Here is a 72,089-nt window from a genome sequence, read left to right on the forward strand (position 1 = left end):
CGATTTTTCTCCATGGGAATTGAGATCACGATTCTCTTACACGATTCTCATTTTTTCTTGTACTTTAAAAAAAATGAATAAATTTTAAATAAAAGTAATTAGTTACAATTAAATTAAAATGTAGAAACAACAAATGTAGACAGACTAGATGTAAATATATGCTTATTACTGTTTATTTCTATTTTTATGATTATTTAATATCTTGCCTTGTGGAGAGAGGGTTTTTGTTGTCTTATTTCGTTGTTTCATTTTGTTTTTGCATTTTTGTAAAAAATGAAAACTATAAATTAAATATTTAAAAAAAAATGTTATAAGAAAACGCTTAACGTGGCTTAATGTACTAAGACAGTGTTACAGACATCCCAACCTAAAAAAAAACATGAAAGGAGGAAAAGTATCCCGAATTTCACCACAGAACATGACTTTACTAGTATATTATAATATAATATATCATTAATATATAATTTCTATAGGCCTATGCAATTATTTGTAAAAAAAAAAAAAAAATAAGTAAAATTATGTAGATCACTTTTACTATTTACATAAGCTGCTTATACTATTTATGTAAACTGCTTTTATTTATATTTCATTGCAACTTTAAACAGGTCTAAGGAGTTTGTTGTTTTCATGTAGCCTTGGCAACTAGCCGACCTGAAAAATATGCACATGAAATGAAACTTGTTTAACTCAAACATAACATGTCAGTAACAAACGGTACAGCGAGCAAGATTGTCATTATGTTTATACTTTATACTTTCGTTTTTTGGGGCACTCTCCCTCTGCCATGTTTCTAGATACACTGAACTTATTAATTCGGTTCGGGAGAAGAGATAAAAGCCCGCCCACACTGACAATTGATTGGTTGACTTACCGAAACAAGCCGAATCAGGACGCTCTCCGTCTTACATGCGCTTCTGCACACCAGCACACACACACGCAAGGTCTCTCGCTCTCTCTCCCTCTCTGCCGTGCGCGCGTGCACAGTTTGCGGTTAATTTTTACCTCTTACCGCAACAAATCTGACTCCGTTTAGGTCTGCTCTGCCGTCTTGTTACACGTCAGTAACAGCGAAACATGGCCAATGAGGGAGAGGAGAGAAGTGGAGATTTATGATTGATTGGTTAGTGTTTTGTTATTGTGTGAGTGTGACAAGCTCTGGTGTGACCAATAACGCGTGAACGCAGCATGATCTGAGGGAAATACACGGAAGTGAATCGCCAACATTAAGAAATGAGATCGCATTTATGTTTGAATCGAGATCGTGATTTTTTTTCGATTAATCGTGCAGCCCTACTGGGGCCCGTGCGGCAATTATGGCTGGACCCGAATATTCAAATATTCATTCAGTGGGTTGGTATTCGGTTTTCAATATTGGAATTTGAATATTCATTGTTGTTTTTTTCTCGCAAACCCGGCATCCCCCTCGAAACGGTTCTCATTCGCGCTTTACTCTATAAAATTTGTCGGTTATGTCCGACGTACGTTGAACGTGACCGACTGAAAGGGAATGTCTCGGTAACGTATGGTAACCCTCATTCCCTGAAGGAGGGAACGGAGACGTACGTTGGACGTAACCGACGAATTGGGATCACTTCAGGGAGCCCCTATCAGCATCGAGATATAGAGAATGGCCCAATGGCCATTGGCGTGCGAGATTTGCATCTCGCGCTCCACCCCGCACCGCGGGTATAAACAGGAAGCGAGAGCAGCGCACTATTGTTTTTCACTGAGGAGCCGAACTTAGTGGCTCAGGCCTGCAGTGATGGTACAGCAACTGTGGCGACGGGACGTACGTCTCCGTTCCCTCCTTCAGGGAACGAGGGTTACCATACGTTACCGAGACATTCCCTTTCAGTCGGTCACGTTCAACGTACGTCGGACATAACCGACGAATTGGGACCCTTTGGAAAACGCCAAAGTTACTACCACTTCCTGCGCCCAGCGAAGAGCCCCTCAGACCCCGTCTGTATCGGGCAGGAAAACTCACGCAGGGAGAGTCACACTGCTGTTCCGCAAGACCCATTCGGCAGACCTTTATTGGATAACGCTGGGAAAGCGTGCCCGGAGGGCCGCTGCGGAAGCCACATCATGCCCAGAGGGAGTTACCATGTTGAGAATACACATATGGACTGGCCTTGGGCAGTGCAACATATGGAAGTCCCAGGGGTGGCCCCGGCCAAGTTTACGGCGGGGGAACAACACCGTACTGGGACGGCAGAGGAGCTCTGCCGAGGGAAAGACACAAGCTCGCCGTAGGGAGGTGTATCGTGGAAGAATACACATATGGGACCGCCGAGGGGGTCACAACATATGGAACCCAGTCTAACACAAGTTCCACCAATGCAAACGAGTGTTAGACCTGGCGTCGGATGCTCCGCCACATCCGACTGCCGCGGGTTGCGGAGGACTCGACAGGGTTCGCCTATCCCTAGGGGAACTCGACTGGAGCAAAATAAGCGCACGTATCCGTTCCATGGGAAGGGAATGGCGCAGCAGGCCGACACTAGAACGGGCACTCCGGTGTTTCTGACTATGGGAAGCGAGCACACGGGAAGCTACCGGCTCTACATGTAGGCTATAAAACCAAGTGAACATGTTGGGTGTCGCCCAGCCCACAGCTCTACAGATATCTGTCAGCGAGGCGCCACGAGCCAACGCCCAGGAAGAAGCTACACCCCTAGTGGAGTGGGCTCTTAACCCGAGCGGGCAGGGCACGTCTTGGGTTTCATACGCCAAGACGATGGCATCCACTATCCAGTGCGCCATCCTCTGCTTGGAGACAGCCTTTCCCTTCTGCTGTCCTCCATAACAGACGAAGAGCTGCTCTGAGGTCCTGAAGCTTTGCGTTCTGTCTATGTAGGTCCACAGGGAGCGGACCGGACAGAGAAAAGCTAGGGCTGGGTCTGCCTCCTCCGAAGGCAGCGCTTGCAGGCTCACCACCTGGTCCCGGAAGGGAGTGGTGGGAACCTTGGTCACGTATCCAGGATTACATGAGAGTTACCAGGCCCGAATTCCAGGCACGATTCGTCGACCGAAAATGCCTGCAGGTCCCCTACCCTCTTGATAGAGGCCAATGCAGTCAGGAGTACTGTCTTTAGTGACAGGACTTTTAACTCAGCTGACAGCAAAGGCTCAAAGGGCGCCTTCTGCAGTGCGTTAAGCACCAGAGTTAAGTCCCAAAAGGGTATAGAGGGAGGGCAAGGCGGATTTAGTCTCCTGGCCCCCTCATGAACCTGACGATCACCTTACCTAAGGACTTTACATCTACTAAGTCATGATTAGCGGCAACATATACCTTGAGGGTGGAGGGAGACAGCCTTTGCTCCAACCCGCTCAGTAGAAAGGAAACCACAGAGCTGATCGTACACCTTTGGGGGTCTTCTCGGCGAGAAGAGCACCAGTCGACGAACAGGTTCCACTTCAACGCGTAGAGCCGTCTCATAGAGGGAGCTCTAGCAGAAGAGATGGTGTCTACCACGTTCTGTGGCAGGCCACCTAGAACCTCCGCGTCCCGTCCAGGGACCAGACATGGAGTCTCCAGAGGTCCGGACGCGGGTGCCAGAGGGTGCCCCGTCTCTGAGTCAGGAGGTCCTTCCTCAGAGGAATGGGCCAAGGAAGTGCTGTCGCGAGGAGCATCAGTTCTGGGAACCAAGTCCGGTTGGGCCAATATGGAGCCACCACTAGGACCTGCTCCTCGTCCTCCCTGACCTTGCACAGGAACTTGCACAGGCAAACAGGTCAACCTGAGCGGGCCCGAAGCGACTCCAGATCAGCTGGGCCACCTGGGGGTGGAGTGTCCACTCTCCGGGAAGCACCTGCTGATGTGAGAGCTCGTCGGCTGCACGATTGAGCAGGCCCGGAATGTGAATGGCACGAAGCAACCTCAGATGCTTCTTACTCCACAAGAGGAGATGGCGGGCGAGTTGTGACATGCGACGGGAGCGTAGACAACCCTGTTTGTTGATGTACGCAGCGGCCGCAGTGCTGTCCGTACGGACCAGAATGTGCTTGCCTCTGAGCGGCCCCTTGAGGCGGCTGAGTGCAAGACGAACTGCTAACAACTCCAGGCAATTGATATGCCATTGTAGTTGGGGCCCCGTCCACAGACCTGAAACTGCAAGCCCGTTGTACGTGGCACCCCAGCCGGTGGATGAGGCATCCGTGGAGACAACAGCATGCCTGGACACATGTTCTAGAGGCACTCCTGCCCGTAGAAATAAAGGGTCCGACCACGGGCTGAAGGTTTGGCGGCATCTCGCCGTCACTTGGACACAGAGGGATCCGCTGTGCCACGCCCATCTCGGGACTCGATCATGTAGCCAGCGTTGAAGCGGTCTCATATGAAGCAATCCAAGCGGCGTTACCGCGGCTGCAGATGCCATATGCCCCAGGAGCCTCTGAAAGTGTTTCAGTGGAACCGCTGTCCTGCATTTGAATGAATTCATTGACCCGAAGTCCCAACTGGCTGAGGTGTCTGAGCACCATGTCCCTGTGTTCGCACAACTGCCCTCGCGACTGGGCAAGAATCAGCCAGTCGTCGAGGTTGTTGAGGATGCAAACGCCACGCTCTCTCATGGGAGCAATGGCCGCCTCCGCAACCTTCGTGAAGACGCGGGGCGACAGGGCTAGCCCAAAGGGTAAGACTTTGTACTGATATGCTCGTCCGTCGAACGCAAAGCAAAGAAACAGTCTGTGTCGAGGGAAAATAGAGACATGAAAGTACGCGTCCTTCAGGCCGATCGCTGCAAACCAATCTTGGGGACGGATGCATCTTGAACGGCATCCTGTGAAGGGACCGGTTCAAGAACCGCAGATCCAAGATCGGCCGTAAACCGCCGCCTTTCTTGGGTACAATGAAGTACGGGCTGTAGAAGCCGGTCTTCAAATCGGCTAGAGGGACCGGCTCTATCGTGTCCTTCGCCAGTAGGACCGCAATCTCCGCCTGGAGCACAGGAGCGTTCTCCTTCGGCACAGAGGTGAAGTGAATGCCCCTGAACTTGGGGGGACGCCGGGCAAACTGAATCGCATACCCGAGTCTGATGGTACGGATGAGCCAGCGAGACGGTCTGGGAAGCGCTAGCCAGGCTCCCAGGGACCGTGCAAGCGGGACCATCGGCACCACAGACGTACCCGCAGCAGGGCAGTGAGGCGGCATGCAGGGACCCGACTCGGACTGCCTGGTGGCAGCCCGAAGTGGGGTCTGAGTGTGCTGTGCAACACTTACCTGCTTCCGCTGAGGGGGTGTGCGAGTGTGGGAAGGCCTCTGGTGTGCGTCTCCACAGCCAGCACCCCCTGCTGGCGAACAGAGAGGCGTCTGAGAGTGACAAGGCATGGGAGCGTCGAACACGTCTGACAGGCGCGCTCTCTTGGCACCCAGAGATATTGGAAACTGCTCTTTTATTGAGAATTTGGGTACCACTGGCACTGAGGCCGGAGGAGCTCCTGGAGGAGCTCTGGGTCAGGTCTACCCTCGTGCATGTTTATGAGTGCCTGGGCCTGGTGCACCTGGAGCAAACTCATGGCATGCAAAGCGGACGCGGCCTGTCCGCAGGACCAGTAAGCCTTCACAACTAGGTTGGAAGAGAACTTACAGGCCCGGGACGGGAGACGTGGGTCACCGCGCCAGTTGGAGGCGGTCGCCGGACACAGCTGCATCGCGACGGCCCGCTCAACTTGTGGGATTCCCCACGTAACCCTTGGCCTGTCCGCCGTCGAGGGTAGTGAGGAAGGAGGAGCCGCTAGGTCTGTTTCTGGCACTGAACGGCGCCATCCATGACCTAGTCAGCTCCTCATGCACCTCCGGGAAGAATGGTACCGGAGCGGGTTGCGCTGGTTCTGGTTCGAGAAACCAATCGTCCAACCTGGAAGGGTTTTTGTGTAGTTTTTGTGCAGCTGAGCACGCGGACACACTGATCTGTGCTTTAACGCCAACACCAGCGATCCTCTCTCTTTCGTTCTCTGGTCTGTAGTAGACTCTCTCTTTGCTGATACAGCAGTCGAAACTCTGTGATAACGCCTGTTCGGCTCCGAAGTGAATGACAATAGTGTGCTGCTCTCGCTTCCTGTTTATACCCATGGTGCGGGGCGATGCAAAATCTCGCACGCCAATGGCCATTGATCCGTTCTCTATATCTCGAAGCTGATAGGGGCTCCCTGAAGTGATCCCAATTCGTCGGTTACGTCCGACGTACGTGACCAACTGAAAGGGAACATTTTCCCTCCCCATCACATTACAGTGCGACCGTGAACGAATGACAGTGTGGCCGTGCACATTTTACTTTCGGTTTAGAATTAGCACCAATTCGGGGGCGGGTTGCTTGAATTGTGGGTTCTTTAGCCTATTATTCTTAATGAAAACACAACAAAACAGTACAATGACAAACTCCCTTATTGGTGCTTTTACATTTCACTTTGAGACCAAATCTTCCGTGATGATCATCTTGTCATTCAGCTCCTCGCTCTCGTGATGAAAGAGATCTGACTCCTGCTGATGTGCTCAGACTCTCGTTCGGCTCATGCGGCATGTTCAGTTTTTAATTGTAACTGTTCTCTAACTGAACTAAATTATTTTAACCACTATAAAATATCAAAATGGTGGGGGCGGTGCTGCGGTGGGCAAGTGATGTAACCGGTGTTATGCCTGAACACTAACACCGACTATCGCAGCAAGCCATTATTACAAACGGTTACCTCGGTCTTGAAGTCACGGTTTGGTACGGGTTCGGTACAGCAGTTTTACAAAATTGCTTTTTATTTTTTTATTAAACAGTGGTTTACTGAAAACAATGTGTCTGTCCTTGAATTAATTCAATTATAAACGTTTATTGAAGATAATACTGTAAACTATATGGAGCCCTTATTTACACATTAATATTAAAGGTTAACAACAGAGCCCAAACTATTAGCCTAAATTCAGTTGCTATTTATTTTTAGATATAATAATCAACACTCAAATAACACATTGTATGCAAACATGTAAACTTCACATACGTCAGTTTTTGCATTCACTTCTAAATCTAATTATAAAATATTTTCTTCTCCAATTCGTTGTTGAAATATAATCATTTATACACAGTGTGTTTCATTTTCATGACAGGTTTATTTAAACATACATGAAATAATCAAGACATCACTAACAGGTTAAGTAGAATATAATGAATATATAGGCTATTATAGTGTATATTTTAGTGAAAGAGTTGATGTGAACGAACAGCTGTGGACACTGAATGACTGCCTGAGGTAAATGTGATGCTACATGAGATTGTTTACAAGCAGTTATATTGAGGTCTTTCCGCCGTTGAAACACTGATTGAGCGATTACACCACATATGATACGTGACAGAAAGTTGTAATGTATCCTCAACATACCTTCAGATGTTCATTCATGTTTATTCTTTAGGAAGAGATGATCGATCAAGTTCACAGATGATCGTGTCGCGCGGCCGCTTGAACTGTGATCAGTCACGCCACATTAAAAAGCGTCAAAACTGCATTTATCATTTGAATTTTGTAATAAAATGGACTGAATACTTAATATGTTTGCGTGTAAACTCGGATTGAAGTTTGTTCCGCGCTTAAAACAAGCCGACTCTTAAAGATTGCATTCGGAAACACGCGTGCACCGAACTGAAAGCCCTGAACCGAACAGTTCGGTACGAATACGTGTACCGTTACACCCCTAATCACTATTGTCCGTTCTCGGAGCAAATAAGCCCTGCCTGCGTGAGACGCGCCGCTTCTCCAGATTCCTGCCTTTATTAGAGACAAGAATATGTTCAGCCCCTCCCGCCGATGCTTTGAATATTTGGTGTTGATTGCTACCGAAGCTTCAAAGCTCAAGAAATGGAACCAGCCCTAGCGGCAACAGGGCCCGCAGTGCACATGGACCCCTGGCGACGAAGTGACTCTGCAGGAAACTTGCTTCTTTAAGCGAGTTTGTCATTGTACTGTTCTGTTTTTGTGTTTTTCATTAAGAATAATATTAAACACACCATTCAAGCAATTTACTCCCAAATTGGTGCTCATTCTAAAGTGAAAGTATAATCCGCACGGCCGCACAGGAATTCATAACGGTGCGCATTATATGCAGCCTAGCTCCATTCTTCGTGAAAGATAAAGATAGAAATGCGCACAGGAAACAAAAACCTTGCAAAAATTATATACGATCCGCCTAATCCAGGCCAAATCACAGAGATGCCGATTCGAACGGAACTAATATTATCACAGGACCTCTGTGTTTGGCGAAATATGGTAGGTCATTTGTGGGGGAATTTTTACTTTACAAATTAAATACATGGCCGATCCGCACGGGATTAAGATCACAGACATTCTCTGCAATTATTACAAATCACACGGGGTCCCCAGATAATACTAATCCCGTGCGAATAGGGCTTTAGTCTTCACACGAGTGCTTTGTTAACACGGGGCGGTACTTCTGCCTACGTCTAGCGTGTTTAAACTCTGATTGTATTTGTCTGGAAGAAGAACATCATATACATCTAGGATGGCTTGAGGGTGAGTAAATCATGGGATCGTTTTAATTTTTGGCTGAACTATCCCCTTAAGAAGAGATGCACTGAAGCATTTAAAGCATGACGGCTGCTTTTGATATTGATCGTTTTATGTTCCGTGTTTCCCACACATAGACTAATTTGTGGCGGTGTGCCTAGGGGTGTGACGGTTAGTATATAACCGTGAGACCGACGGTTATAGTTAAACACCGTCATTAGAACTCTATAACCGCCAAAACCGTGTTATTAAAATATTTTTTACAAACATAATTTTTTTTTTTTTTTAAACATTTTTTAGATAGGATCATAAGTTGCGCAATATATATATTCTAGAGATGCACTCCGGGGGGAAATTGTATCAGCTGACGAGGGAAACGGAGGCAGAGTTAGTGATGCTTCGGAGGCTGCTACTGCTGGACATGATTCGGGAGAGGTCTGTGCACCACCACCTACCAAGAATGAAATCTTGGAGATCTCCTTAATAAACGGAGGTCTGAAATCTCTGCCCCTTTACCGATCAGAGCGCGCGCTGACACGGAGTTAACCCGCTATCTCCAAGAACAACCAATTGACTCTACGGCTAATCCACTAGCATGGTGGAGAGACAATGAAACACACTATCCGCTCTTAGCAAAATTGGCACGTAAATACATGTAAATACAAATACATGTTTGTGCTACAAGCACAGCATCAGAGCGAGTTTTTAGCACTGCGGGTAACATAGCTACCCCTGTCAGATCGTCACTAAAACCGAGTAAAGTGAACATGTTGGTATTCCTGTCACGGAACTTGGGAGTCGAAAAAGATTAGGAATTTAAAATGTCATTGCACTTTTTTTGTTTCCTGTATTTAGTTAGTTTAATTAAGGTATTATCACAACAGTCGTTGTTCGACTTTTTTCTTTTTCTTTGATAAAGGTATGTAGATTTTATCATTTGTAATTTAGGCCTAGGCTACTCATTCATTTTTATGCAGCTCTTATAGAATTTAAGTAGCCTACTTGTTTTAAAGGATTAGTTTTACTGTGTGTGATTTATTTAAAACAAAGCATGTTCATTGCAAAGGTTTTTCTTTTGTTAAGGATTTATTTACTGTGTGTATATAAATAAACTTATAGCAAGTAGCTAATCAGTGTCTGCTCGTTTATTCAAACTAAGTTGTCCTATAACAGACGAACACCATCACCCCCCCACCCCCCGCCCCCCAGGTGTGCCACAGAATCAACACCGGCCACCACATATTGCGTGTCGTTATTCATTAACTTTTTTAAATCAAACTGCCAAACCTGCTTTTGATATGAAAGTCTAAGCTTTTAAAATTGAATACGAAATTCAAACAATCCCGGTGGCGCGCGGTCACGAGGTTCACGGAGCTCTCAATAGTTCCACACAAACCAGCTCTGTCAATACGTTTGAGTGGCTTAAGCGGATACACAACAGCTTCACTATACAGGTTTTTGCAGCAATTTTTTATTACGTCAACCATATTTACAGGATCATTTTATTATGGAGAGTGATGGAGATGCAACATTGTTAACATTAATGTTAATGTTTTTCTTGTATTTAGCCCTCAGGTATTCCTTACTAATTGGTCACACTTACTCATTGGTGGTCAAATGTGACCATTCACCTTAACCCTTTTTCAATTAAATAAATGTTCTATATTTTAGTTTAATAATATTTATTGAATATTTCGAGGATATTTTTTGGTACTAAATAGGCCTACTATTTGTGCAATAATTGTACAGTAGGCTATATACATATGAATTGATACTGAATCAAGATCTTAATCGATATTTGTGCCCGATATTTGTATATATCGAAATCGATATTTGTGGGAAACTGTGTTCATACAGATATTTACACATAATTAGAAATTTGCTGGGGAAAAGCAGTTGAAAGTTGGGGGATGTTTCTTTTTTTGCTGAGTTTAGGATCTAGTTTTAGATGTATTGTGATACACCAACCTTGTGATTCTTCCTCAAACTCCATCTTTACTGTCTGTAGTTTCTCCTGGAGTAATTCCTTCTGCTTGATTCTTCTTCTCCTGTGGGAAGATGGGAATATATCGTTATTATTATTAATATAATATTACTCAGGTGCAAATTATCTACTCTAATAGTAGGGTAACATGGGGGAAGATGCCCCCCTTATGAACAATGTGGATTATAACTATAATATATTCAGATATAAGTGTATCATGTGCAGGATGATGATGCATCAGCCAATGTGTTATTATAGGAAATAAACAGAAACATTTGTTAATAAAGGTGTTATACACAAAATGTCTAATTATTAAAGGGTAAGTTGGCCCCTGGTGTCAGAAGCACACAAATAAACTTTTACAGAATTTGTAAATTACTTTTAATATGATTATTTTAATATTTATATATATTTTAAAGCACCATTCATGCAAAATACTAAATCAACTGTTCTATTTAACTTTTTATTTGGACAATTTATTTGAATAATTGAATATCGGATGACAGACAAAGCAGAATCCCAGTAAAAGAGATTAATCTGAAAGGTAACATTATTTACAGGTTTATGAATATTTACATATTTAACTGCCCATATTTTAATTGAAGATGTGTCATAATAGAAACACAGTGAAATCAAATGTAATGATCTCACTCAACTAACCTATATTTCAACATAATAAAATGTAATAAATCACTATTTTCCAGAGACACAAAATTAGACTTCAAAACTGTTTCAACTAAATCTCATAAATGGTGAAATTACAACATTAAAAAAAATAGTGTAGCCATTCGTCAAAAGTGCTGAGATTGTGTGTCAGGAGGTTCATCTTACCCCATGTTACCATAGTTTAGAACCAGTTCTATGATTTTACTAACTTTAATGTTGAGGTGATATGATTAAATAATGCCAAACATCAAACGAGTGTTGTGTTTGTCTACTAGAGCTGTTATTTCTTCATGGTATTTAGTGTTTATTTTCTCAATAGTGGTGTTATTATCAGAAATGAGCTCTATATTTCTACATTAGCTATTAAACTATCAGTTCTCAGAGCAGTTCAGAGAGAAGCTGAGAGAATATTGATGAGGGTTGATCGCTGTAATCAGACATCGATTAAACGCGTGAATGTGTGCAAATTACAGACAACGGTCGCAAATCAGAGATGAAGATTTAATGAAAAACTCCAGTTCTTGTCGAGCTAGTTCAATGCATGTAGGATATAAGTTGTCAGATTTAGATTTCTCCTGATAAAAAATGATATAAATGTACTCACAGTCGGATAAAACAGATTTACAGTTATGATGGAGACACGATGAAACTTCCCGAGGTAAAAGCAAATGGCGACATCTAGAGGAACATCTGTGGCGCTGCAGAACTCCCGCCGCTGAAGTGAGGGGCGGAGCTTATAGAGTCTGGACTATGACGTTCTTTAACGGTCATCACCATCATGAATCCTGCTAAGCTTTTTATATTTTCTTTTTTTTAATGTATGCACATTTATAATAATATAATTTGTATAATATTACCTTTAAAAAATAGTTAAGGTTCACTGCTGTGAGGGTGTTTCTAGTCCAGCTGTAAAAATGCTTTCTTTATCTCTTCTGACTGCCGTTATCAATCTCTCTGTTTTTTTTCTCCTTTTGAAAGTTGTGAGAACACTATTGTGGAGTTTTTCTTTTGCTACAATCCTATTCACATAATTTTATTTTATATAAGCTGTTTTCACAATAGAGTTTTGTTTGGATTGATATAAAAACAACAATACTTTTAAACAAGGTCACTTTATTGATTCATAAGATAACCTGAATAAAAATTATGGATCCAAGTTTAAATGTATTAATTTTCTCCATTTGATGTTGTTTTTTCCACTGTTGTACTGAACACATCCCTGAGTTAACTGACTTTAAAATCAATATCGTTACACCCCTTAAATGTATTCTGGGCAGTCCTATTATTAAAAATATGACATCAGTATAAATGATGAACAGTCCTTTAATACAGTGATTATAAGAGAGCAAAACAAACAGACAAAACTGAACAAATGACACTGTTTTGTGTAGTCTGCACTTAAACACTTGGTCAATGTTGAGAACAATGTTATACCCTTACAGAAAAAACACATGGATTTTACATTTTCCCAGTGGTGGAGAGAGTACTGAAAAAGCATACTCAAGTAAAAGTACTGTTACTTGTCAAAAAATGTAGTGCAAGTAGAGTAAAAGTACCTGTCCTAAATACTACTCAAAGTAGGAGTAAAAAGTAGCCATTTTAAAAGTACTCAAGAGTAGTGAGTAGTGAGTATTATGCTGTGAATGTTATTCCACTTTATACCCTGCAAATAAAAAATGTAGCTTACTTTTTATGGATGATTCTCAGTAAGAACAAAAAAACCTGAGATCACCAACAGTATTTCAGAATTTCAATATTTCTCCAAGTTTTATTTTTGACTACTAGCACTAAAAATACAGCCATGTAATATTAGAGAAAGCAACCAATAATCTGGTAACATTTATGAGAACCATTCTGTAGAGGTTTCCTTGCGGTTAATTAAAAAAGGTTCAAAGTGTTGTACATTAACAATTTTACGTTAAAAAAGTTCTTTTTTTTCAAGACGCATCCATTGTACTGCTTTAATTTCATTGGATGTTTTCTCTGTAAAAAGAATACACTTCAGAAATCAGAATCAAGTAACTCACAATTTTCACCACTGATTATTTTTGCTTGCAAAAACATAAACCTGATTTAAATATAAATCTGATGTTTTATGAAAGTTATTTGATATATACATGGACTACCATTTTTAATCGCCATGTGAGAACACATTACATTAAAATATGCACTTGTAACGAGTGTAAAATCAACATTATAATTTTCACTCAAAATCTTTTCTTTATTATTAAAAACTCTGATTCTCTTATTTTTAATATATTGTTTGATTTTCATTGTATTTTCTTTTGATTTAATTATGCTGGTATATTTTTGGAGTTTTATATATGTTGTAATGAAGTGTACCGCCCCTTTAAGAAACACTTAACTTTGGGCGCGTTTGTTCGTTCGCTCAGTTGATGCTAAACTACGCTGAGTCTTGCTCTCCAGGATGCCCGTCTCTGAGATCCGGCCTGAGGAGGACACTGCCAGTCCGCAGTACCTTAATCTGGAGGCTCTGTTCTCAAACAGACAGGGGTGGCCAAGCCGAAGTGTCCCATGGAAGCGGCACCAGGTCAGGCCTCCCTGGTGGCATCCGGTGAAGTTTCCCGAATAGTGACTGGCTGGGCCGCCCTCGGGTCCCCTAGCCACATTCCCTTAAAGGAATCCCTTCTGTTAATGAAAATTCTGTCATTAAAGCAGCACCAGGTAACTTTTCAACCTTCATAATATATTTTCAAGACTCTTGTGATGGTACATCGACTTACAATAGGTTGAATGACACGTCTCCCATAGCCTGATGGGGTCTGTATCGTTTTTAATCGTACTTTTAAACTTCGGGTTTCGGGTAGTAACCCGAGAACAAAAATAACTACAAAATTCGACTGCTTTACAGCATATACGTCACTTCCACCACCACCCCCACTTCCTTAAATTCAGACGTGCGAGCCCAACTATCGTTTGTTTGCCGGATGTTATAGTCATGGCTGAAGCAGCACAGAAAAATCTTATTTTAGGATACTTAACATGTCTGTGATATTTGTTTATTTGTCTTGCCTCAAGCTATAATGCAAATCGATTTTTCAAATTTGCAGATTCATCTATGGTAGCTTGATATTATAATATTGACGATATATGGTTATTACCTACCACTCAAACATTGAATTGAAGTATCATATAGATTTTGTAAAACGGTTACCAATAGACTAGGCTACTATAATGACGCTGGCTTGTAAACGTGAGCATCGCGATCATTTGGCGTTTAAAAAAAATTAAACCCATGAAATTATATTCATATGACATGCTGAAACATATGCCACTGTACCTGGGATGAAGACATTTCACACATGACGCAAGCAGAACACCTGCATGTGAACTCCTGCAGTGTTCAGGGCTATTATAGTTGTCATGTCAATAAATGCACGTGCGATGCATCCCCTGATGTAGAATGACAGAGTTTACGACAGTAGTAGAGGACAATACTGTTTCCCAACTGTAGGGGGACCCCGAGAGCAAAACCTACCTGGTGCTGCTTTAATGACTTACCCTCATGTCGTTCGACACCCGTAAGACCTTTGTTCATCTTCGGAACACAAATGAAGATATTTTTGTTGAAATCCGATGGCTCAGAAAGGCCTCCATTGGCAGTCATGCTTGCACTCACAAGACCCATAAAAGGTACTAAAGACGTCGTTACAAAGTCCATCTCACTACAGTGGCTCTACAATAACTTTATGAAGCGGCGAGAATAGTTTTTGTGCGCAAATCAAAATAGCGACTTTATTCAACAAGTTTTTGTCCTCCGCCTGGGCCTTTGACGTGAACTCACGAAGCACCACGAAACATGCTGATAGCAATATGTGGTTCAGCATGTCAACCAATAATAACCGAAAAAATCAATAAATTGCATCACTTTTTCTGAGGTTTTCTTTGGAGGCGGGGAGGAGGAGGAGTTGCTGAAAGAATTTGTCAAAGGGATGATGCAGATTTAATAACTTTAATAAAGATTACGTTTAATAACTTCAGTTGTTAGACCAATCTAAATAGGGCGAGTCTCAAATTCCTAATTATTGTAGTGTTACTCTCATTAATGTGTACGTGGAAAACCACGGCATGATTATATAAAGTTACCATTAGAGATAGTAAGTTGGTCACTTGATTCTATGGTAGTGATTGGAGACAATATTGCATTAATTAAGTGAATTCAGATCTAAGGGGACTGGATGAAAATGTGTGTGGGGGGGCTTTGGCTGCTCGAGCCCCTGCCCTTTTTCAAAATGAATCAAAAGTGCCCCTCTCAGACAAATATCAATGATAATATCGTGGTCAATAAAACTAAATAAATGTGATTATTATAACATGACAATGTATACAATAGTAACGGACGGCTCAAAAGTCGTACAATTTCTGTTGAGGCGTTGCCATAACGCGTTGCTATGGGTTGCGTGCGTTTTGATTTACTGCTGATTTTCCTCTGTTCGGAAACGGCTCTCGAGCCAAATTTGGTCCTTTCAGAGAGTGTGTGGCCTTACGGGAAAAAAGTAAACCAATATTTTTTTTTCGTCCATAATCAGATCTAATGTGTTGATTTAATTACAAATCTATATATTATATATTTTAAAGTATTACACAATTCACCAATGCCCGTTTGTCATGTATATAGGCTACACCAACCAATCGTGATCTGGCAAAGCAAGTTCAAATTCCATTGGGCATGTGAAGTGGAGCGGTAATTTTCTGTTCTCATTCATAAATCGGTTGAAAATTACATGGACAGACGAACTAACGTTTGTGGAATGATTTCCTGCGGTTTGTCTCATTTTATAAATTGCATCACTGACAAAATGGATTTTAACAAACAAATCCCTGCACAAAACCATGCAGCAGCAGCAAAAGTCGCATTAATGGTAAGTGTTAAATTCACTTGTATTTATGTATATTGATACACCGTTTACTATTTCATGAAACTATCAAAAGTTAACAAAACCCAAGTGCCACCGGCACCTACAGGCCTATTATGTGAAGTGTAGGCTGGGGAAATGGTTACGTGAAAGGACTTTATTATATTACCATTTTTTAATATTATGCAGCATTATGAAAGTCTCTTATGTTCATCAAGCCTGCATTTATTTGATAAAAAACAGCAATATTGTGAAATATTATTAAAATAATGGTTTTCTATTTTAAAATAATTTAAAATATAATTTATGCCTGTGATCACAGCTGGATTTTCAGCATCATTACTCCACTCTTCAGTGTCACATGATCATTCAGAAATCATTCTAATATGAGGATTTAATGTCAATGATAGAAACTGTGATACTATTTTCAAGATTCTTTGATTAATAAAAAGTTGAAAAGAACATAATGTAATAAAATTTCACAATATTAGGCTACTGTTTTTTCTGTATTTTTGATTAAATAAATGCAGGCTTGATAAGCATAAGGATATATATATATATTTACATATTGGCCCTTTTTTACATTTGAGCCTCTGCCTCTGAAGAACTCTCTGCACGGCCCTGGTCCAGAATATCAGTTAATCACATCTGTCAGATTTTACCAAGACTGACCAGTTTGTGAAAGAAATCGTAAACCCGGCCGGTGCGAGACTCTAAATGTTATCGGAATCTTGATTACTGAGTATAACACAATATAAACGATTTAAATTGAAAGATAAAATATGAATCTAAAGTTAATGATTAACAAAATCATTTAAAACATTTTTCATTGTCAGATGAAACAAAGAGGTAAATGCATACAAAGAAATGTATTTAAATCCTGTTTTGTTGTGTAAAAGGAAAGACAGTGACACGCAGATACACCTTCCCTGAGCTATTGGAGACTGGTATTGGACCTGTGGGATTACAGACTGTTAATTAAAAAAGGTGCGCATGACTTAAGCCACTCAACGTTTTGTTTCTTTATTCTTGTAACAAATTCTACATGCAATGCAAGTATAGATATAATGAATGCCATTAATAATAAAAACACATAAATTCCATCTTTTGATTTATCAGAATATCAAACTATTTACATGAAAGTGATCTGAACAAGAACTTTGATCACTTAGGAAACTTTGGGCAACACTTTTTCTCATGTCTCAGTAGACTAGAGGAGCGGCTGAAACTCTTCCCACATGAAGAGCACTGGTGCGGCTCCAGTGTGAACTCTCTGGTGTGATTTTAAGTGGCCTGATGTTCTGAAGGTCTTCTCACAGTCAAAGCACATATAAGGTCTCACACCAGTATGAATGCTCTCATGCTCTTTTAAAGTCTTCAGTTGTGAAAAACTCTTTCCACAAAAAGAACAAACGTGAGGCTTCACACCAGTATGAACTGTAAGATGTTTTCTTAAGTCTGATGCCCCAACAAACGCTTTCTCACACTGATCACAGCTGAATGATCTCACTCCAGAGTGACGGTGCAGATGATCATCGAGATTGCTTTTCTGACTGAAACTCTTTCCACACTGAGAGCATGTGAACGGTTTCTCTCCAGTGTGAATCCTCGTGTGTCTGTTTAGGTTTTCTTTATGTCTGAATCTCTTTCTACACTGAGAGCATGTGAACGGTTTCTCTCCAGTGTGAATCCTCATGTGCACATTTAGGTTTTCTTTATGTCTGAAACTCGTTCCACACTGAGAGCAGGTGAAAGATCCTTTGACTCCAGATTTTCCAGCTTGTTTCTGTGTGAAATTCTCTTCAGTCTTTGAAGCGACTGTGTTTCCATCTTCATTTGTGAGATGATGAGGTTTCTGCTGTTTGTCTTCATTCACTTCCACCGGGTCTAAAATCAACATATTCAATAAAAGAGGAACAAATGAGAAACAAAAAGAAATATGGTTCAATTTCAATTTAGCACAAATCTAGTTTACTACTGAGTCTGATAAACTCAGCAAAAAAGAAACATCCCCTTTTCAGGATACTGTATTTAAAAGATAATTTTGATCATGTTTGGAAGTTTTTATGTTACATCACTGCTGAGAAACCCTCAGAAAAAGTGATGCAATTTATTGATTTGTTTGGTTATTATTGATTGACATGCTGACTAGTATAAAGTCTTTATCAAGTTTGGACTTTGCAAAATCATGTTAACTACATCTGAGCCAAATTCTGGGTTGATATCTCACAGCAATCAAAAGTTATGGCATTTGGAACCAAGGTAGCCTTTTTCCAAAAGTCCGGTGTTTTACTGAACATAAGAACTACTTACATGTGTAAACGCCAACATTTTTTATTTATAAAATAATTACATAAAATAAGTAACAAGTGATAAGATCCTGGTCGATGAGTGATGATTCTTCAGCACATTTTCAGCGTGTTCTCCTATTCTACGGTGGACGGTAAATCAAGACCTGTCAGGGAGATCAGCCCAATCCAAGAGCATCCAGAGTTAAGAGAGTGTCCGATTGCTCTCTACACATCGTCCCTGCCCACTTTACATTTGACCATTTTAATAGGATAGACGGTTGAATAGGAACCCAACCTCGTTATACTTAATAAATATATTTGCTTCTTCTTAGCCTAAGTGTTCCTGCAACTGAGTATTCTCGTCTCCGGCGTGATGACTCAGATCTTTCGAATATTCCGATCTAATATGACCCCTGACCTGTAAAGTTGCCAGAACAATAATCATACGCTGTTTGTAAATTGGCCAGAGGAGAACTGCCCCCCCGACTGAGCCTGGTTTCTCCCAAGGTTTATTTTTCTCCATTATGCCCCTGATGGAGTTTTGGTTTCCTTGCCACTGTCGCCTTTGGCTTGGCTTGCTCAGTTGGGGACACTACATTTTCAACTAAATATCCAAATAAATCTAATTAGTAAACTAAATTAACCATATAAACTAAATTACTGATCTGCCCGCATTGTCACTGTATGATAGTTGAAATGAGCTGATGACATCACCGTTTTCTCCGGATCGGCTATATGGCCGAATCAAATTCTGTTGCATTATTTTCCTGTTTAACACTGTGAAGCTGCTCTGAAACAATCTGCATTGTAAAAAGCGCTATATAAATAAAGTCGACTTGACTAGACTAGAGCGCAACTGCATGAGCTTAAATGCCTGTGCTTGCATTCTGGGTTAAAGGGATAGTTCACCCAAAAATGAAAATTAGCCCATGATTTACTCACCCTCAAGTCATCCTATATGTATACGACTTTCTTCTTTCAGACCAATAAAATCTGAGTAAAATTTAAAAAATCTTTCGATAGGCAAAGGTACTTTCAACACTTTTTCCATAAATTGAATACGTAAGGGATCGGCTGAAACTTATTTAAAAGGGAGGAAAAACCTGCAAACTCCTCAGAGTAAAAAAGGTGACAGTGTCGCGGGGTGGGGGGATGGGGTTAATATGCAAATGACACATTTCTGAGCGTGACTTAAAGAGAATGACACATTTAATATTTAAAAAATTATTTTATTTACAACACGGAAACGCCTGGAACTCAAGGAAGTGTTGTGACGCATGACAAAAAATAAAAGACTGACACTAGGGGTGTAACTGTACACAAAACTGACGGTTCGGTACCTCGGTTTTGAAATCACGGTTCGGTACGAGTTCGGTACAGCAGTTTTACAAAATTACTAAATTTAACAGTGGTTTACTGAAGAAGAATAAAAGTGTCTGTCCTTGAATGAATTTAATTATATCTAAAAGTTTATTGAAGATATTTCTGTAAACTATATAGGGAGCCCTTACTTGCACATTAATATTAAAGGTTAACAAAATAGAGCCCAAACTATTAGCAACAAAATAGAGCCCAAACTATTAGCTTAAATTCAGTTGCAATTTATTTTTAGGTATAATAATCAACACTCAAATAACACATTGTATGCAAACATGTAAACTTCACATAAGGCAGTTTTTGCATTAACTTCTAAATCTAATTATATAATAGTTTTTTTCTCCAATTCGTTGTTGAAATATAATAATTTATACACAGTGTCTGTCATTTTCATGACAGGTTTATTTAACATGCATGAAATAATCAAGACATCACTAACAGGTTAAGTAGAATATAATGAATATATAGGCTAATATAGAGCATAGTGAAAGAGTTCATCTCTCTAATGAATACAATTCTGTGGACACTGAATGACTGCCTGAGGTAAATGTGATGCTAACGTTACATGACATTGTTTAGTTTACAAGCAGTTAAATTGACGTCTTTCCGCCGTTGAAACACTGATTTAGCGATTACACCACATTTTTACATGACAGTAAGTTCCCTTTCGAGAGTACTCTCGTATTGCGTTTAGCTAAATGCTTGGGGAATTTCCTTTCCTCGAGATTTTGAAGCACATTTTTATCCTAAAAATACCATGTAAAACGCAGTGCAACTGCACAGCTGTCAGCAGGAAGCAGCTGCGTGCTGATTGGCTGTGCCGCTGCAACTGCAGGAACCTATGGAGAGCCCGCTAGGCGGGAAGGACCAATCAGGTCCCTCTAATATTCTCGCCACAAGGGGCAGCAGAATTTGCATAGCCAAGGGTATAAAAGACCCTGTCTCGCCAGGTTCGTCAGATTATTTCTTCTTCAGCGACTCACCTCGCTGAGCTCTGGATTGAAGCCTGCCGTCGACACGCACCCAGCAGAACTCCCTGCAGCCTTGAGGACGTCGGACTCTCCGCCTTCAGCCTGCCTTCCAGCTGCGCCATCCGGCACATATCCTTTAATACCAATCTGTGTGTTTGCCGTTGCTACACACTCACGAAAAGAGCTGAGACGCTGTTTCAAATGTCTCGTTCCTCCTGCGCCTCGTGTAGAGGTTTTCTCCCGGACGAGGATCGGCACATCATCTGCGTCTCATGTCTCGGACGAGACCACGCGCCGGCCATTTCCCTCGTCTGGCAGCTGCTACTGTTTCCTTCGGCGGACCAGAAGAGGAGGAGGATGACAGCCTTTCGCTTGCTGCATCTGAAAGCGGGTGGTCGGACACCGTCTCGGAGCACGACACTTCGACGCGGACTGCCATGGGCGGCAAAACCTCAGTGGACGCTGAGCTTATGCGCCTGCTCATTAAGGCCGTGGACGACCTCGGTATTGACTGGTCTCAGCCCCAGGAGCCCACGAGAAGCAAACTGGACGAGTGGTTTTTCGAGAACCGCCGCCACCCGGCCACTCAAAAACCTACTCCCTTCTTCCCAGAAGTCCATGAGGAACTATCCAAGTCGTCGAAGGCGCCATTTTCATCTTGCGCCGAATCCTCTTTTTCTCCCGTGCTCTTGGTGGTTGGTGGTGCTCAGGAAAAGGGATATCACGCTCTTCCTCCCCTCGAGGAAGCCGTCGCTGCACACCTTTGCCCGCCCTCCGCCAGGGGATGGCAGTCAAAGGCTGTACACCCATCTAAGGCCTGCCGCACTACTTCCAGCCTCGCCGGTCGAGTATACGCCTCCGCCGGCCAAGCGGCCTCAGCGCTACACTCTATGGCGGTGCTTCAGGTCTTCCAGCCCAAACTCCTCCATTCCCTGGATGAGTCTGTCCCTGATACCGAGGCTCTGAGGGACCTGCGCGCGACCAAGGCCAACGCTCAGGCGATCGGCAGATGTATGGCCAACTTGACGGTGTTGGAGCGCCATTTGTGGCTCAACCTAGCCGAGATGAAAGACTCGGACAAGACCGCTTTCCTGGACGCACCCATGTCGCCTTCAGGATTATTCGGTCCCTCTGTGGTTGGGTTCACAGAACGCTTCACAGAGGCACAAAAGGCCTCAGAGGCAATGCGACATTTCCTGCCCAAGCGTTCCAGCTCCTCCACTAGCCGTCACGCTAAGGCTGGACCAGTCCGGCCCACCAAGGTGGCGCCACCAGCTCACCAGCCTCGCGCGGTTTCTAAGCCTGGACACCGTTCCCGCTATACGAGCTGCAGCAGACCGCCGGAGCGTTGAGGTCCCGACCCAGCAATGTGTCGAAACCCGAGCCGCCGAAGCCGTCCTAGCCAGAGGCACAAAGAGAAGGTGGATAATACCACCTCGCTCTCTTCCAAAAAGTTCCCCAGCTCCCTTCAATCAGGTGGCTGGGCACATTACATACACAGCCAACGAGCCCGCAAACAAACGCTCTCGCCTGTAGAAGGTTGCTGGTTCGATACCAGCGGTCACCACCAGTGTGTCCTTGAGCAAGGCACTTTACTCCATGTTGCTCCAGGGGGATTGGCACTGTAAGTCGCTTTGGATAAAAGCGTCTGCCAAATGCATAAAATACTAAAATACTAAAAATACTAAATGGTCTGGCTCATATTGGGGACTTCTATAATATCATATTTACAGGCCCACTTAGGTCGGCCTGGGTATGGTGTCTCCAGGCTTTCAGAGCCGTTAAGCGAGCACAGCGTTTTGCATTAGGTCCCCTAGCGTTTAGCTAAACGCAATACGGGAGTACTCTCGAAAGGGAACGCTTCGGTTACTAATGTAACCTCGGTTCCCTGAGAAGAGGGAACGAGTATTGCGTTTGCTTGCCGTGCTTCGCTTGCTCAGGGAGTCGCTTCAGTCGATTATCCTGACGAACCTGGCGAGACAGGGTCTTTTATACCCTCGGCTATGCAAATTCTGCTGCCCCTTGGTCCTTCCCGCCTAGCGGGCTCGCCATAGGTTCCTGCAGTTGCAGCGGCACAGCCAATCAGCACGCAGCTGCTTCCTGCTGACAGCTGTGCAGTTGCACTGCGTTTTACATGGTATTTTTAGGATAAAAATGTCCTTCAAAATCTCGAGGAAAGAGAATTCCCCTAGCGTTTAGCCAAACGCAATACTCGTTCCCTCTTCTCAGGGAACCAAGGTTACGTTAGTAACCGAAGCGTTGTAATGTATCCTCAACATACCTTCAGATGGTCATTCATGTTTATTCTTTAGTAAGAGATGATCGATCACCTTCACAGATGATCGCGTTCACGTGCGTGCGCTTGATCAGTGACCAGTCACGCCACATAGAGCGTCAAAACGGCATTTATTTTTGAATTTCGTGATAAAATGGACTGAATACTTTATGTTCGTGTGGGAAATCGGATTGAAGTGTGTTCCGCGCTTAAAACAAGCCGACTGTGAACTGTTAAAGATTGCACCCGGAAACCGTCCGGTAACGTTACACACGTTCACCGAACCTACCCCCCCCCCCCCCCCCCCCAAAACAAAAACTCTCTGGTTCTACGCGATTCACGTAAATGACCCAATTGCCCAAGAAAACGCAGATTGTCACCGAAAAGCGACAAATTTTCAGGTGTGTAAAAAGCATCCCCCTTCGTTTTTTTTTCTTCACAAATCGCACCCTGATAATAATAATAATAATAATAATAATGATAAAGGAATTTAATAATTAAAGGATTAAAGGGATTTAAGGGAATAAATAAATAAATATGAATGTTAAAGTTCTAGGTCTAATTGTAGCCTAGTTTTTGAAGTAATCAATTTAAACTATTTTCAAATATTTTATTTTAAAAGAGTTCACTCTTATTCGTATGTCTAATAGGGCTATGTAGAAAATGCAAACATTTTTTGACTCGTCGTCACATTCATTTGTTAATTACATTAATCATGATTGCATTTTTTCAATTCAAAATAGCGAAATATCACAAAAAGTTGAGTAGTTTGCGGTCTATTACTGTCGGTAGCTGAACATTTCTATCATAAAACAGTTGTCTGAGACTTGCATCTGATTACATCTTCCACAAACTCTCGTTGCGTGTGAAAGTGACAGTATGACAGTAAGCCCCGCCTTCTTTAATTTGATTGGCCATCTCGATCATTATGACATTGACGAGCACTGTTAGACAACTGAGGTAGAGCAGCCTAAGAAAATTAATCATCCTTTTAGTCATCCTTAAAACAATCGGCTTTACTCATTCTACACTAAAAGGATAAGACAAATAAAATGAGAAAATATTAATTATATTATTTTAAATTTTTTTATTCATAGCTCAGACAAAATCATTGCCCCCCATTTTTAATTTCAGTTAACATTTATTTAATTTCAAGTAATTAAGTTTTTTTAAATGGTTTTAGTGAACTATTATAACCTTGATACTTTATTGAATGTGTGTCTAATACTGGTCTTTCCCCCTGACTATGAATTAAATGGGAATGAAATTAAATACATTTTATTGTGCAAGCAAAAACGAATATATAATGCGTGACTTTTAATGATAAACAAGCTCAAAATACACATTGACTCTTATTTTGAAATGTCTGTGCCTTACTATTGCAGTTGCAGGAGCTCATTCAAGTTCAGGAGATAAAATATGCATTGTTACAACCGTCTAAAACATATTACTATATAAACATCGTAAAGTAAACATTGTCATTATTCATCAGCATTAGTTCATAAACAATATCCTGGCATAAATGTGCGCTATTCATTGATTGTGAGGCGCTCTGGAGCGCTGGATTGGGGATGAGCCTGTAGGCCATGTGTTTTTATTAAACGATTATTTTGCTTCTCTTTTTTGCTTTCCTTTTTTTTGCCCTTATAGTTCACTGCTAAGGTTTGTACCATAAATATGTTCAACTATTAGAGATGGGATATTTTTTTTCTAAAGAAAAAGTGGATTTCTTGTTGATTTTAAAATACTTGAAGGAAACAGCTCACTTTCAGCAGTTATTGTCCATGGGTCGTAACATTTCTTACAGATTTCTGTTTGTTATAACTGTTACATCAGATAGGTAAATTAGCACAGTAGGCCTACATTAGCCTACATTTATTTGAATGTGATTGTGTGTGTGAATTAGCGTCTCTATTAATTATGAAGCTGTGGTGTGTAGTTACTTCAAAGGTAGATAAAAATCTATGCTATAACGGTTGAGTTTCTAAGCTACTTTAGTGATGAATCACAGGACAGTGTTGACAATGAGTTTCTGCTCCTCTCTGTGCGCGATCTTCACGTGATGTGTGAGCTACTGCCTGCGAGTGTGTCACAATATATCAGCACAGTATAGCTCAATATAATGACACACATCCGATGGCCTAAAATCGCTTCAATGTTCAAACGGGCAGGCATTAAAACACATACAATTGACAAAGTTTTGTGATGACGCAAGTGAAAGTGATCTGGCCTCAGGGTGTGTGCTGTCAGAGACTCGACACACCTCGGCTCTGTGTCACAGCTTCAGCCGTCTGTGTGTGTGTATCAGCGCATATAAGAACAACTATTAACTTATCTGTATAAACTGTGTAAAGCATACAATTACCATAGTAATTCTGAGCATCCAGATTGTATAAACAAAGATAAATACTCCTGAATTTTTCTGTGTGCCTGCAAACTGCACTTGATGTGACTGACGGGGCGGAGTCACGTGACTAAAACCGAAATAACCGACATGGGGAAATTACGTCGGTTAGAGGTTATACATTTCGGTTTCGATTACTTTTCGATTAATCGTCCAGCCCTAACGCAAGTGTTTTGAACAGCGGGAGGCGTTACACTTTCTGCGTAAGTTGAATACGGAAGGTGGTCATTCATTGCCATTATAATGCTTGGATTAGCCAGAACATTTTTTAATAGAACTACGATTGTATTTGTCTGGAAGAAGAACGTCATATACATCTAGGATGGCTTGAGGGTGAGTAAATCATGGGATCATTTTCATTTTTGGGTGAACTATCCCTTTAAGAAGAGATGCACTGTAGCATTTAAAGCATAATGACTGCTACTTACTGACGGCTGCTTTTGATATTGAGCCCCGCTCTGTTCAAGGGACTCATTATTACATTTCTGTTCCTCGAATGTCTGTGAAATTTGTTCTCAGTTGTTGAATCGTTTTATGTTCATACAGATATTTACACATAATTAGAAATTTGCTGGAAAAAAGCAGTTGAAAGTTTGAGGACATTTCTTTTTTTGCTGAGTTTAGGATCTAGTTTTAGATGTATTGTGATACACCAACCTTGTGATTCTTCCTCAAACTCCATCTTTACTGTCTGTAGTTTCTCCTGGAGTAATTCCTCCTGCTTGATTCTTCTTCTCCTGTGGGAAGATGGGAATATATTGTTATTATTATTAATATAATATTACTCAGGTGCAGATGTTTTACTCTAATGGTAGGGTAACATGGGGGAAGATGCCCCCTTAAGAACAATGTGGATTTACTTTTAAACCGTAACATATTCAGATATAAGTGTATCATGTGCAGGATGATGATGCATCAGCCAATGTGTTATTATAGGAAATAAGAAAAACATTTTTATAAAGGTGTTATAGCACAAAATGTCTAATTATTAAAGGGTAAGATGGCCCCTGGTGTCAGAAGCACACAAATAAACTTTACAGAATTTATCAATTACTTTTGATATAATTATTGTAATATTTATATATATTTAAAAGCATCATTAATGTAAAATACTAAATCAACTGTTCTATTTAACATATTATTTAAACAATTTAGTTGAATAATTGAATAACTGATGACAGACAAAGCAGAATCTGAAAGGTAAAATTATGTACAGACTTATGCATGTTTATTTAATCCATATTTTAATTTAAGATATGTCATAATATTTACACAGTGAAATCAAATGTAATGATACTTAATTCTTAATTTCAGAATTAATTGAATTTGTAAACGTGATTACAATTACGGGTGCCACAGTTATGTAATCGTTCAATAAAATGTAATCGCAATTACAAAAAAAGTCCACTTACTGTATATTATTCTGTGTACTTAAAATAACCTGTAGAAAGAAAAAAAACACAAGTTTATTCCCTATTGTTTTTATCTTTAGTAAAACATCATAATACCATGCATTTTTACTTGTATTTATATTTGACTTTTGTGGCTTAATGCTATATAATCGTAACTAATAATTGTACAATTTCAAAGGAAATAATCGACAATTATGATTTTTGTCATAATCGTGCAGCCCTAATTTCACTCAACTAAACTAAAGGTTTTAATGAAAGTGACGATGTTTGAAATGTAATTCTAATCTAATTCATGGAATACTGAATAATAACTCTAATAACATTAATTATATTGTTTACATTTAAAAATAATAACACTAGTAACAACAGGCCACTTGGCGTCTAGTCTACTATGCTAATTCTGGGTTGCTCATCTTACCCCAAGGGTCAACTTTTATCTTTTTACTTCAAAATAAAAGCTATAACTTTTACTCTACAAATAAAAAGAACATTAATGTGTCCACAGGTCCGTGTAACGCTTCACAATTCAATTTTCAGACCATATAGTGCAAATGCAAAAAATAAAATATTGAAACAAACGTCCATTTTTTCCTTTTTCTCGGTTACTTCATCAGTGGATTTTTGCCATTTTCTCTCCTTTTTTCAAATTTCCTTTTGCTAAATTATGACTTTAGAAATTATCTTTTGAATAAATTGAAATCTAACCGATTTTATTTTCCTTCTATTTTTTCCCCCAATTTACGTGGACTGTGCCATATAACGTTAGCGGGGGGAGGTCGCGGACTGTTTTACATCGTTTATGTAGGCTATAGCCTGTGTGCACGTTGAGAAGTAACTTATAGTTTAAAAGGCTAACACAGAGGACGCCATAGTTTTTATTGTTAATAACTGTGCTAAATGTAGAATTCAGGTCTGGCCATCGGGAGCAGCGGGCAAAACGGTGGCCTGGCTACTTATTTCGCCCGCTGCTTTGTATTTATCTATACTTATTTGTTATTAGTGCACGCACACACACATACACACACACACACACACACACACACACACACACACACACACACACACACACACTCACTCACGTGCACACATGCACAAACACACACACACACACACACACACACACACCTACTTTATTATATTGATGCATGCCTCGATGTACCCGAATGATTTAAGGACTCGCCATTTGATAATTAACGGCTTGTAATGAACTGAGTTAATGACTGCTAAATTTAAGGGCAAGAGAAGATGCGAGAAGCAGTATATTCAATGAAAAGTTCAATGTTGCCATGGAAACGAAGAATGATGATCACTAAGTGAAAACAATAACATCGACAAAGGAGTTTATTTAGGCCCAAATATTTTGTATGTTTGCATGTAGGCTAGGCTAAGATGTGAATAAAAGCTAACAAAAATTTGCTGAACTTTATAACTTAAAAAAAAATTATAAAGAAAGAAAAAGAGAAAAGACAGTCACAGACATAGGCTACCAATTCAGATAGATTTTAAACATTAATAATAACTTATTCTACTCTACAAGAAGAAAAAGTGAAAAAAGAGAGAGAGCATTTTCTTGTGGTGCCCCCCTGAGCACTTGGTGCCCTATGCGCAGCGCGTGATGTGTGTAATGGGAGCGGTGGCACTGTACATTTGTCACACTTCCATGTCTGAAAAGCAGAAGCAAGCTCAGCGTAAAATAGACTCTTCCGCTGCCTGTATCAGTGGCAGTGCCCATAGCACGAAAGTATCGTAATTTATTGATGTAGCCTGCAGTTCATAACAGCCACGGGTAACAGGTGCCGCCACGGACCGCTCATGTTCGCATCAGTGGCATAACTTTAACCTAGAAATCATAGACCCCGGTGCACAAATATTATAACTATCTAAAATAAGCCTACTGTAATATATTGTATGTTATACTGTAGGCCTAATACAGTGAGGAAAATAAGTATTTGAACACCCTGCTATTTTGCAAGTTCTCCCACTTAGAAATCATGGAGGGGTCTGAAATTGTCATCGTAGGTGCATGTCCACTGTGAGAGACATAATCTAAAAAAAAAAAATCCAGAAATCACAATGAATGATTTTTTAACTATTTATTTGTATGATACAGCTGCAAATAAGTATTTGAACACCTGAGAAAATCAATGTTAATATTTGGTACAGTAGCCTTTGTTTGCAATTACAGAGGTCAAACGTTTCCTGTAGTTTTTCACCAGGTTTGCACACACTGCAGGAGGGATTTTGGCCCACTCCTCCACACAGATCTTCTCTAGATCAGTCAGGTTTCTGGCCTGTCGCTGAGAAGATTCTCTGTTGGGTTTAGGTCTGGAGACTGGCTAGGCCATGCCAGAACCTTGATATGCTTCTTACAGAGCCTCTCCTTGGTTATCCTGGCTGTGTGCTTCGGGTCATTGTCATGTTGGAAGACCCAGCCTCGACCCATCTTCAATGCTCTAACTGAGGGAAGGAGGTTGTTCCCCAAAATCTCGCAATACATGGCCCCGGTCATCCTCTCCTTAATACAGTGCAGTCGCCCTGTCCCTTGTGCAGAAAAACACCCCCAAAGCATGATGCTACCACCCCCGTGCTTCACAGTAGGGATGGTGTTCTTGGGATGGTACTCATCATTCTTCTTCCTCCAAACACGTTTAGTGTAATTATGACCAAAAAGTTATATTTTGGTCTCTTCTGACCACAAGACTTTCTCCCATGACTCCTCTGGATCATCCAAATGGTCATTGGCAAACTTAAGACGGGCCTGGACATGTGCTGGTTTAAGCAGGGGAACCTTCCGTGCCATGCATGATTTCAAACCATGACCATGTCTTAGTGTATTACCAACAGTAACCTTGGAAACGGTGGTCCCAGCTCTTTTCAGGTCATTGAGCAGCTCCTCCTGTAGTTCTGGGCTGATTTCTCACCTTTCTTAGGATCATTGAGACCCCACGAGGTGAGATCTTGCATGGAGCCCCAGTCCGAGGGAGATTGACAGTCATGTTTAGCTTTTTCCATTTTCTAATGATTGCTCCAACAGTGGACCTTCTTTCACCAAGCTGCTTGGCAATTTCCCCGTAGCCCTTTCCAGCCTTGTGGAGGTGTACAATTTTGTCTCTAGTGTCTTTGGACAGCTCTTTGGTCTTGGCCATGTTAGTAGTTGGATTCTTACTGATTGTATGGGGTGGACAGGTGTCTTTATGCAGCTAACCACCTCAAACAGGTGCATCTAATTTAGGATAATAAATGGAGTGGAGGTGGACATTTTAAAGGCAGACTAACAGGTCTTTGAGGGTCAGAATTCTAGCTGATAGACAGGTGTTCAAATACTTATTTGCAGCTGTATCATACAAATAAATAGTTAAAAAATCATATATTGTGATTTCCGGATTTTTTTTTAGATTATGTCTCTCACAGTGGACATGCACCTACGATGACAATTTCTGACCCCTCCATGATTTCCAAGTGGGAGAACTTGCAAAATAGCAGGGTGTTCAAACTTATTTTCCTCACTGTGTAGAAATGTAGAATTCTAGAAATGTATTAAAAAGAAAGACGCTTTCAGCCTTACTCAAAGGCCGCAGAAACATGGCCAGTGGGTTCTTTACACAATCCATTCCCGGCATTCTTATTTTGCTTTTATGTATTAAATATACAGGCCATTAGTTTATGAAACCTTGATCAAAATTAATTTATAGAAAAAGAAATTCACTTTAAAGAAATTATTTCTGCAAAACACTCAATAAAAATCATGTCTGACCCCACTCCATGTCTCCAGACATATTGCGCGTCTTATAGCCTATATCTTACTCATGCTGCTCACTTTTCATCATCAACATATGAAATTAAAACAATAATACAACAGGCTTATATTTAAACATATAGCCTAACTATGAATCTAAATAGGCTACGTTTTGCATTTAGCCTACTCCACTCCAAACGCTTCAAAAATGTATTTTGTTTATTAACGCAAAGTTTTTAATTTCAAATTTAATTTCTAAATTCAGTTCATATTTCCAACAAACGAAATTCCGAGCCAAAATAACGAAGTGGTAAAAAAAACTGCAAAAATGAAAAATATTAAAGAATTCGTGGGCGCTTTCGTCGGCATGAGTAAGATAGGCTATAAGACGCGCAATATGTCTGGAAACATGGAGTGGGGTCAGACATGATTTTTGTTGAGTTTTGTTTTGCAGAAATAATTTCTTTGAAGTGAATTTAGTTTTCTATAAATTGTATTTTAATTTTGATCAAGGTTCATCTAATTGCCTGTATATTTAATACATAAGAAGCAAACCAAGAATGCCGGGAATGGATTGGCATGCGTAACGAACCCACTGGCCATGTTTCCGCTGCCTTTGAGTAGCCTAAGGCTGAAATAGCGTCTTTCTGTTTTTAATACATTTTTTGAATATATGTCTTAATTACAGTAGGCCTATTATAGACAGTTATATTTGTGGCTGCACCGGGGTCCATCATTACTAGGTTAAAGTTACACGCTTATCATTAGTGATCCATGGCACCTGTTACCCATGGCTGTTATGAACTGCAGGCTTCAATCAATAAATTACAACAATTTCGTGCTATGGGCACTGCCACTGATACAGGCAGCGGATGATATTTTTCTGCTTTCAAACAAGTGTGACAAAGGCATGGGCTAAATACATTCTCTAATGTGGATACAGACATATATACACACATCACTATACAACACCCTATTAGGAGAAAATACATGTCGTTTTAATGAGAAAAATATGTCGTTTTAACGACATAAGATCTCGTTATTACGAGACAATTATGTTGTTTTTACGACATAAGATCTCGTTATTACGAGAAAAGATGTTGTTTTAACGACATAAGATTTTTTTTTATTTGTCCTTTGTTTTACCAGGGTAGTCACATTGAGACAGTAGTCTCTTTTCCTTAAGATCTCGTTATTATGACATAATTGAGTGAAAAAAATAATATGTATGTGGCAGCAATGCGTCACCGTAATATTTACATAAGGCAAAATGTTTAAAATCTATCTGAATTGGTAGCCTATGTCTGTGACTGTCTTTCCACTTTTTCTTTCTTTATAATTTTGTTAAAGTTATAAAGTTCAGCAATTTTTTGTTAGCTTTTATTCACATCTTAACCTAGCCTACATGCAAACATACAAAATATTTGGGCCTAAATAAACTCCTTTGCCGATGTTTTCACTTAGTGATCATCATTCTTCGTTTCCACGGCAACATTGAACTTTTCATTGAATATACTGCTTCTCACATCTTCTCTTGCCCTTAAATTTAGCAGTCATTAACTCAGTTCATTACAAGCCGTTAGCCGAGAATGATAGGCTTTGATATGCCTATGTATATGTAGGCTATATAATGATATGCTGCAAGTCAAGAGTAGCGGATTCATAATTTGTAACGTTTAATTATCAAATGGCAAGTCCTTAAATCATTCGGGTACATCGAGGCATGCATCAATATAATAAAGTAGGTGTGTGTGTGTGTGTGCATGCGTGCACGTGAGTGTGTGTGTGTGTGTGTGTGTGTGTGTGTGTGTGTGTTTGTGCATGCGTGCACGTGAGTGAGTGTGTGTGTGTGTGCGTGTGTGTGTATGTGTGTGTGCGTGCACTAATAACAAATAAGTATAGATAAATACAAAGCAGCGGGCGAAATAAGTAGCCAGGCCACCGTTTTGCCCGCTGCTCCCGATGGCCAGACCTGAATTCTACATTTAGCACAGTTATTAACAATAAAAACTATGGCGTCCTCTGTGTTAGCCTTTTAAACTATAAGTTACTTCTCAACGTGCACACAGGCTATAGCCTACATAAACGATGTAAAACAGTCCGCGACCTCCCCCCGCTAACGTTATATGGCACAGTCCACGTAAATTGGGGGAAAAAATAGAAGGAAAATAAAATCGGTTAGATTTCAATTTATTCAAAAGATAATTTCTTAAGTCATAATTTAGCAAAAGGAAATTTGAAAAATGGAGAGAAAATGGCAAAAATCCACTGATGAAGTAACCGAGAAAAAGGAAAAAATGGACGTTTGTTTCAATATTTTATTTTTTGCATTTGCACTATATTGTCTGAAAATTGAATTGTGAAGCGTTACACGGACCAGGGTGTTTCTCTTTTCACAGACTGTGATGACACCATCAATATTAAACCCTGCAACGTATTTTGTATTTTCATTTAAAAAAAATTGTTATGTACATTTATAACACTAATACTTTGTATCAAATTACAAAAACAAGTTACCGCTGCTGTGAGGGTGTTTCTAATAGTGTCTATGGGAGTGAGGGTAAAAATTTACATATTTATCTCTTTTCACTGCCGTTATCAATCTCACTCTATTTTTCCCTCTTTTTGAAAGTTGTGAAATCACTATTGTGGCGTTTTTCTTTTGCTGTTTAAGCAAATGGGCACACAAAACATGTTTAATGTAGCTGGCACAGCAGCAGGCAGTGATGCCCACAGATGGCTTCACATCACAACTGATTGATTTCATGCTTTTCAACATGTTCTTAATGCATCATATATGCACAATTAATGAGATTAACTCCTCAAAATAAACAAAACACATCCTTTCATAAATTGTTGCCATTTCTGAACTATTATTTTGACCTTAAATTATCAGACTTCACCTTTTTAGCATTTGTACGGTTTCTCTCCAGTATGAATTCTCTGGTGTGTTTTTTAGCCACTCTGGCTTTTCATTTTCATTAAAAATATATATTAAACATATTATAGCCACACAAATGTGGTTCAGGCAACGCATAGCCTACAATGATTATTTTCACTGCATGGATATTTATAACAAAACGAGATATAAAACACAACCCTGCCTATTGTCGTTTACATTAAAACAATTATTAAACATTAATATGTGGTTCAGACAATAAGTGTGCATATATATGATTATCAATGTAATAAAATTAAATATGACATAAAACAGAACCCAGTCTCTTTTTGGTAAATGTCAGTTTATGTGTGATCAATAATAGCCATTATAAAAGTATAAGTAAAAGGTATAAGAAGCTATACAATAAATAAAGCAAACAATTCAGTCAAACAAAGTCAGCGCTAGTAGGCTAGGCTACAATGGCTTAAAAATAGCTCAAATAGCCTAAAAAATAAAGTTATGAAATTTAATTTTGCCCCCAGACAAAATTTTATGGCAGGAAACTAATTATAGATTCACGAGACCAAAGATCGGCCGTTAGATATAAACAAGATGAATCATATCTCGTGTTTAACCACTGCAGAGACATCAGAGCCAGCGGCAAACGTCAGAAGGATCTCACAACTCCAAAAACGCTATGAGAAAACTAGAAACACCGCTGTGTGTTGCTCTGAGACGCACAACAGTCCTGCTGTGACTTTATAGGTAATATTTTCATTTGCAAAACTGAGCAAAAACAGACAGTACTGTCTAAAATATAACACAATATTAACTTCTTATTTATTGAACTGTTGTATAAAATCAATATCACATTTGCACTCTTGCTATTCAGGACAAAACCGCACTCGTGTGATTCTCGTTGCTCATGTGATATTGCTTATTGAAACCTTTTTATGACTTTGTTAATTTAAAAAAAATGACTCTATGCAATGCAAGTATAGATATAATGAATGACATTAATAATAAAAACACATCTTAACACTTATTCTCTGATGTCGCTAAGTTGCAATAAATTCCATCTTTTTATTTATCAGAATATCAAACTATTTACATGAAAATTATCCGAACATGAACTTTAATCATTTAGAAGCCTTTGGGCAACACTTTTTCTCATGAGTCAGTAGATTAGAGGAGCAGCTGAAACTCTTCCCACATGAAGAGCACTGGTGCGGCTTCTCTCCAGTGTGAACTCTCTCATGAGCTTTCAGGTTTCCTGACTGAGAGAAACTCTTCCTACAGTGTGAGCACTTGTACGGTTTCTCTCCAGTGTGAACTCTCTGGTGTGATTTTAAATTGCTTGATGTACTGAAGGTCTTCTCACAGTCAAAGCACATGTAAGGTCTCACACCAGTATGAATGCGCTCATGCTCTTTTAAAGTGGTCAGTTGTGAAAAACTCTTTCCACAAACAGAGCAAAAGTATGGCTTCACATCAGTATGAATTTTAAGGTGTTGTGTTAAATCTGATGCCACAACAAACGTTTTCTCACACTGATCACAGCTGAATGATCTCACTCCAGAGTGACGGCGCAGATGATCATCGAGAGATCTTTTGAGACTGAAACTCTTTCCACACTGAGAGCAGGTGAAAGATCCTTCGACTCCAGATTTTCCAGCTTGTTTCTGTGTGAAATTCTCTTCAGTCTTTGAAGCGACTGTGTTTCCATCTTCATTTGTGAGATGATGAGGTTTCTGCTGTTTGTCTTTATTCACTTCCACTGGGTCTAAAATCAACATATTCAATAAAAGAGGAACAAATGAGAAACAAAAAGAAATATGGTTCAATCTCAATTTAGCACAAATCCAGTTTACTACTGAGTCTGATAAACTCAGCAAAAAAGAAACATCCCCTTTTCAGGATACTGTATTTAAAAGATAATTTTGTAAAATCCAGCTTTACAGATCCTTATTGGACAGTGTTTAACCACTTACACCCCTGAAGGCATTTTTTAAATTTCACATCTAAGTGACATGCTTAAAAGTAAAGGCTTGTAACTCTACAAAAAAACAAAACAAGAAATATTTTTTATTATATTGTATTTATTACATTACATTTGATAGAAAACCTTTCAAATTTTGAAAAAATATATATTTTGATCATGTTTGGAAGTTCTTATGTTACATCACTGCTGAGAAACCCTCAGAAAAAGTGATGCAATTTATTGATTTGTTTGGTTATTATTGATTGACATTCTGACTAGTATAAAGTCTTTATCAAGTTTAGACTTTGCAAAATCATGTTAACTACATCTGACCCAAATTTTGGGTTGATATCTCACAGCAATCAAAAGTTATGGCATTTGGAACCAAGGTAGCCTTTTTCCAAAAGTCCAAAAACCTCTATAAACGAGATCTGAGTGTTTAACTGAACAGAAGAACTACTTACATGTGTAAACGTCACAATACATTTTTTTTAACATAAAATAAGTAACAAGTGATAAGATCCTGGTCGATGGGTGATGATTCTTCAGCACATTTTCAGCGTGTTCTCCTATTCTACGTTGCACGGTAAATCAAGACCTGTCAAGGAGATCAGCCCAATCCAAGAGCGTCCAGCGTTAAGAGAGTGTCCGATTGCTCTCTACACATCGTCCCTGCCCACTTTACCCACCCACCCACCCACCCCCCTCACCCGAGATCCAGTTTCCATTAGTTAAACTTTCAAATGACGTAACGCTATGATCGTGGCACGTGATCATGATCGTGGAAGTAAGCATGTCTCACCAAATAAGCATGTCTTGTCACTCCACAGGGGCGTAACTACAAACGGTGCAGGCAGTGCAGCCATACTGGGCGGCAATTAGGGCTGGACCCGAATATTCAAATATTCATTCAGTGGGTTGGTATTCGGTTTTCAATTTTGGAATTTGAATATTCATTGTTGTTTTTTTCTCGCAAACCCGGCATCCCCCTCGAAACGGTTCTCATTCGCGCTTTACTCTATAAAATCTGGCGAAATATAATACTCTTGTTTTTTACAATTATATTATAGCCTAGCCATTTTTAATAGGATAGACAGTTGAATAGGAACCCAACCTCATTATACTTAATAAATATATTTGCTTCTTCTTAGCCTAAGTGTTCCTGCAACTGAGTATTCTCTGTCTAGAGCACAACTGCATGAGCTTAAATGCCTGAGCTTGCATTCTGGGTAAAGCTGTGTTGGTTTGACAGCGTGGAAAATAGAATAATAGAAACAAAATGTATTCGCCTTTTTACCCGTTAGGGATGTGACGGTGAGAACGTCTCGGTTACGTATGGTAACCCTCATTCCCTGAAGGAGGGAACGGAGACGTACGTTGGACGTAACCGACGAATTGGGGATCACTTCAGGGAGCCCCTATCAGCTTCGAGATATAGAGAATGGGCCAATAGCCATTGGCGTGCGAGATTTGCATCTCGCGCTCCGCCCCGCACCGCAGGTATAAACAGGAAGTGAGAGCAGCGCACTATTGTTTTTCACTGAGGAGCCGAACTTAGTGGCTCAGGCCTGCAGTGATGGTACAGCAACTGTGGCGACGGGACGTACGTCTCCGTTCCCTCCTTCAGGGAACGAGGGTTACCATACGTTACCGAGACATTCCCTTTCAGTCGGTCACGTTCGACGTACGTCGGACATAACCAACGAATTGGGACCCTTTGGAAAACGCCAAAGTTACTACCACTTCCAGCGCCCAGCGAAGAGCCCCTCAGACCCCGTCTGTATCGGGCGGGAAAACTCACGCAGGGAGAGTCACACTGCTGTTCCGCAAGACCCATTCAGCAGACCTTTATTGGATAATGCTGGGAAAGCGTGCCCGGAGGGCTGCTGCGGAAGCCACATCATGCCCAGAGGGAGTTACCATGTGGAGAATACACATATGGACAGGGTTCGCCTATCCCTAGGGGAACTCGACTGGAGCAAAATAAGTGCACGTATCCGTTCCATGGGAAGGGAATGGTGCAGCAAGTCGACACTAGAACAGGCACTTTGGTGTTACTGACTATGGGAAGCGAGCACACGGGAAGCTACGGGCTCTACACGTAGACTATAAAACCTAGCGAACGTGTTGGGTGTCGCCCAGCCCACAGCTCTACAGATATCTGTCAGCGAGGCGCCACGAGCCAACGCCCAGGAAGAAGCTACACCCCTAGTGGAGTGGGCTCTTAACCCAAGCGGGCAGGGCACGTCTTGGGTTTCATACGCCAAGACGATGGCATCCACTATCCAGTGCGCCATCCTCTGCTTGGAGACAGCCTTTCCCTTCTGCTGTCCTCTATAACAGACGAAGAGCTGCTCTGAGGTCCTGAAGCTTTGCGTTCTGTCTACGTAGGTCCGCAGGGAGCGGACCGGACAGAGAAAAGCTAGGGCTGGGTCTGCCTCTTCCGAAGGCAGCGCTTGCAGGCTCACCACCTGGTCCCGGAAGGGAGTGGGGGGAACATTGGTCACGTATCCAGGCCAGGGTCTCAGGATTACATGAGAGTTACCAGGCCCGAATTCCAGGCACGATTCGTCGACCGAAAATGCCTGCAGGTCCCCTACCCTCTTGATAGAGGCCAATGCAATCAGGAGCACTGTCTTTAGTGACAGGACTTTTAACTCAGCTGACAGCAAAGGCTCAAAGGGCGCCTTCTGCAGTGCGTTAAGCACCAGAGTTAAGTCCCAAGAGGATATAGAGGGAGGGCGAGGCAGATTTAGTCTCCTCGCCCCCCTCAGGAACCTGACGATCAGGTTGTGCTTACCTAAGGACTTTCCATCTACTAAGTCATGATTAGCGGCAACATATACCTTGAGGGTGGAGGGAGACAGCCTTTGCTCCAACCCGCTCAGTAGAAAGGAAACCACCGAGCTGATTGTACACCTTTGGGGGTCTTCTCGGCGAGAAGAGCACCAGTCGACGAACAGGTTCCACTTCAACTGCCCTCGCGACTGGGCAAGAATCAGCCAGTCGTCGAGGTAGTTGAGGATGCAAACACCACGCTCTCTCATGGGAGCAATGGCCGCCTCTGCAACCTTCGTGAAGATGCGGGGCGACAGGGCTAGCCCGAAGGGTAAGACTTTGCACTGATATGCTCGTCCGTCGAACGCAAAGCGAAGAAACAGTCTGTTTCGAGGGAGAATCGAGACATGAAAGTAAGCGTCCTTCAGGTCGATCGCTGCAAAGCAATCTTGGGGACGGATGCATCTTGAACGGCATCCTGTGAAGGGACCGGTTCAAGAACCACAGATCCAAGATCGGCCGTAAACCACCGCCTTTCTTACGGGCTGTAGAAGCCGGTCTTCAAATCGGCTGGAGGGACCGGCTCTACCGCGTCCTTCGCCAGTAGGACCGCAATCTCCGCCTGGAGCACAGGAGCGTTCTCCTTCGGCACGGAGGTGAAGTGAATGCCCCTGAACTTGGGGGGACGCCGGGCGAACTGAATCGCATAGCCGAGTCTGATGGTACGGATGAGCCAGCAAGACGGTCTGGGAAGCGCTAGCCAGGCTCCCAGGGACCGTGCAAGCGGGACCATCGGCACCACAGACGTACCCGCAGCAGGGCAGCGAGACGGCATGCAGGGACACGACTCGGATTTCCTGGTGGCGGCCCGAAGTGGGGTCTGAGTGTGCTGTGCAACACTTACCTGCTTCCGCTGAGGGGGTGTGCGAGTGTGGGAAGGCCTCTGGTGTGCGTACCCACAGCCAGCACCCCCTGCTGGCAAACAGAGAGGCGTCTGAGAGTGACAAGGCATGGGAGCGTCGAACACTGACAGGCGCGCTCTCTTGGCACCCAGAGATATTGGAAACTGCTCTTTTATTGAAAATTTGGGTACCACTGGCACTGAGGCCGGAGGAGCTCCCGGAGGAGCTCTGGGTCAGGTCTACCCTCGTGCATGTTCATGAGTGCCTGAGCCTGGTGCACCTGGAGCAAACTCATGGCATGCAAAGCGGACGCGGCCTGTCCGCAGGACCTGTAAGCCTTCGCAACTAGATTGGAAGAGAACTTACAGGCCCGGGACGGCCAAATTGGAGGCAGTCGCCGGACACAGCTGCATCGCGACGGCCCGCTCAACTGGTGGGATTCCCACGTAACCCTTGGCCTGTCCGCCATCGAGGGTAGTGAGGAGGGAGGAGCCGCTAGGTCTGTTTCTGGCACTGAACGGTGCCGTCCATGAATCTAGTCAGCTCCTCATGCACCTCCGGGAAGAATGGTACCGGAGCGGGACGCTGAGAACCAGTGCGACCCGCCCCGAGAAACCAATCGTCCAACCTGGAAGGTTCGGGACGTGATGGAGGGTTCCACTCAAGCCTGGCAGTCCAGGAAAGCATAGCAGTCAAATCGGGGTCCGACTCGACTGTTGCCACTCTCCGACTTCATCCGTCGAAGTAGGTCTATCCTGCTGGGCAGGGATAGTACTAGATCGAGGTATGCGGAGGAGGACTCCACCTTCCCGAAGGTAGGCGAGTCTCGATCTAAGCTCCAAGATAGTCATGTTCCCGCAGTGGGAACACGAACTATCCACAAACGCTGCCTCGGCTCCGAAGTGAATGACAATAGTGCGCTGCTCTCGCTTCCTGTTTATACCCATGGTACGGGGCGGAGCGCGAGATGCAAATCTCGCACGCCAATGGCCATTGGTCCGTTCTCTATATCTCGAAGCTGATAGGGGCTCCCTGAAGTGATCCCAATTCGTCGGTTACGTCCGACGTACGTGACCGACTGAAAGGGAACATTTTCCCTCCCCATCACATTACAGTGCGACCGTGAACGAATGACAGTGTGGTCGTGCGCATTTTACTTTTGGTTTAGAATTAGCACCAATTCGGGGGCGGGTTGCTTGAATTGTGGGTTCTTTAGCCTATTATTCTTAATGAAAACACTTAATGCTTTTACATTTCACTTTGAGACCAAATCTTCTGTGATGATCATCTTGTCATTCAGCTCCTCGCTCTATGATGAAAGAGATCTGACTCCTGCTGATGTGCTCAGACTCTCGTTCGGCTCATGCGGCACGTTCAGTTTTTAATTGTAACTGTTCTCTAACTGAACTAAATTATTTGAACTACTATAAAATATCAAAATGGTGGGGGCGGTGCTGCGGTGGGCAAGTGATGTAACCGGTCTTATGCCTGAACACTAACACCGACTATTGCAGCAAGCCATTATTACAAACGGTTACGAAGCGGTCTTGAAGTCACGGTTCGGTACAGCAGTTTTACAAAATTGCTTTTTATTTTTTTATTAAACAGTGGTTTACTGAAAAAATGTGTCTGTCCTTGAATTAATTCAATTATAACTAAACGTTTATTGAAGATAATACTGTAAACTATATAGAGAGCCCTTATTTAGACATTAATATTAAACGTTAACAACAGAGCCCAAACTATTAGCCTAAATTCAGTTGCTATTTATTTTTAGATATAATAATCAACACTCAAATAACACATTGTATGCAAACATGTAAACTTCACATACGGCAGTTTTTGCATTAACTTCTAAATCTAATCATAAAATATTTTTTTTTCTCCAATTCGTTGTTGAAATATAATCATTTATACATAGTGTGTGTCATTTTCATGACAGGTTTATTTAAACATACATGACATAATCAAGACATCACTAACAGGTTAATTATAATATAAGGAATATATAGGCTAATATAGTGCATATTTTAGTGAAAGAGTTGATGTGAACTCTAGTGAACTAACAGCTGTGGACACTGAATGACTGCCTGAGGTAAATGTGATGCTACATGAGATTGTTTACAAGCAATTATATTGAGGTCTTTCCGCCGTTGAAACACTGATTGAGCGATTACACCACATATACGTGACAGGAAGTTGTAATGTATCCTCAACATACCTTCAGATGTTCATTCATGTTTATTCTTTAGGAAGAAATTATTGATCAAGTTCACAGATGATCGTGTCGCACGGCCGCTTGAACTGTGATCAGTCATGCCACATTAAAGAGCGTCAAAACTGCATTTATCATTTGAATTTTGTGATAAAATGGACTGAATACTTAATATGTTTGCGTGTGAACTCGGATTGAAGTGTGTTCCGCGCTTAAAACAAGCCGACTCTTAACTGTTAAAGATTGCATTCGGAAACCGTTCGGTACACGCATGCAAGAAATGGAACCAGCCCTAGCGGCAACAGGGCCCGCAGTGCACATGGACCCCTGGGGATGAAGTGACTCTTCAGGATACTTGCGATACTCGCATTTCCAATGAAATGTGCTGGTTCGAAATCACATGTCATTCACGCTCTACCACTTACCGTCGACCAATCAGAACATATGAGGGATATTCCGCTCTATGCCAGCTCGCTCCACAATTCACTCTAAAATGTGAATTGTTTTATTTAAAAGTAACGATTTCAAGCGTTCTTTAGCCGTGTGTTTCCTGTTTGTGTGATAAGTATTTTGCTGAGTTTCAGTTCATCTTTGAGACGTGTTTCAGAAAGATTCTCGCAGAGACAGGTGAACGCTGTTTATTTTCTTTATTTTACAAAAGCATAAAGTTTTGTTGTTATTGTGAGTGTTCACTAATTTTTTTGACTATTTATAGTTTATAATCATTCAACCACATTGGTTAATGGTGTCACGCAGGTGGTGGAGTATTAACTTATTTTATTGAATTAGTTTGAGATCAAATTAATGCTAGATTTTTTGCTATAAATTACAGACATGGCATCTGACGACAAATTCTTATTTTTCTCAGATATTTAGCTTTATTTTAAGATTCAATCACAGGCTCGTTCTTACGTACTAGAGCATGTCCGCACATGCGCACTCTTCAAAAACGGTGCTTTAAATCTCTTGACAGACTAAAAGACATAAATTACATTTGTATGTATTCTAAATTAAAGATATAGATTGTACTGAATGTCAGCTTGCTTATTTTGCTCAAGATAAGGATTTATTAAGTCCACATGTCATGCAAACAAGAAACTCTGCTTCTAACCACAGGTCGAGAGCTGTCGTCAGGTTTGCGACACTGTTTGCGAATGTTCGTTGGAGCGATGGTTTCGGGAAACACTGACTCGTTGAACTATGTTGATAAGGACGGAACTTGCGACCATAGTTGGGTAACGATGCTTTTGAGAAACGCAGCCCAGATTGAGAGTTAAAGAAAACATTGCATATTTAGTTTCATATTTATGTTTAAATAGGCTATAAATAAGTGGATACACAGCAGCTTCACTATACAGGTATTTGTAGCAATTTTTTTATTACGTCAACCATATTTACAGGATCATTTTATTATGGAGAGTAATGGAGATGCAACATTGTTAACATTAATGTTAATGTTTTTCTTGTATTTAGCCCTCAGGTATTCCTTACTAATTGATCACACTCACTCATTGGTGGTCAAATGTGATCATTCACCTTAACCCTTTTTCAATTAAATAAATGTTCTATATTTTAGTTTAATAATATTTATTGAATATTTCGAGGATATTTTTTTGGTACTAAATAAGCCTACTATTTGTGCAATAATTGTACAGTAGGCTATATACATATGAATTGATCCTGAATCAAGATCTTAATCGATATTTGTGCCCGATATTTGTATATATCGAAATCGATATTTGTGGGAAACACTGTGTTCATACAGATATTTACACATAATTAGAAATTTGCTGGGGAAAAGCAGTTGAAAGTTGGGGGATGTTTCTTTTATTGTTGAGTTTAGGCTCTAGTTTTAGATGTATTGTGATACACAAACCTTGTAATTCTTCCTCAAACTCCAACTTTACTGTCTGTAGTTTCTCCTGGAGTAATTCCTCCTGCTTGATTCTTCTTCTCCTGTGGGAAGATGGGAATATATCGTTGTTGTTATTATTATTATTAATATAATATTACACAGGTGCAAATGATCAGAAAGGAGCTCTATATTTCTACATATTAGCTTTTAAACTATCAGTTCTCAGAGCAGTTCAGAGAGAAGCTGAGAGAATATTGATGAGGGTTGATCGCTGTAATCAGACATCGATTAAACGCGTGAATGTGTGCAAATTACAGACAACGGTCGCAAATCAGAGATGAAGATTTAACGAAAAACTCCAGTTCTTGTCGAGCTAGTTCAATGCATAGGATATAAGTTGTCAGATTTAGATTTCTCCTGATAAAAAATGAAATAAATGTACTCACAGTCGGATAAAACAGATTTAAAGGGGTGGTAAACCACGATTTCACTATTCTAACTTTAGCTAGCGTGTAATGTTGCTGCTTGAGCATAAACAACATCTGCAAAGTTACAACGTTCAAAGTTTAAAGCAAAGGGAGATATTTGCTTTTAAAGAAATCAGTTTCTAAGAACTACAGCAAACGGCCAGTAGGCGACTACACACATTCCTCCAGGGCTTGCTGACATCACCAGGCTCAATATTTACATAAACCCCTCCTCCGAGAATATTAAATAAGGGGGGGGGGGGGGGGTGAGGCCATTTTGTATCGCGGCGCTGTTGTGGTTAGTAGGCTGGAGTGTTGTTGCCGCGATGCAGAGGAAACGCTGTTATTTTCATCCGGATTGCAGGTCTGGGGTACTTGCTCTGTTCAGCCTTCATAGGGACGGGGGTGCGTTGCAGAGCGTTTAACATACAGCATGTTATATGCACGTGTGTTTGAGTCAGCGGGGAATCAGGCGCGCGCAGGGCTCCCTGCAGAGGAGATCTAACATCTAAGCACATCTAACAGAGGAAAACATCCACCGTCTTCGCGATTTCAATGCCAGATTTGCACAACGTCAGCTGCGTGAAAAAAACACTGCCGGTGCGTGGATGCACGACGCGCGCGCTGCACATTTCACGGAGGACAACACAAACGTCCACAAACTTCGCGAGTTCAATACAGGATATGCACAACGGCTTGTCCTGAAAGCTGGATTTACAAACAGAAGCTGTTCACGGGCCACAACCTGTAAGTCTGATTTATTTTTCATCAATGTGTTTTCCTGTAATAGGTTGTAGCAAGGAAGTAAACAGATGACAAAGCTGTTCTGCAAACCAGTCTGTTAAATGCTCATTCATACTTAACGATATCCGACGAACACCTATCGTTACAAACATTAACGTTAAAATCTCAACAGCGAACCTGGCATTAGTGTAAATGATTCTTTGATTAGAGCTTTTATGTATTGTTTATCTTCAGGCTTGCTAAACATGGTTCTGTGTGTGATTTGGCTAACTTACTAAAGTCAGTGCTTAGTGTTCGTTTTGGGTTAACGTTAGTTCTTGCGACAGATATTTGGCTATAATCGTTCTAAAAATACAAAAGTTAAAGTGCCATTCAGTAGCAATCATTATAGATCCGCAGTCTTTACTCTCGAGGACTGAACAGGTTCTGCTCGATCATCTTCACTCAAATGTTCTGGGTCTGATTCGAGCTCATATGGTTTTATTGACGCCGTTGTTTCTAATACTGAACAGCCTCCGGTAAAGGTAAGGGGCGTGACGTTTCCGACGTGCACTGCGGTTAGCGAATCAGAACACACTGGGCCAGCTAACCAATCTGAGCCCACTGCGTATTTTTGAGGGACTGGCTTCATACAACCCGGAAAGCATCAGACCGTTTTACAAGGAGGGACAGAGCAGTGTAGAATAAAGGTCAAATATATGAAAAATAAGGCAATTTTTTTTAAAACGAAGCATGAACACATGTTACAGTGCACCCCACAAACACAGCCAAGCCTTCAAAAGAATGTGTTTTACCACCCCTTTAAAGTTATGATGGAGACACGATGAAACTTCCCGAGGTAAAAGCAAATGGCGACATCTAGAGGAACATCTGTGGCGCTGCAGAACTCCCGCCGCTGAAGTGAGGGGCGGAGCTTATAGAGTCTGCACTATGACGTGTTTTAACCATCATCTCATGAATCCTGCTAAGCTTTTTATATTTTCTTTTTTTTAATGTATCCACATTTATAATAATATAATTTATATAATATTACCTTTAAAAAATAGTTAAGGTTCACTGCTGTGAGGGTGTTTCTAGTCCAGCTGTAAAAATGCTATCTTTATCTCTTCTGACTGCCGTTATCAATCTCTCTCTGTTTTCTACTCCTTTTGAAAGTTGTGAGAACACTATTGTGGCGTTTTTCTTTTGCTACAATCCTATTCACATCATTTTATTTTATATGAGCTGTTTTCACAATGAAGTTTTGTTTGGATTGATATAAAAACAACAATACTTTTAAACAAGGTCACTTTATTGATTCATACATGCATAAGATAACCTGAATAAAAATTATGGATCCAAGTTTAAATGTATAAATTTTCTCCATTTGATGTTGTTTTTTCCACTGTTGTACTGAACACATCCCTGAGTTAACTGACTTTAAAATCAATATCGTAACACCCCTTAAATGTATTCTGGGCAGTCCTATTATTAAAAATATGACATCAGTATAAATGATGAACAGTCCTTTAATACAGTGATTATAAGAGAGCAAAACAAACAGACAAAACTGAACAAATGACACTGTTTTGTGTAGTCTGCACTTAAACACTTGGTCAATGTTGAGAACAATGTTTACCCTTACAGAAAAAACACATGGATTTTACATTTTCCCAGTGGTGGAGAGAGTACTGAAAAAGCATACTAAAAGTAAAAGTAGTTACTCTTCAAAAAATTTAGTGCAAGTAGAGTAAAAGTACCTGTCCTAAATACTACTCAAAGTAGGAGTAAAAAGTAGCCCTTTTAAAAGTACTCAAGAGTAATGAGTAGTGAGTATTATGCTGTGAATGTTATTCCACTTTATATACCCTGCAAATAAAAAATGTAGCTTACTTTTTATGGATGATTCTCATTAAGATCAAAAAAACCTGAGATCACCAACAGTATTTCAGAATTCAGTTTTATTTTTGACTACTAGCATTAAAAATACAGCCATGTAATATTAGAGAAAGCAACCAATAATCTGGTAACATTTATGAGAACCATTCTGAAGATGTTTCCTTGCGGTTAATTAAAAAAGGTTCAAAGTGTTGTACATTAACAATTTTACGTTAAAAAAGCAGAGTTCTTTCTTTTCAAGACGCATCCATTGTACTGCTTTAATTTCATTGGATGTTTTCTCTGTAAAAAGAATACACTTCAGAAATCAGAATCAAGTAACTCACAATTTTCACCACTGATTATTTTTGCTTGCAAAAACATAAACCTGATTTAAATATATATCTGATGTTTTATGAAAGTTATTTGCTATATACATGGACTACCATTTTAAATCGCCATGTGAGAACACATTACATTAAAATATGCACTTGTAACGAGTGTAAAATCAACATTATTATTTTCACTCAAAATCTTTTCTTTATTATTAAAAACTCTGATTCTCTTATTTTTAATATATTGTTTTGATTTTCATTGTATTGTCTTTTGATTTAATTATGCTGGTCTGTATATTTTTGGAGTTTTATATATGTTGTAATGAAGTGTACTGCCCCTTTAAGAAACACTTAACTTTGGACGCGTTCGTTCGTTCGCTCAGTTGATGCTAAACTACGCTGAGTCTTGCTCTCCAGGATACCCGTCTCTGAGATCCGGCCTGAGGAGGACACTGCCAGTCCGCAGGACCTTAGTCTGGAGGCTCTGTTCTCAAACAGACAGGGGTGGCCAAGCCGAAGTGTCCCATGGAAGCGGCACCAGGTCAGGCCTCCCTGGTGGCATCCGGTGAAGTTTCCCGAATAGTGACTGGGACACAAATTAAGGAACACAAATTAAGATATTTTTGTTGAAATCCGATGGCTCAGAAAGGCCTCCATTGGTAGTCAACAAAAAATCAAAATAGCGACTTTATTCAACAAGGTTTTGTCCTCCGCGTGGGCCTTTGACGTGAACTCACGAAGCACCACGACACATGCTGATAGCAATATGTGGTTCAGCATGTCAACCAATAATAACCAAACAAATCAATAAATTGCATCACTTTTTCTGAGGTTTTCTTTGGAGGCGGAAGGAGGAGGAGGAGTTGCTGAAAGAATTTGTCAAAGGGATGATGCAGATTTGCTTTGGGGGCTCGAGCCCCTGCCCTTTTTCAAAATGAATCAAAAGTGCCCCTCTCAGACAAATATCAAAGATAATATCGTGGTCAATAAAACTAAATAAATGTGATTATTATATCATGACAATGTATACAATAGTAACGAACGGCTCAAAAGTCGGACAATTTCTGTTGAGGCGTTGCCATAACGCGTTGATATGGGTTGCGTGTGTTTTGATTGACAGCTGATTTTCCTCTGTTCGGAAACGGCTCTCGAGACAAATATGGTCCTTTCAGAGAGTGTGTGGCCTCACGGGAAAAAAGTAAACCAATATTTTTTTTTCATCCATAATCAGAGCTAATGTGTTGATTTAATTACAAATCTATATAATATATATTTTAAAGTATTACACAATTCACCAATGCCCGTTTGTCATGTATATAGGCTACACCAACCAATCGTGATCTGGCAAAGCAAGTTCAAATTCCATTGGGCATGTGAAGTGGAGCGGTAATTTTCTGTTCTCATTCATAAAGGTTGAAAATTACATGGACAGACGAACTAACGTTTGTGGAACGATTTCCTGCGGTTTGTCTCATTTTATAAATTGCATCACTGACAAAATGGATTTTAACAAACAAATCCCTGCACAAAACCATGCAGCAGCAGCAGCAAAAGTCGCATTAATGGTAAGTGTTAAATTCACTTGTATTTATGTATATTGATACACTGTTTACTATTTCATGAACTATCAAAGTTAACAAAACCCAAGTGCCACCGGCACCTACAGGCCTATTATGTGAAGTGTAGGCTGGCGAAATGGTTACGTGAAAGGACTTTATTATATTACCATTTTTGAATATTATGCAGCATTATGAAAGTCTCTTATGTTCATCAAGCCTGCATTTATTTGATAAAAAAACAGCAATATTGTGAAATATTATTAAAATAATGGTTTTCTATTTTAAAATATAATTTATGCCTGTGATCGCAGCTGGATTTTCAGCATCATTACTCCACTCTTCAGTGTCACATGATCATTCAGAAATCATTCTAATATGAGGATTTAATGTCAATGATGGAAACTGTGATACTATTTCAAGATTCTTTGATTAATATATATATATATATATATATATATATATATATATATATATATATATATATATATATATATATATATATATATATATATATATATATATATTTACATATTGCCCCTTTTTTACATTTGAGCCTCTGCCTCTGAAGAACTCTCTGCACGGCCCTGGTCCAGAATATCAGTTAATCACATCTGTCAGATTTTACCAAGACTGACGAGTTTGTGAAAGAAATCGTAAACCCGGCTGGTGCGAGACTCTAAATGTTATCGGAATCTTGATTACTGAGTATAACACAATATAAACGATTTAAATTGAAAGATAAAATATGAATCTAAAGTTAATGATTAACAAAATCATTTAAAACATTTTTCATTAATGGAGTCAGATGAAACAAAGAGGTAAATGCATACAAAGAAATGTATTTAAATCCTGTTTTGTTGTGTAAAAGGAAAGACAGTGACACGCAGATACACCTTCCCTGTGCTATTGGAGACCGGTATTGGACCTGTGGGCTTACAGACTGTTAATTAAAAAAGGTGCGCATGACTTAAGCCACTCAACGTTTTGTTTCTTTATTCTTGTAACAAATTCTACATGCAATGCAAGTATAGATATAGTGAATGCCATTAATAATAAAAACACATAAATTCCATCTTTTGATTTATCAGAATATCAAACTATTTACATGAAAGTGATCTGAACATGAACTTTGATCACTTAGGAAACTTTGGGCAACACTTTTTCTCATGTCTCAGTAGATTAGAGGAGCAGCTGAAACTCTTCCCACATGAAGAGCACTTGTACGGTTTCTCTCCAGTGTGAACTCTCAAGTGTTTTTTTAAGTGGCCTGATGTTCTGAAGGTCTTCTCACAGTCAAAGCACATATAAGGTCTCACACCAGTATGAATGCGCTCATGCACTTTTAAAGTGGTCAGTTGTGAAAAACTCTTTCCACAAAAAGAGCAAACGTGAGGCTTCACATCAGTATGAACTTTACGGTGTTTTCTTAAGTCTGATGCCACAACAAATGCTTTCTCACACTGATCACAGCTGAATGATCTCACTCCAGAGTGACGGTGCAGATGATCATCGAGATTGCTTTTCTGTCTGAAACTCTTTCCACACTGAGAGCATGTGAACGGTTTCTCTCCAGTGTGAATCCTCATGTGCACATTTAGGTTTTCTTTACGTCTGAAACTCGTTCCACACTGAGAGCAGGTGAAAGATCCTTTGACTCCAGATTTTCCAGCTTGTTTCTGTGTGAAATTCTCTTCAGTCTTTGAAGCGACTGTGTTTCCATCTTCATTTGTGAGATGATGAGGTTTCTGCTGTTTGTCTTCATTCACTTCCACTGGGTCTAAAATCAATATATTCAATAAAAAAGGAACAAATGAGAAACAAAAAGAAATATGGTTCAATTTCAATTTAGCACAAATCCAGTTTACTACTGAGTCTAATAAACTCAGCAAAAAAGAAACATCCCCTTTTCAGGATACTGTATTTAAAAGATAATTTTGTAAAATCCAGCTTTACAGATCCTTATTGGACAGTGTTTAACCACTTACACCCCTGAAGGTATTTTCTAAATTCCACATCTAAGTGACATGCTTAAAAGTAAAGGCTTGTAGCTCTACAAAAAACAAAACAAGAAATATACAAGTGCATGGTCTTATTTGATAGAAAACCTGTCAAATTTTGAAAAATATATATGTTGATCATGTTTGGAAGTTCTTATGTTACATCACTGCTGAGAAACCCTCAGAAAAAGTGATGCAATTTATTGATTTGTTTGGTTATTATTGATTGACATTCTGACTAGTATAAAGTCTTTATCAAGTTTGGACTTTGCAAAATCATATTAACTACATCTGAGCCAAAGTTTGGGTTGATATCTCACATCAATCAAAAGTTATGGCATTTGGAACCAAGGTAGCCTTTTTCCAAAAGTCCAAAAACCTCTATAAACGAGATCTGAGTGTTTTACTGAACAGAAAAACTACTTACATGTGTAAACGCCACAGTATTTTTATTTATTTATAATTACATAAAATAAGTAACAAGTGATAAGATCCTGGTCGATGAGTGATGATTCTTCAGCACAATTTCAGCGTGTTCTCCTATTCTACGTTGCACGGTAAATCAAGACCTGTCAGGGAGATCAGCCCAATCCAAGAGCGTCCAGCGTTAAGAGAGTGTCCGATTGCTCTCTACACATCGTCCCTGCCCACTTTACATTTGACCATTTTAATAGGATAGACAGTTGAATAGGAATCCAACCTCATTATACTTAATAAATATATTTGCTTCTTCTTAGCCTAAGTGTTCCTGCAACTGAGTATTCTCGTCTCCGGCGTGATGACTCAGATCTTTCGAATATTCCGATCTAATATGACCCCTGACCTGTAAAGTTGCCAGAATAATAATCATACGCTGTTTGTAAATTGGCCAGAGGAGAACTGGCACCCCGACTGAGCCTGGTTTCTCCCAAGGTTTATTTTTCTCCATTATGCCCCTGATGGAGTTTTGGTTTCCTTGCCACTGTCGCCTTTGGCTTGGCTTGCTCAGTTGGGGACACTACATTTTCATTTCATTTCATTTCAGTTTTGATGCCCTTTAGAAGTTTTGACATGCTCTGACATTTGTGGGTTTTTTTTCAGTTGCTTATAAACACATTAATGGCAAAAGTGTAATTACACTGTATTCAGCAAAAACTGGGCTACCAGAATATGTGAGCAACTTGTATGTACATGCTTGTATTTTTGAGAGAAAAATGTTTATGCAAAAATTGTTTTAAAAATTAGGGCCTCAAAACACACAATAGATATCTGTCCCCAAGACTTTTGACTCCTGTCTGTATTTGCATAGAGTTTTTTCTTTATACTGATGTGAGAATCATTGAGCCTACTCATTCATATAAAACAATACACTGATTTAAAATTTGTAAGACAGTTTCTCTTCACAAAGCCAATATGCGAGGAGGCGTGATATCTAATGAATAATGATGAGATAGCACCTGAGATAACAAAGGACTCGCATTAATAAGCTGCATAATGAATGAGCTTCAGGTAGGCCTTTGTGACAGAGAGCAACAGAGCAAAGGAAATATATATTTTTTGTAGTTTATTTTATTTGGAATGTAATCAACAAAGGCCTATTATATTTTAAATGATCAGAAGATTTGACTACACAGCAAAAAATGCTCTTCTTATTTGGTATTTTTTCTTGTTTCCAGTCCAAATATTTAAAATTCTTAAATCTGTTATGATCCTGGGCTTCTCTTTTTTCTCTCTCTGTCTCCCTCTTGTGGTCACCCTCGCACTCACGCTCTCACTTTCACGTTACGCTCTCTTAGCCTCTTCATTGCTCATTACCTGTTACAGCTGTTTCTCCTTCTCGTTCTAATTCCCCCACCTGCTTCCCCTTTTCCCTTGATTATCTCAGCTTCTTATTCTCTCCACTTTTCCTGTCTTATTGTCGGATTATTGTTTCACGTTTCTACAGAGAGGCTCGTACTTTCATTCTGACCTATCCTGTCCAGCCTGTCTATATTCATTGTTACCTGTTGATCTTGTGAGTTACCCGCTGCCTAAAGACTGTGTGTTACAGCTGTGCCTGTTTGCAGAGTACCTGTTCGGAGTCTGTTTGTGGCTGTGTGCTTTCTCTACCACAGAGGTTGTTCCCTTAACGACGAGTGGCGTCTGGGACCCGGCCTTCGTCCTCTCTGTGCACTAAGCGATTTCTGATCTTTTCTGTTCTGTTTATTATTAAGGACTATTTCTGTTGTCGAATAAAGAACTGTTTATTGCACTCCTCCCTGGTCTTCCATCTTCCTACATCTTCATAACAGAATAATCCGACCACTAGGATGGACCAGGCGGGTGGCGATCACTTTTTCAACGCCGTCAGGCTCCAGGGTGTCCTGTTGGGCAAGCATGAACAGGACTTATACGTCATGAGGCTTGCCGTGGAGTCTTTGACCGTCCAGCTCTTAGATCTGACCCAGCAGCTCCACCACTTTCGTCAGGAGGACACGAGTTCGGCTGGTCGGCGCGATTCACCAGAGCTGCGCATTAACAACCCACCATGCTATCTGGGTGAGCCAACACAGTGTCGCTCTTTCCTCACCCAGTGCGAGGTTGTGTTTTCTCTTCAGCCTTCGAACTTTGCCGAGGAACGGTCTAAGGTGGCCTACGTGATCTCCTTTCTCGACGGACGGGCTCGAGAGTGGGCGGCGGCAAACTGGGCGGCGGAGGCTGACTGTATCCAGAGGTTTTCACTGTTCAAGGCGGAGATGATCCGTGTATTTGACCGTTCTGCTCACGGAAATTAGGCGTCTCGTCTTCTGTCCATTCTGCGCCAGGGGAGAGGGTCAGTCACTGATTACTCGATTGAGTTTCGCACTCTGGCCGCCACCAGTGGATGGAACGGTCCAGCTCTTCTGGCCCGCTTCCTCGAGGGACTAAACTCTGAGGTTAAGGACGAGGTGTTTGCCCGGGAGGTTCCGGACAACCTTGATTCTCTGATCGAGCTGGCGCTGCGCATCGAGACTCGGTTTGAGGTGCGACGAAGGGCTCGCAGAATGGAGGCTTCGCTGTTGTCCTCCGCTGCACCTAGAGAGACCTTACAGCCAGTTTCCATGGATCCGGAGCCGATGCAACTAGGGGGTCTACATATATCCATCCCGGAAACGTCAACGCCGGATTATGAACCGCCTGTGTATGTACTGTGCTGCCGCCGGTCATTTTGTCTCCAGGTGTCCGGTAAAAGCCAACGCTCGTCAGTAGGCGGAGGGCTACTGACGAGCGCTACTTCATGTGTCTCTCCTTCTAAGTCCTGCACTTTTCTTCCTGTGCACCTCCGCTGGCCGGGATCGTCAGTTTCGTGCTCGGCATTAATTGACTCTGGGGCGGAGGGGAACTTCTTTGATGAGTCTTGGGCTCTGGAGCAAGGTATTCCCCTCGTTGACTTACAGGATTCTACTCCACTGTTCGCCCTCGATGGTAGCGCCCTTCCTAGGGTGCAGAAGATAACTTCTCCATTGACTCTTACTGTCTCAGGAAATCAGAGAGAGACTATTTCTTTTCTTGTTTTCCATTCCCCTTTTTCCCCTGTGGTTTTGGGTCATCCTTGGTTAGTCCTCCATAATCCCCAGCTTAACTGGGCGGAGGGGTCTATTTTATCATGGAAGTTGTCATGTCATGTTGATTGTTTGTCTTCTGCTGTTCCCCCTGTCTCGTCTGTTTCTGTTTTTCAGGAGGAGCCGGGCGATCTGTCTGGGGTTCCGGAGGAATATCACGATTTGCGGGAGGTATTCAGCCGTTCCCGGGCCACTTCTCTCCCCCCTCATCGTCCGTATGATTGCTGTATAGATCTTCTCCCGGGGACCACACCTCCTCGGGGAAGACTATACTCGTTATCAGCTCCCGAACATGAGGCGCTTGAGAATTATCTTTCTGACGCGCTTAACGCTGGGACCATAGTTCCCTCGTCCTCTCCCGCTGGGGCCGGTTTCTTCTTTGTCAAGAAGAAGGACGGTTCTCTTCGCCCCTGTATAGACTACCGAGGTCTGAATGACATCACTCAAGAACCGTTACCCATTGCCACTGATGTCATCAGCTTTCGAGCTCTTGCAGGGGGCCAGGTTTTTTACTAAGCTCGATTTACGTAACGCCTACCACCTTGTGCGTATAAGGGAGGGGTACGAGTGGAAGACCGCGTTTAACACACCCCTCAGGCACTTCGAGTATCGAGTCCTTCCCTTCGGGTTAGTAAACGCCCCCACGGTTTTTCAGGCCTTAGTTAATGACGTCCTACGGGACATGCTAAATGTGTTCGTCTTCGTTTACCTTAACGATATTTTGATTTTTTCGCCGTCACTCCATGTGCACGTCCAACAGGTCCGTCGTGTTCTCCAACGGCTTATGGAGAATCGTCTCTATGTCAAGGCTGAGAAGTGTTCCTTCCATGCCTCCTCAGTTACATTCTTGGGTTCGGTCATCTCGACAGAGGGGATAAGTATGGACCCGGCTAAGGTCCAGGCAGTCACGGACTGGCCGGTACCCGAGTCTCGCCTAGCGCTCCAACGTTTTCTGGGGTTCGCAAACTTTTACCGTCGCTTCATTACTGGCTTTAGTAAAGTGGCCGCACCGCTTACCGCCCTAACTTCTACCAAGTCTCAGTTTCGGTGTTCAGAGGCTGCCCAATCTGCTTTTGGGTTTTAAAGTCCCGGTTTACTACTGCTCCGATTCTTCAGAGTCCCGACTTCTCTATACAGTTTTTCGTCGAGGTCGACGCTTCGGAGGTGGGGGTCGGGGCTGTTCTTTCCCAGCGGTCCGCCGTTGACGGAACGATACACCCTTGCGCTTTTTTTTCTCACCGTCTTTCTCCCGCTGAGCGGAATTATGACGTGGGCAACCGCGATTTGCTCGCCATTCGCCTAGCGTTAGGCGAGTGGCGACAATGGTTGGAGGGGGCTCCCGTTCCGTTTCTGGTTTGGACTGATCACCGTAACTTAGAGTACATCCGTAAGGCTAAGAGACTCAACGCTCGTCAAGCTCGCTGGGCTCTGTTTTTTACCCGGTTTGATTTCACAATCTCTTATCGTCCGGGTTCCAAGAATGTCAAACCCGACGCTTTATCTCGGCTCTATGAGTCATCCTCACCCGCCGAGCCAGAGGAGATTTTTCCCTCGGGTCGGGTGGTTGGCGCGTCCGTCTGGGGTATAGAGAGGCTGGTTAAGCGCTCTCTAGCCCAGGTCACGATTCCGTGCGGAGTTCCTAAGGGACGTCTATTCGTTCCCGAACCCATACGACAAGCTGTGCTTAAATGGGGCCACACGTCTAAATTAACTGCCCATCCTGGCGTCCGGGGCACCCTCGCTTTTATCCGCCAGCGCTTCTGGTGGCCCTCGTTGGAGTGCGACGTGCGAGGGTTCGTTTCATCCTGCGGGACGTGCGCCCAGACCAAGGTGGGCAATTCTACCCCTACCGGTGCCATCACGACCGTGGTCTCATTTAGCCTTAGATTTCATCACAGGGCTTCCTTCGTCGGCTGGTAACACCGTTATTCTCACCGTAGTAGAACGTTTCTCTAAATCGGCACATTTTATTCCGCTTGCTAAACTTCCCTCGGCCAAGGAGACCGCCCAGGTCATGATAGATCAGGTTTTTAGATTGCATGGGTTACCCTCTGACGTAGTGTCGGATAGGGGTCCTCAGTTCTCGTCCCAGTTTTGGGGAGAGTTCTGTCGTCTGATTGGGGCTTCCATCAGTCTCTCGTCCGGGTATCATTCCCAGACTAACGGCCAAGCTGAGCGAACCAATCAGATCATCGCCCGCATTCTGCGCAGTTTTACGCACCAGAATCCCACGTCCTGGTCTCAACATCTTTCCTGGGCCGAGTTTGCCGATAATTCGCTTCCGTCTTCTGCCACCGGGCTTTCCCCGTTCCAATGTTGCCTTGGTTACCAGCCACCGCTGTTTACATCCCAGGACTCTGAATCTAACGTTCCGTCCGTTCAGGCTTTTGTTAGTCGCTGTAAGCGGTTCGCCCTTTGTCGAGCTAGAAGACGCACCACAGAATTAAGAGTCCTCGCTACGTTTGCGGTCAGAGAGTATGGTTATCTACGTCCAACTTACCCCTCCAGTCCGAGTCACGCAAGTTGTCACCCCGTTTTATTGGACCATTTCCCATTGCTAAGGTCATTAGTCCCGCCGCTGTGAGACTTCACCTTCCACCCAAGTTACGCCGGATTCATCCTGTATTCCACGTTTCCTGCGTTAAAACAGCCTTGCGCCCTCCCTCCGCCCAGTTCGCGCTCCTAGTCTTGTTAATGATTCCCCTATTTACAGGGTTCGTCACATTCTTGACATGCGTCGTCGGGGGCGCGGTCAGCAGTACCTTGTCGATTGGGAGGGTTACGGTCCTGAGGAGAGAAGCTGGGTTCCCTCCCGGGACGTCCTGGATCCCTCGCTTATCGCGGACTTTCTCCGGTCCCGCCAGGGCCCTTCTGGAGCGCCGGGTGGCGCTCGTTGAGAGAGGGGTACTGTTATGATCCTGGGCTTCTCTTTTCTCTCTCTCTGTCTCCCTCTTGTGGTCACCCTCGCACTCACGCTCTCACTTTCATGTTACGCTCTCTTAGCCTCTTCATTGCTCATTACCTGTTACAGCTGTTTCTCCTTCCCATTCTAATTCCCCCACCTGCTTCCCCTTTTCCCTTGATTATCTGAGCTTCTTATTCTCTCCACTTTTCCTGTCTTATTGTCGGATTATTGTTTCACGTTTCTACAGAGAGGCTCGTACTTTCATTCTGTCCTATCCTGTCCAGCCTGTCTATATTCATTGTTACCTGTTGATCTCGTGAGTTACCCGCTGCCTAAAGACTGTGTGTTACAGCTGTGCCTGTTTGCAGAGTACCTGTTCGGAGTCTGTTTGTGGCTGTGTTCCTTCTCTACCACAGAGGTTGTTCTCTTAACGACGAGTGGCGTCTGGGACCCGGCCTTCGTCCTCTCTGTGCACTAAGCGATTTCTGATCTTTTCTGTTCTGTTTATTATTAAGGACTATTTCTGTTGTCGAATAAAGAACTGTTTATTGCACTCCTCCCTGGTCTTCCATCTTCCTACATCTTCATAACAAAATCAAGATTAATTTACTAGATAAGTACAAATTCTGGGGGGAAAATCAAAGTGTTTTTGCTTAGTTAGATAACTTTTTTGTCCCAAGGGGAAATTCTGCTTAGGCACAGTGCAGAGTTGCTTCATAAAGGTAGACCAGATAACTTAAAACAATCTATATTCTCTGCCACAACAATTTATGATTTATTAAACTATAATTTATGATTTATTACATTTATGTTTTAAATAACCTTATGTGATCTCATTTGGCTTTGGATCAAAAAATCAGACAGAAAATATATTTTACAATATTCTGCATTGCATTATAATTCAAAATTGCTTTATTTTAAAACTTAAAACAATCTATATTCTCTGCCACAACAATTTATGATTTATTAAACTATAATTTATGATTTATTACATTTATGTTTTAAATAACCTTATGTGATCTCATTTGGCTTTGGATCAAAAAATCAGACAGAAAATATATTTTACAATATTCTGCATTGCATTGTAATTCAAAATTGCTTTATTGGCATGAATGTAAATCATACAATATTGCCGAAGCTAGGAATATATGAACATAAATGATAATACATATATGAACATAAATAAATATTATTATAAATATTATGAGCATTATAAATATAATCTATTATGAAAACACCCAACATGGTATAAATAACACAGATAAGCCATATATTGTCGCGATTGTGTGAGTGATAGTTTCGCTTTTGAGCTGAGCCATTGACAGGCTGTTGCCTTGATTGTTTGGGCGAATTACAAAGGTGGACAGAACATATATAAGCTCAGGTCGGTCAGTTAGTTGCTAGGAGAAGCGCACAGAGAGTGAAGGAGGCATTGAAGCCGTGTGTAAGTGTTTTTTCTAATTACTCAGTTTGCTGGATTTGCTCAGCGTATTACACGCTATCAAGTGGATACATTTAGATTCTGTAGTTATTTGTCGATTTATAATTTTACTGGTTAAGATAATTGTATTTGAATTATAACCAGTGCTGTTTTTGCCGGCCGCACTCAATTATTATTCGTCGATTATTATGAGTGATAGTTTCGCTTTTGAGCTGAGCCATTGACAGCCTTGATTGTTTGGGCGAATTACAAAAGCGTCTTCACCTGTTCTGAATGTAGTGATTAGCATCTATTCAATACGCTCGTTAACGCTGGTGCGGAAGCGTCAGCGGGAGTGTTCAGCCTCCTCGTGTGAAGACCGAAGAGTGTAAAGACCATTCGACTCTACTCTGCGCGACTCCACTCGAGCAAGGACACCGACAAGGCACTTAATAGCTTTCCTTCTACTTTGTCCACTTTGTGTTTTCATCTGTTTATTTCTCTAACCCGTATTCACTATGTGCTTCCAAATTGCTACTATTACCACATACACCCGTAAATCATGCTCAGTACATTCTAGAAGCCGTAATCCTAATAATCTGCGAAGTGTACCTATTTCCTCAGCTACATTAATGTCCATTCCAATTGGTCTGTGGAATTGCCAGTCTGCTGTAAACAAAGCAGACTTTATTCCATCTATTTCCACTCATTCACATCTCAGTCTCATGGCTCTAACTGAAACCTGGATCAAACCAGAAGACACTGCCAATCCTGCAGCTCTCTCAAATAATTTCACTTTTTCACACACCCCTCGCCCGATTGGGAGGGGTGGAGGTACTGGTTTGCTCATCTCAAATGATTGGAAATTTGAGCCCATTCCTTCTCTATCTGGCAACTGCTCATTTGAATCACACTCAATCACTATCACTCATCCAGCTAAAATCCATGTTGTAGTTATTTATCGCCCTCCAGGTCAACTGGGTAACTTCTTGTATGATTTGGATATTTTACTCTCTCACTTCCCTGAGGATAGCACTCCTCTGGTACTGCTTGGTGACTTCAACATCCACCTTGGTAAACCCCAGGCTGCTGACTTCACCACTCTTCTGACCTCATTTGACCTTAAGCGAGTATCCACTACAGCTACTCACAAATCAGGTAACCATCTGGACCTTATCTACACACGCTACTGCTCCACAGACAACACTTTAGTTACTCCACTGCACACCTCAGATCACTTTCTCATCACTCTTAACCTCATACTGACTCCTGACACAACACACACTTCTCCACAGATCACCTTTCGGCGTAATCTACGCTCGCTCTCTCCCTCCCGTCTATCCACTATGGTTTCATCCTCACTCCCTCCACCTGCTCAGTTCTCAGCACTAGACACTAACAGTGCTACCTGCACTCTTTGCTCCACTCTAACATCTTGCTTAGACAACTTCTGTCCCCTTTCATCCAGGCCAGCCCGCACCACCCCCTCTGCCCCCTGGCTGTCTGATGTTCTCTGCGAACATCGCTCTGCAGGGTTTTTCCTACATTTAAATTTTTTTGGCGGCCGCCAAAATCAAAAGGTCGGAAGACCGAATCCATGATGCACGTGGCGCTATCAGACGTGACGCTATCAGACATGGCGCTATCAGACGATGTTTTCCTTTCATTACCGTTGGGTGTGAAATGCGCTCAAAAAACATTGACTGATTCTCTGACCAGCTGACATAAACCATACTTTCAATAAACGGGAAACAAATCCTATCCGGTTATGAAGTGTTTTCTGTGTGTTTACAAATCTTTTGCGATGTTCTAACAGACGGGATTCACACACAATGCGCCTGCTAATGTCCGATTCGCGACCTAATGACTCCTTTGAACCGAATCATTTCAACGACTGGTTAGAACAACTGATCTGTCCAACACTGAACTAACAAATCAGTTTAATCATTTACTCAGAACACCTGAAATGAGAACACAAGTGTGCTTACACAATTTAGCAAGAGTGGGTGTAAGAGTTAGTTTTAATTATCCACAGTCTTTCAGCTTATTTATGTTCATAATGTGTATGTCACAGACACGTCAGGTTCCACCCTCCACCAATCACAGCGCACTCCTTCCCCAGATAACTGATCACCATCACCTGCACCTCATCACCACACTCATCACCAGCACTACAAGACTCACAACCACACAGCACTCCACGTCCGGTCTCGTTCGCATATACTTCAGGCTATGCTTACCTCAAGGACTCTACTACTGATACTTACCTGTCTCCAGCGTGTCTCCTTCCTTCCGTGTTCCTTGTCTGCTGTGTGGGTGTGTTCCTGTCCGTCCCTCAGTACTCCAGCGATCTACAGTCTCCAACGATCTCCAGTCTCCAGCGACCTCCAGGCTCCAGCGTCCTTCCATCTACAAAACGAAAGACAGTAACTCTCTCTCTCTCGTATCACCTTCTAATCTACCAACAACCGGTTTACTCACCTGCTCCACAACACCTGCTCTACTGTGGTCTAATAAACTACCCTTACCTGTTAACATCTGTGTCTGCCTCCTGTGTACTTGTAACAGAAGACCGGACCTTACCTAAGACCCAGTATGAGCCAACCGGATCCATTCCAGGAATTGGTAGATGCGCTTCGGCGTACATTTCCTCCACAACCCACTCCAGTTACTGTTCATTCACCTGCACCAGCGAACACTAACCCATCTGTCAACAACCCTCCTTCACTACCTCCGTATGCTAGTCCCATGGCCAAACCGGCGCACTACTCAGGATCGGCGGAGAATTGCAGCGGCTTCCTGCTGCAATGCACACTGGTCCTGGAGATGCAGCCGCACTTGTACCCGAGCGACACTTCCAAGATCGCCTTCATTATCTCTCAGCTCAGCGGCAAAGCATTAATGTGGGCCGATTCCATCTGGTCACAACAGGGTGCGGTAACGCAATCATACGCAGCATTTATTTCCCACTTCCGGGAAGTGTTTGGAAAACCGATCACAGATTCTTCAGCTGGTGAGAAACTTTATAATGTAAAACAGGGATCCATGTCTATTTACGATTATGCTTTGCAATTCAGAACGCTTGCAGCAGTCAGCGGATGGAATGAACAGGCGCTGATAACAACATTTCGGCAAGGATTGGAACCTCGGGTACGGCTGCATCTCGCTGCATGCGAGGACTCCATCGGCCTTGAGAAGTTCATCCAGCATTCCATTCGCTGCGCCACTCGCATGCAGGCGTGCATCCAAGAGCACCAGGACCAGTATCCCTTCAACGTGCCCTTCCGCCGATCCGAACCCGTCAGCACCCCAGAACCAGCCCACGAACCCATGGAGTTAGAGAACTCCCGACTAACCCCTGAAGAACGCCGCCGTCGGCTGACCCAACGTCTCTGCCTGTATTGTGGTGAGCCTGGGCATGTCATAGCTGCATGCCCCACACGACCTCCGCGACCCATGGTGAGTGCCATTATTCCTGCTGATCATAAAATGAAACCACTCACCACTGTCGTCACCCTTACTGCCGCTAATGTCTCCCTTTCAGTGGTCGCGCTCCTCGACTCGGGGTCAGCCGGCAACTTCCTCTCCGGTGCCATCTGCCGCCAGTTACGCCTCAAGACCACTCCGTCTCCGACCACCTACAGGATCAGCTCAATAACCGGAAGACCCCTCAGTCGCAAGCACGTCCGTACCGTGGCTGGACCAGTCACTCTCCAAGTAGGGCTTTTACACCGGGAAGAGGCTCACATGCTGGTTCTGGAGGATTCGACTGCTGACGTGGTTCTGGGGCGCCCCTGGTTGGAGCAGCACAACCCTACCATCTCCTGGAAGACGGGCGAAATCCTGAAGTGGGGCGACACTTGCTTCTCTCAATGTCTAACTGAACTTCCTCTTCCATCCTCGTCTCTGCCTGATCTGACTCTCTGTGCCACATCCATCGAAAGTCCAGTTGAACAACGCTCTGTCGATGTCCCCAAGTGTTACGCCCCCTTCAGCGATGTCTTCTGCCCGCAACGGGCTTCCAAGCTGCCTCCACACCGGCCATGGGACTGTGCCATCGACCTGCTTCCGGGTGAACCAATACCAAGGGGTAAGATATACCCACTATCCATCCCGGAAGAGAAGGCCATGGAGGAATACATCCAGGAAGCCCTCGCCCAAGGTTACATCAGGCCGTCTACTTCCCCTGCTGCATCCAGCTTCTTCTTTGTGGCAAAAAAGGACGGAGGCTTGCGGCCATGCATCGATTATTGTTCCCTCAACAAAATCACTGTTAAGTTCCGGTATCCCCTTCCTCTCGTCCCAGCAGCCCTCGAACATCTCCGTGGTGCCACTGTGTTCACCAAGTTGGACCTCCGCAGCGCGTACAATCTCATCCGGATACGTGAGGGGGACGAGTGGAAGACTGCCTTTATTACCCCTACTGGACACTATGAATACCTCGTCATGCCGTATGGATTGGTAAACGCCCCCTCTCCGAAGGTCGGAAGACCGAATCCATGTTGCACGTGGCGCTATCAGACGTGGCGCTATCAGACGTGGCGCTATCAGACGATGTTTTCACCTTCCACCCACTCTTGCTAAATTGTGTAAGCACACTTGTGTTCTCATTTCAGGTGTTCTGAGTAAATGATTAAACTGATTCGTTAGTTCAGTGTAGTAAAATAAATAGCCTATAAATCACTTTTGGTGACTGGAGTGAGGTGAACCCAGAACAAAGTTGTTATTAGCTAGCTGATAATTTTATGAAATTGTATATGGCAGAAAATTAGGCTATTTGTTCATTTTTTTAATATTGATATGATTATATACCAAAACAATTATCAGTAAATAGTGTAAAAATGAGGAACAAAAACAAACATCAAGGTATCCCACATGGAAAAATACTATAGTATATTATAGTAAAATTACTAGTGTTTTTGAACCATACTATAGTAAAGATACTACATTAAATTGTAGTATATTATAGTATTTACTACACTTTGTTAATTTACTGTAGTATATTTACTATAGTACGGTTCAAAAACACTATAGTATTTACTAGAGTAATTTTACTATAATATACTATAGTATTTTTTCATGTGGGATCAAAATAAGATAAGCTAAAGTTACAAACTTTCTTTGAATTTATTTAAAATGTATTGTCAGTATTGTGCTTGCAGATCACTTGGGTAGGGTACTTTTTTACTGTGCGTGCGTGTGTGTGTATGGATGACTGTCAGCCACCACCGAAGACCATTTTTGACCCAGGAAAAACCCTGGCTCTGGACTCCGGGCGGCAGAGAGGAAGTGGCGCAAAACTAAAAACGCTACTGACCTAACCCTGTATCAGTCTCTTCTCGCTTCTTTCTCTACTAATGTCTCCACTGATAAAACTACATACTACCACAACAAAATCAACAACTGCTCTGACTCTCGTGCACTTTTCAAAACATTCTCTTCGCTCCTTTGTCCCCCCCCCCCTCCTTCATCAACTCTTACTGCTGATGACTTGGCATAATTTTTCACAAACAAAACCTCCTCCATCAGCAGCCAATTCTCCACACCACAAACCGACACGCACATCTCAACAACCATCACACACACGCTCCCCTCCTTCTCTCTGCTCTCTGAAGCAGATGTCTCCAAACTCATCCTTTCCAATCATCCCACTACCTGTCCGCTTGATCCTATCCCCACCCACCTCCTTCAGGCCATTTCTTCTTCTGTTACTCCTGCACTCACTCACATTGTCAACACCTCTCTTCACACCGGGACCTTCCCCACAGCATTTAAGCAGGCTCGGGTAACCCCACTGCTTAAGAAACCCTCTCTGAACCCAGCACTTTTAGAAAACTACAGACCGTATCCCTTCTGCCTTTCATTGCAAAGACACTTGAGCGAGTGGTGTTTAACCAGCTCTCCACGTTTCTTGAACAGAACAACCTCCTGGACATCAACCAATCCGGCTTCAAAAGCAGCCACTCAACTGAGACTGCCCTGCTCTCGGTTACGGAGACACTGAGACAGGCAAGAGCAGCTTCCAAATCCACAGTACTTATCTTACTGGATTTGTCTGCTGCTTTTGACACAGTTAACCACCAGATCCTCCTGTCAACTCTCATGAAGATGGGCATCTCAGGAACTGCTCTCCAGGGGTTCAAGTCTTACCTCTCAGGTAGGTCCTTCAGGGTGTCATGGAGCGGTGAAGTGTCTAAGTCACATCATCTAGCTACTGGAGTTCCCCAGGGCTCAGTGCTTGGACCACTCCTCTTCTCCATCTACATGTCATCACTGGGATCTGTCATTCAGAAACAGGGCTTTTCCTATCACTGCTATGCCGACGACACTCAACTCAACTTCTCATTTCAACCAGATGATCCCACGGTTGGTGTGCGTATCGCTGCCTGTCTAACAGACATTTCTGCCTGGATGAAGGAGCATCACCTGCAACTCAACCTTGCAAAGACAGAACTGCTTGTGGTCTCTGCCAACCCAGCACTTCACCAAAATCTCTCCATTCAGCTAGGATCATCAACCATAACTCCGTCCAGGACAGCCAGGAACCTTGGAGTTGTAATTTATGATCAGCTAAAATTCACTGACCACATCATTGCAACAACCCGGTCCTGCAGATTTGCTTTTTACAACATTAGGAAGATTAGACCCTTCCTATCAGAGCAGGCCACACAACTCCTGGTCCAAGCTCTTGTTCTCTCCAGACTGGACTACTGTAATGCTCATCTAGTGGGCCTTCCGGCATGCACTATCAAACCCTTGCAACTGATCCAGAATGCAGCGCCGATGGTGTTCTTTAATGAGCCGAAGAGAGCGCACGTCACGCCCCTCTTCATCAGTCTGCACTGGCTACCAATAGCCGCTCGCATCAAATTCAAGGCACAGGTGCTCGCCTTCAAAACATCCACTGGCTCTGCACCAATATACCTAAACTCGCTCGTTCAGACTTACACACCCTCCAGGAACTTACGTTCTGCCAGTGAACGACGCCTCGTGGTGCCATTCCAAAGAGACATGAAATCGCTCTCACGGACCTTTTCCTGGACCGTTCCCACCTGGTGGAATGACCTGCCTATCTCAATTTGTGCGGCCGAGTCTGTAGCCAGGGTTTTTCCTGCATAGAGAATTATGAGGCGGCCGCCTCCGTCAAATTTCGTGCCGCCTCTGTTTGTCGACAAAATTCAGACAGGCAATCACTTGCTCAGATTAGGCCTGTCGTGATAATTAAATAATCATCAGAAATATATATCGTCACATGATCCTTCAGCAATCATTATTATATTATGATTTGCTGGTACAAGGTCATCTAAAGCCATTCCATAGCTGAATGTGAGGAACAGAATAATATTTACATCGTTTTGTTAAAGTTCACGGAAACTCATCTTCCCTGTGCTGTAGCTGTCAATCATTCTCCATTCAGCATTCAAACTGCCCGTCGCGTTCGGTTACAACAGTCAGCAACAGCACGGTAAAACTCTCTCCAAGATGATATATTCATTATAATAGTTGATCTGTAGATAAAGGGCTGTTTGCATAAAATGACTTTATCTTGCTGGAGTTAATCTAGCGGTTTCTGAACTATGTTGTACTCGCTACCGGGTGACAACACAAGGGCTATTAATTAGCATCACACGCACAATAACTGGAATTTAAAGCTGTGGGAGGTGTAGCGTCCCGGTGTGGGGGAACAGTCAGCAGCTGCGTCATGACAGAGGAGACCAGGGAAGGACGCACGCTCCACTGGGGTCTGCTCTGAGAGGAGGCTGGCGAGAGAGAGGGACGAGAGCGGCGCGGCCCGGAGGCGGCGCACACTGCCATCACCGGTCTCTGGGTCCTCAGAGACAGGGACATGAGTTCTTCCCAAGCGCTGCTAGCCCGGGGGCCAGCAGCGGAAGGATTTTCCCCCGGCCCTGCTACCATCCCCTGGGAAGAACTGGAACCCATCTCTGAGTTGTCCACCTCCAGCCTGGCGTTTGGTCAGGCTGTGGAGCGGACTGGGCGTCATCCTGCAACCACCTCCACGGCGCGGCCCAGGTGAAGGCTGCTGCTGGGGCCGGGCGGGAGGAGGGAGGGCGCCCTCCGGTGGTGAGCGGGCTGAGGCGACTGAGCCGGCGGCTGGTGCAGCAGATGGCCGCCGGGGCAGTACGTGTTACAGCCTCAGTCTGCTTTCGGGCGGCCGAGAACCGTTGGGCGCAGTTCTCAGCCGCACCGCTGAAGAGGCCAGCCTGGGATATGGGCGAGTTGAGGAGGCGGGCCCGCTCAACGTCCTCCACATCACCAGGTAAGGCCAGGTGTATCTCCCGGACCACAGCTGTTTGTGCTGAATACAGTGTAATTACACTTTTGCCATTAATGTGTTTATAAGCAACTGAAAAAAACACAAATGTCAGAGCATGTCAAAACTTCTAAAGGGCCCCAAAAGAGCTCAGACTCCAGAGGGTTAAAATACTTGAAGGAAACAACTCACTTTCAGCAGTTATTGTCCATGGGTCGTAACATTTCTTACAGATTTCTGTTTGTTATAACTGTTACATCAGATAGATAAATTAGCACAGTAGGCCTACATTAGCCTACATTTATTTGAATGTGATTGTGTGTGTGAATTAGCGTCTCTATTAAGTGTCGAGTGTGTCACAATATATCAGCGCAGTATAGCTCAATATAATGACACACATCCGATGGCCTAAAATCGCTTCAATTTTCAAACGGGCAGGCATTAAAACACATACAATTGACAAAGTTTTGTGAGGACGCAAGTGAAAGTGATCTGGCCTCAGGGTGTGTACTGTCAGAGACTCGACACACCTCGGCTCTGTGTCACAGCTTCAGCCGTCTGTGTGTGTGTGTATCAGCGCATATAAGAACAACTATTAACTTATCTGTATAAACTGTGTAAAACATGCAATTACCATAGTAATTCTGAGCATCCAGATTGTATAAACAAAGATAAATACTCCTGAATTTTTCTGTGTGCCTGCAAACTGCACTTGATGTGACTGACGGGGCGGAGTCACGTGACTAAAACCGAAATAACCGACATGGGGAAATTACGTCGGTTAGAGCAGTGTTTCCCAACCTTTTTTCGGTCATGGCACCCTTTGAAAATTTTCTCCATTTTGTGGCACGATTAATCGTCCAGCCCTAACGCAAGAGTTTTGAACTGGGGGAGGTGTAACACTTTCTGCGTAAGTTGAATACGGAAGGTGGTCATTCATTGCCATTATAATGCTTGGATTAGCCAAATTTTTTTTTTATATAACTCATATTGTATTTGTCTGGAAGAAGAAAGTCATATACATCTAGGATGGCTTGAGGGTGAGTAAATCATGGGATAATTTTCATTTTTGGGTGAACTATCCCTTTAAGAAGAGATGCACTGTAGCATTTAAAGCATAATGACTGCTACTTACTGACGGCTGCTTTTGATATTGAGCCCCGCTCTGTTCAGGGACTCATTATTACATTTCTGTTCCTCGAATGTCTGTGAAATTTGTTCTCAGTTGTTGAATCGTTTTATGTTCATACAGATATTTACACATAATAAGAAATTTGCTGGAAAAAAAGCAGTTGAAAGTTTGAGGACATTTCTTTTTTTGCTGAGTTTAGGATCTAGTTTTAGATGTATTGTGATACACCAACCTTGTGATTCTTCCTCAAACTCCATCTTTACTGTCTGTAGTTTCTCCTGGAGTAATTCCTTCTGCTTGATTCTTCTTCTCCTGTGGGAAGATGGGAATATATTGTTATTATTATTAATATAATATTACTCAGGTGCAGATGTTTTACTCTAATGGTAGGGTAACATAGAGGAAGATGCCCCCTCATGAACAATGTGGATTTACTTTTAAACCGTAACATATTCAGATATAAGTGTATCATGTGCAGGATGATGATGCATCAGCCAATCTGTTATTATAGGAAATAAGAAACATTTTTTAATAAAGGTGTTATAGCAAAAAATGTCTAATTATTAAAGGGTAAGATGGCCCCTGGTGTCAGAAGCACACAAATAAACTTTACAGAATTTATCAATTACTTTTGATATAATTATTGTAATATTTATATATATTTAAAAGCATCATTAATGTAAAATACTAAATCAACTGTTCTATTTAACATATTATTTAAACAATTTAGTTGAATAATTGAATAACTGATGACAGACAAAGCAGAATCCCAGTAAAAGAGTTTCATCTGAAAGGTAAAATTATGTAATGCATGTTTATTTAATCCATATTTTATTTTAAGATATGTCATAATATTTACACAGTGAAATCAAATGTAATGATACTTAATTCTTAATTTCACAATTAATTGAATTTGTAAACGTGATTACAATTACGGGTGCCACAGTTATGTAATCATTCAATAAAATGTAATCGCAATTACAAAAAAAGTCCACTTACTGTATATTATTCTGTGTACTTAAAATAACCTGCAGAAAGAAAAAAAACACTAGTTTTTTCCCTATTGTTTTTATCTTTAGTAAAACATCACAATACCATGCATTTTTACTTGTATGTATATTTGACTTTTGAGGCTTAATGCTATATAATCGTAATTAATAATTGTACAATTTCATGGGAATAATCGACAATTATGATTTTTGTCATAATCGTGCAGCCCTAATTTCACTCAACTAACCTAAAGGTTTTAATGAAAGTGACGATGTCTGAAATATACATCTAATTCATGGAATACTGAATAATAACTCTAATAACATTAATTATATTGTTTACATTTAAAAATAATAACACAAGTAACAACAGGCCACTATAGTTTGTCTACTTTAGCTGTTATTTCTTCATGGTATTAAGTGTTTATTTTCTCAATAGTGGTGTTATTATCAGAAATGAGCTCTATATTTCTACATTAGCTATTAAACTATCAGTTCTCAGAGCAGTTCAGAGAGAAGCTGAGAGAATATTGATGAGGGTTGATCGCTGTAATCAGACATCGATTAAACGCGTGAATGTGTGCAAATAGGGCTCGGGCGTATGACGTCATTACTGTGCGTGGCGGCCATGTTGATGGCCTCATTTGCTGCTACTCGGACTACTGCGCACTGTTTATAGACGTGCTCCCTCTCAGTCGTGTGTCTTAATTTGGCTTTATTATTGGAAACCATGGTAAACCATTGCTGCATTGTGGGGTGTAACACTAGATCACATAATCGCCATGGGAAAAAGTTCGAAAATGGATTAACTTTCCACCGCTTTCCTGCTTGGAGACGCAACCACGGAGACCAAGTATCCGAGGTAACAAAGAGTCGTCGGCTCGCTTGGATCGCGGCCGTAAGACAAACTGTTACCTGGGGATATGGTGTTGGCTGATCGCGGCTTTGACATAAAGGACAGTGTGTGGGACTTATGTGTGCCGAGGTAAAGATCCCTGCTTTCACAAAAGAACGCTGTCAGCTGATGCAAGAGATGTGGGGAGCACAAGAAAAAATGCCCACCTCCGAATTCACGTGGAAAGGGTGATTGTAACCGTCCGCAACAAGTAAACTATTTTGTCAGATAAAGTACCGATTCACATGGTGTTGCCAAGCAAGGTAGAAGACATGACATTCCTCTATAAGATTGTGTATGTATGTTGTGGTCTGACAAACATGAGCCCTAGCGTTGAAATAAAATAAATGTGCATTAAATACAGCCATAAGTGTCTGTTGCATCCATACCCACAATCTTCAAAATAAATATACTTAAATCAATATAATGTGCAAAAGCAAGAAGTGTCTCACAATCGCAATAACCGTATAATGTGCAAAAGCAAGAAGTGTCACACAATCGCAATAACCGTATAATGTGCAAAAGCAAGAAGTGTCACACAATCAGATATTTTTCAGTGTTTATTTGCAAGTAGTGCAACCCGAGAACACAGAACGGTGCAGAATGCTTCAAGGTAAAAGGTTAACGTTACATAGGCTTCATGGTCTGCAGCTCCTGAACCCATCCATTTGTGAACTGCAAATTTCATATAAATCCAAACCGTTAATAGTTCCAATTTTGTCCATATACCGGTCCCTGGCTTCCCTATTTAACGTATCCCGGTAAATTCCACATCCTTTTCGGGATTTTAACATAGTTTTTCTTTCTCCCAACTCTGCTTCTCCTCGTTCGATTTGCTGTATGTTTACATTCGCGAGGCCATCAACATGGCCACCACGTCCCAGAATGCAACGCAACGCCCGAGCCCTATTACAGACAACGGTTGCAAATCAGAGATGAAGATTTAACGAAAAAGTCCAGTTCTTGTCGAGCTAGTTCAATGCATGTAGGATATAAGTTGTCAGATTTAGATTTCTCCTGATAAAAACTGAAATAAATGTACTCACAGACGGATAAACCAGATTTACAGTTGTGATGGAGACACGATGAAACTTCACGAGGTAAAAGCTTATAGAGTCTGGACTGTGATGACGCGTTTTAACGGTTATCAGCATTGCAAAGTTTTTTTATATTTTTAATTTGTGTGAAAATAATGTCGTTATGCAAATTTATAGCAATAGACTTTGTATGATCTTAAAATAAAAAAAATAGAATAGTTAAATACTGCTGTGAGGGTGTTTCCCTTTTCACAGACTGTGATGACACGTTTAAGGTCATCAATATTGTAAACCCTGCAACGTATTTTGTATTTTCATTTAAAAAAAATTGTTATGTACATTTATAACACTAAAACTTTGTATCAAATTACAAAAACAAGTTACCGCTGCTGTGAGGGTGTTTCTAATAGTGTCTATGGGAGTGAGGGTAAAAATTGACATATTTCTCTCTTTTCACTGCCGTTATCAATCTCACTCTATTTTTTCCCTCTTTTTGAAAGTTGTGAAATCACTATTGTGGCGTTTTTCTTTTGCTATTTAAGCAAATGGGCATACAAAAAATATTGAATGTAGCTGGATGGCACAGCAGCAGGCAGTGATGCCCACAGATGGCTTCACATCACAACTGATTGATTTCATGCTTTTCAACATGTTCTTAATGCATCATATATGCACAATTAATGAGATTAACTCCTCAAAATGAACAAAACACATCCTTTCATAAATTGTTGCCATTTCTGAACTATTATTTTGACCTTAAATTATCAGACTTCACCTTTTTAGCATTTGTACGGTTTCTCTCCAGTATGAATTCTCTGGTGTGTTTTTTAGCCACTCTGGCTTTTCATTTTCATTAAAAATATATATTAAACATATTGTAGCCACACAAATGTGGTTCAGGCAACGCATAGCCTACAATTATTATTTTCACTGCATGGATATTTATAACAAAACGAAATAAAACACAACCCTGCCTATTTTCGTTTACATTAAAACAATTATTAAACATTAATATGTGGTTCAGACAATAAGTGTGCATATATGTGATTATCAATGTAATAAAATTAAATATGACATAAAACAGAACCCAGTCTCTTTTTGGTAAATGTCAGTTTATGTGTGATCAATAATAGCCATTATAAAAGTATAAGTAAAAGGTATAAGAAGCTATACAATAAATAAAGCAAACAATTCAGTCAAAAAAAGTCAGCGCTAGTAGGCTAGGCTACAATGGCTTAAAAATAGCTCAAATAGCCTAAAAAATAAAGTTATGAAATTTTATTTTGCCCCCATTATAATTATAGATTCACGAGACCAAAGAACGGCCGTTAGATATAAACAAGATGAATCATATCTCGTGTTTAACCACTGCAGAGACATCAGAGCCAGTCAGAAGGATCTCACACCTCCAAAAACGCTATGAGAAAACTAGAAACACCGCTGTGTGTTGCTCTGAGACGCACAACAGTTCTGCTGTGACTTTATAGGTAATATTTTCTGAGCAAAAACAGACAGTACTGTCTAAAATATAACACAATATTAACTTCTTATTTATTGAACTGTTGTATAAAATCAATATCACATTTGCACTCTTGCTATTCAGGACAAAACCGCACTCGTGTGATTCTCGTTTCTCATGTGATATTGCTTATTGAAACCTTTTTATGACTTTGTTAATTAAAAAAAATGACTCTATGCATGTTACAAACAGAGGTGACACGGATAACAGAGGCGGGTGAAAGCAGAGTTTATTTGCAGAACCATGATGTGAGCAGATGAGGTGAGAGTCAGATATGGCAGTTCAGGT

This window comes from Gobio gobio, assembly GCF_949357685.1.
Source record: "Gobio gobio genome assembly, chromosome: 14".
NCBI classification, from domain to species: domain Eukaryota; kingdom Metazoa; phylum Chordata; class Actinopteri; order Cypriniformes; family Gobionidae; genus Gobio; species Gobio gobio.